Source organism: Propithecus coquereli, unplaced genomic scaffold (assembly GCF_000956105.1).
Source record: "Propithecus coquereli isolate 6110/MARCELLA unplaced genomic scaffold, Pcoq_1.0 Scaffold44, whole genome shotgun sequence".
In the NCBI taxonomy this organism is placed as follows: domain Eukaryota; kingdom Metazoa; phylum Chordata; class Mammalia; order Primates; family Indriidae; genus Propithecus; species Propithecus coquereli.
The window spans coordinates 13,135,068-13,189,982 of record NW_012150174.1 but is presented as its reverse complement, the minus strand read 5'-3'; the positions used below and the strand labels follow the sequence as shown (position 1 = coordinate 13,189,982).

Below are 54,915 nucleotides of genomic sequence, written 5' to 3'. Positions count from 1 at the left end.
GTAAGAAAAGAATCAGGAAAGAGTAATGTCATGGAAGAAATCCAAGGGAGGGAAGACTTTCAAGGAGAAAGAAGTGGTCAACAGCATCAAATACAGCAAAGATTTCCAATAAGGTCAAGGCAAGAATGTATCTTTTGAATTTGGCAACATGGAGGTCATGGTTCCTCACGATTTGATCTGTATCAGCAGAAAATGGAGGCAGAAGCCACAATGCAATGAATTGAGCAAATGGAAAGGCAGGAAATAGAATAAATAAGTGCAGAACTCCCTTTTGAAAAATTTGGAAGAAAGACAGTAGCTGAAAAGTGATGTGAGGTTAAAGATTCTGTCTCTACAGTATGGAGGTTCCTTAAAAAACTAAAAATAGAACTACTATATGATCCAGTAATTCCACAGCTGGGTATATATCCAAAGGAACTAAAATCAACATATCAATAGGTCGAAGAGATATCTGCACTCCCATGTTCATTGCTGCATTATTAGCAATAGCCAAGCTATGGAATCTACCTAAATGTCCATCAGCAGATGAATGGATAAAGAAACTGTAGTATATGTTAATATACATAATTAATACTATTCATCCTTAAAAAGGGGGAAATCTTGTCATTTTTCAACAATATGGATAAACCTAGAGGACATTATGCTAAGTAAAATAAGCCAGGTACAGAAAGATAAATGCCATATGATCTCACTTATATACGAAATCTAATAAAGTCGAATTCATAGAAATAGACAGTAGAATGGTGGTTACCATGGGTTGGGGGGTGGGGAGGGAGGAAATGGGGAGTTGTTGATCAAAGGGTGCAATGTTCCAGACAGACAAGAGGAATAGGTTTTGAGATCTATTGCACAGCAGGGTGACTATAGCCAATAATAATGTATTGTATATTTCAAAATAACCAAGAAAGTAAATTTCAAATGTCTCACCATAACAAATGATAGGTAGCCAAGGTGAGGGATGTTAATCAGCTTGATTTAATCATTACATACTATGTACATATATTGAAACATTACATTGTATCCCATAAAGGTATAATTATGATTCTCAAAGATAATATTAATAATAATAAAAAAAGAAATTAAAAAATAAAATGAAGTTCATCTCTCAGGTTAAGAAAAAAAGATTCTGTTTGTGTCTTTTTTTTAAAGATGGTAGAAACTTGAACATGGGTCTAAAACTACCAAAAGATACCAGTGGAGAAAATCAATTTGAAAATAAAGAAAAAAGAAGATGAGAAATAGAGGGAGACACTAGAAGTGATGAGAGAGATGAAAGGTGTGGGATCAAGGTTCACAGAAGAATTGGACACCTTAATAGATGGAGGGATGGAGTGAGGAGAAGGGTGCATACAGGGCAGCTTAAAAGGTCGGAGCAGGGAAGGGGTCGGCATGTTTCATGCTCAGTGATACCAATATTTTCAAAGTCTTTAGTTGAGAAAGAAAAGGAAGGTTAGATAGGGAACGAGGAAAACCTCACAAGGTAAGTATTATCCTGTCATGAACATCTGTTGTTGTTGTCATTGTTGCTATCTGCCCACCATCCGTTCCGCCTTTTATTGGTAACATCACATCAGTTTTCTTTGGAGAAAGAAAACTCCCCACTCTTTGTCCATGTGGCTCGGGTGGGAATCATCCCAGTCCCACAACCCACTTCAGCGGTGGGCTCCTAACCCAGGATTGGCCTCCTAACCCAGGATGGCCTCTGCCCCTCAATTCAGAGATGGGCATATGATGAAATTTGTGCCAGTGAAAATCAGATTCAGGAATTTTTCTGAAACTACTGGGCAGGAGGTGCTGATAGAATGTAAGCTTAGTGGACATCTTGCCACTAGGAAGGATGAGCCTTCCTGAGAACGATGCCATCTCAGAGAAAGCAGAGCTATGGGATGGAAAGAGAGAGATGCCTGATAACATCAATTTAACACCTGTATTTTCCTCTGCCTGAAGTCAAAATCTGCCCATAGACTTTTCAGCTTCACAAGTCAATAAATTCCCGTTTTGCTTACACCACTTTAAATTGGGTTTTGTTGCTTGCCACCGAGAGTTATGATGAATCTGAATACACGAGGCAGATATTGCCTATTGGTGCTCATTTCCACATCCACTCTTCCACAATCTCTCCTGTACCACCAAGGCTGGAAATCTAAAAACCACATTTCTCAGACTCCCTTGTCAGCTTTGTTCCAGTTAAGACTGAAGGTGAGAGAAAGGGAAAAGCCCTTCCATATCTGGCACTGCCTCTGGCAACGTCAGCAGCAGTAGTTCCTGCCCAGCGGAAGTGGAGGTGGTTCCAGCAGTATCAGCAATCCGAGCTCCAATGGCATCAGCAGCTGATGCACATTTGTGCACCCCAGCTTTTCATTTGGGGGCTGTACCTTTTCTTCCGTTTGCACCTCTAAATGAAGATTTGTAGTAACTTCCTGATCTTTGGCTAATAACGTTTTCCCTCTTATGTGTCTCCAAACCTACCCACAAGTTTATAAGCAATTCCTTGTGTCCAGTCCTTCTCTACTGGGAATATCTAGAGTGGTTTCTGTATCTTTACTGAACAGTGACTGATACAATGCACATTCCTGTTTTGCATACACATGCACTTGTACACGTGTGCACATATGAAGCTCAGAGAGGTTGTTTGTCGAATCTACAGAGTTAGTAAGTGGCTCGGCTGAGACTGGAATTCAGATATGTCTGACTCTGAAGTTCTCACTCTTTCTCTGACCTACACTTGCTTTTTGTTGTTGCTGGCTTCTTTTCTTTTTTTATAGTTAGATAAAGTAGAAGTTAAAGGGGGCAGAGAAATAAAAGTATTGTTAAGAAAGTTGTTCAGATAATCAAACTTGATGTTCCACTTTGGCAGGAAAAAATAGCTTTTGAGAAATGGAAGACTGTGAGAGTAACAAAGTCAAAGAGCAGGAGGGTGGGAATGAAATTGTAAGGGAGGCAGAAGGATAAGGATAAGAGGTTGTACTCACAAGAGAGAGATCGGAATTTAAGGAATGTTTCCACAGGTGGAGGAATTGTGAGTGATAGGTACAGCCAGGATTTGGCCACAGTAACTGGGTGGCTGAAGTAGGAACTTCAGTCTGCAAAGCCTTCAGCATTGAGAAGACATAGGAGGGTGGTAGAGGATGGCCATAAGAATAGCAGAGAGAATGATATGGCTTACTTGCATGATGCTAAAAGAGAAGGAATTTAACCTGCATAGGAAGAGAAAGAAAAATGGGGCAGATTGAGTGGAACTCATGCAGATGCTGACACAGCTTCTTATCCATTGGGACAGCTACAGGGAAAGGAAGAGGAGCCCTGGGGCAGAGCTGCTCTCAGTTAAAGCTGGAGGTAAAGAGGCAGAGAAGATTATGAACCATGGAGTACGCAAAGATATAGGGAAACTTAGTAGCCATTGGGTGTGACTTTGAGAGGGTGCTATGGAAAGTTTGGGAAGAAGAGGCATAATGATGAACCGGGAAAGGGACCACAGAGCAGTTTGGAGGTGAGAGCCCTCATTCTCCCTCACCTTCACATCTAATCTATCAGCAGGTTCCATAGACTATGACTTCTAAATATTTCTAATCAGCCCACTTCTCTTCATCACCATCACCACTGTGTCCAGGGCTTCATGATCTACCACCTGGATCACAGCACCGACCTCCTCAGTGGTATCCCCACATCTGCTGAGGTCCTCTTTTCCCCACTGTGTGTAGATAGTCTGCAAAAAGCCAGTTTATGGCCTGGATCTAAGAATCCTCTGTGCAGAAATGAGGTTTGTCTCTTAGCCCTCCCCTCCCTTGCTTCCCACAGACTTGTTTGAACTTGACAGCCTCAAAAGAGAAGTTGCTAACTTTTCAATTAAAAGAAAGAAGTAAGATTGTTCAACAACAAAGGTCCTTTGATTCAAGTGAAGATGCTATTTGGCTTTATTATGAGGAACTGGGAGGTGGGGCTGGGACAGACTCAGGTCAGAAGGCCCCTCCGTGAGTGCAGCCCAGGAGACTGGTCACCTTTTGGGGCTGGGGAAGGTCCTTGGCTGCATTCAGTTTCTCTACATCACTGTAGCAGTACAAATTGGGGCCATGGATGAGGTACAAGCCGAGGCCATTGGCAGAACACGAGTTGGGGCCAAGGGACTTTTCCACACACAAGGCCCCGTCAACCTTCTCATGGGGCCAAGGAAGCTCCGTCCATGTGGCTTTAGCTCCTAACTGCAGGTCCAGCCACCAGAGCCGTCGTCCTGGAAAGAAGGCACCAAACATAACATGGCTTCCATCTCATGAGGATCCTCAACTAGCCCTTCTCATGCCCTTGTGGGGATGTATGCTATGGAGAAGAGGCAGAACAAGTCATCCCCTGAGCACCCAGAAGTCCCTCACCTGCCATGATATGGAGCCGAGAAGACCGAGGACAGATAAAGGCTGCATCCACAGCCTCAAGGCTGATCCCATGAGGGCTCCCAAGTTCCTTCTCCAGCCGCTTTGGATAACCATTTACTAGGGTATACCCTCCTTTTGTCAGGAAGACATATACCTGGGTGCCCTGGAGGACAAAGGATAGTAATCAGCACAGAACTGGATATTCTTATCCCAGGCTCCACTCAAGCCTCTTCCCCAACACATACCTGGACCAGATAGAGTTTTTCCTCCCAGGAAAAGGCAGCGTCCACTGTTGAAGGACCCTGGGGCCACTGATGAACAATGGGCCAGCTATGCCACCCATCCCGGCTGGTATCCAGGCGCCAGTAGTGGGACCCTGTGGGGCATCATAAGTTGCTCTAGTGCTGGTGGTAAAAGCCCAGGCAGTGAAGAGTCTAGTGGCAGATGCTGCCATGAGAGGGACAGAATGCAACCAGAGGCCAAGACAGAAGAGGCCAGGAGAGAGGGAGAAGTAGAGCAAGACTTGGTTAGCAATGTTGGGCATTATGGCCTGGTTGGAACTGGAGTCAGCAGGGGCCTGAAAGAAAGACAAGCATGGGGAACAGTGGTCGAGCTTCCAGGTAAGGCTAACATCATGGTGTTTGGTGGGTGCTCCCTGAGGGTCTCAGGTGTCAACGTGCAGAGCTGTGGTTAGAGATGATGAGATAGCACGGCCAGAAGTTGAAGGGAAGCACCACAACAAGTTTGTGCTGAGTGTTCTCACTCTGGAGAGTGAGAGAATAGCCAGGCCAGCACCCCATTTTCTTCTCGACATTTTCATAACAACTTATTAAGGAATTAACTAGGCTCCTGTTTATCCTTTTCTCCTCAACCCTCTTCAATTACACTTCTGTTTCCCTCTTCCATTGAAATTGTTCTTAGAAAGGACACCAGCATCCACTAACTTGCCAAACCTAATGGTCAATTCTCTGTCTTCATCTGACTCTACTCTGCAGCACTTGACTGCACACTACTCCCTTCTTCTCTAAATATCTTTTTTGGATCTTGGCCTCTGTGACACCAGACTCTCCCAGTGTTCCTCTTATCTTCTCAACTTCTCTTCAGTCTGATATCTAAACATTGAAATCTAAACATTGAAATCAGACAAACTGATTTCTGCTCCCACCAAACACGCACACACACATACACACACCCCTACTCCCTAGTCTTTCCCAATTTTAGAAACCGAAACCACGAGCCACCCAGTTGCTGGTCCCAAAAAGCTGAGTCATCCTTGAAAACTCTCTTTTTACTTCCCCACTCCAACCAATATCCAATCTATCAGTTAATGCTGTCAGCACTACCTTCAAAATATACCACGATGACTCCTCACTACCTCTGCTGCTATCATCCTAGTCCAAGCTCTCAACACCTCTAATCTGGACAACTACAGGAACTACCGGGTGGTCCTTGCTTACACAATCATTGCTTTGTGACTGATGCTCCACACAAAGCCAGGATGATCTTAAAAAAAAAAGGTCTCTGCTTGAGACCTTCTCTTGGCCTCCGTTTATGGTTGAAAATCCTTACCAGGTCTAGGTAACCTGGCCCCTGCCTTCCTCCCTCTTTCTAGCCACCCACCTGCTCCTTCCAGCCACATCAGCCTTCTTTCTTGGTTCCTCAAAGTATTTCCTACTCACCTTCCCCAAAATGCTTTTCCTTCAGTGCTTTGTGTGGCTAATCCCTTTTCATCACTGAAATCTTAGCTCAAAAAACCATCTCTTCAGAAGAGGGGCCCTCATTCTCCTCACCTCTATCCCATTCTCCTGTCTTATTTTCTTCATAGCTTTTTATTTTATTTCATGTTTTAGAGACAGGATCTTGCTCTGTCACCCAGGCTAGAGTGGAATGGCATGGTCATAGCTCACTGCAGCCTCAAACTCCTGGGCTCAAGCGATCCTCCTGCTTTAGCCTTCTGAGTAGCTGGGCATGCACCACTATGCCCAGCTAATTTTTTAAAAAATTTTTTAGAGATGGGGTCTTGCCATGTTGCCCAGGTGTGTCTCGAACTCCTGGCCTCAAGCAACTTCACAGCTCTTAATACTACCTGAAAGTATTCTCTTTCCTTATTGTCCTGTCTCCCTCTATCAGGCTCTATGAAGGCAGGTGTCTTGTCAGCTATCTGAATTGTATCCCAGTGCCTATTAGGTGCTCATTAAATAATTTGTTGAGTAAATACTTGGTGTTCTTGCTGCAGCCACAAATTCTCTTTATAGCTGTGCACTGAGTATGTAGCAGTGACTGACATATCTACCTCCCCTTCTGCTGAAACTACCCTCTTCAGGGCCCCTATTTTAAGAACCGGAGCTATGCTGCTCTTTGTGCAGAGGAATAAGCAATGGGCTTCCAGCCCATCAGTAGCCAGTACATAGGCTGGCCAGCAACTACTTTAATGTGGCCTGGTCTGAAAATATGGGCTGAACAATTCAGATTCTCTCTCTGAAAATCTGCCGAGAGAGAGAGAGAGAGAGAGAGAGAGAGAGAGAGAGAGAGAGAGAGAGAACAGAGACACAAAGAGGTCCAGAGAGCAAGGGAGAGCCAGAAGACTGAGCATGGCATTGACCAAGGAGAGCATGAGGAATCCACAGAGGGCACAGGCCTCGGAGTAGATGGTAGACAGGTGGATGAAGTTAGAGGCCTGGGCAATCAGAGGCAAGCTTGAGAAATAGGCACCAGAGGAGATGAGGGATGCAAAAAGGCATACTAAAGATAGATACAGAGGGGACAAAATGAGAGACACTGTGATGAAAATACAGGAAATGTGCCAGGGATGGGAGACACAGTGAAAGAGTTGGAAGGGCAGAGATGGAGCAATTGGGGGCATCTCTCACCACTGAAGGCATAGGTGGCACCGTGGTGGTCAGACAACAGTGCAGACAAGACTAGGTCTGGGCTGCAGCGCATATACTCAGGGTGGGTCCTATTCCCATGGCCAGTCCCATTCCTGTGTCCAGTGCCATGGCCTGGGGGGAGAAATAGGTGAGGGGAACACAGAGGGAAGCCACAGGTCAGTGAGGTCAAGGTGGAAGCGATGGCTGGGGTTAGGGGGGGTGTGGGATTCCCCCATATGAGGACAATGGGAAGACCCAGAATGGAAGTGGGGCTACGGTAGGGGCCAAGGTGTTACAATATAGAGTTATGGTGGGAGCTGGGGCACATGGGATCCACAAACTTGGGGAAGGTGGATGATTTCGACAGGTCCCAGGGTCTGGGCTTTCTCACCTCTGCCAGGACAGGACATGAAGTAGTCTCGGACATCTAGAGGGTACCTGGGAGGCACCTCTCCCGTGACAGGGTTGAAGCGCAGGAATTTGTTGCCCTGGAAGCAGTAGTAGCGGCCGAGCCATCGCAAGGCGGAGGAACAGTTCCCCACAGCCTGCCAGGGACGCTCCTTTGAAGTTCCCGTAGCCAAGTCCCAGAACCACTTGCGGTTACCTTTGTCCAGTCAATCAACAAACATTTGGTGAGGCCAGGTTATACCTTCCCTTGTGCTTGCACTGGTCACTATTACCAGAATCACACCCATTTACCTTCACCAGAATGACTTCCTCTCCTTCTCCCACTTGACCTCTAGAACATAACTGGCTTCTCTATTTTCCTTCCTTAGACAGCCTTGTAGTGTCTCCACCACCATAATCACTACCACTACCACCATCACTATTGGCACCGCTACTCCACGTTCTTGGATCCCAGCCTGGACTGACCTTGGAAGAAGAGGATGCCTTCCTCTTGGCATTCTCCACGGTGACATTCCACAGCTGCATCCAGTGGGGATGGGATTCCAGGAAATTCATCTTGGAGTGACTTTGGGTATCCTTTCTCCTTCTTTTCAGGAGGGTACACCCATACTTTGTCCCCCTGCATCAAAAAGCACTCTCCTTTTAACTGTGTGCCCCAAGATATCGCCACTCTGTATTCACACACATTTTTGATCTATTACACTTATACCACATCCTCCTGCAGCCTCACAGATTCTGAGTCCATCTGTGGACAACAATCTGTAGTCCTTCTACACAATACACACCCTCAGCTTGACTGTGCAAATCCAGTCCCCATTACTATGACACACACACATCTGGCTATGTATATGCAGACACTCCTGTGGCACACTTATCTGCAATACCTTCAATATTGGCAAACACATCCACAAATAGTCATCCTGCAATCATCCATACGTTCATTTGCTTTTAATCATTTATTCATTCATTCAAGAAACAGTTGCTGAATGACTATTATATGCCAGGTATTGTGAGGGGCACTAAGGATGACAAGACCCTGTCTTTGACTTCAAGGCGTTCCCTATACAAAAGCAGAAAGGATTCCTCCAATTCCTACAAGATTCCTGGTCATGCAACCACCAAGGCAGAAAGTGTGCATAGTGTACTGGGAATATAGGGGGAGTGCCTAAGTGTGCCTAGAGAAGTTATGGAAGGCTTCACAGCAGAGAGCAAGCATTTGGCCCAAGAGTTGAAAAACGAGTAGGAATTTTCCAGGTGGACAAGTAGGAAAGGATGTCGCCAGCAGAGGGAGCAGCATGTGGAGCCCAAACATCAGGAAGCACATTGTGCTCAAAGAATTTCATATAGTCTCACGTGGCTGGCACACAGTGAATGTGGCAGGGGAGGGGATAAACCCAAAAAGACAACCAAGGCCCAGATCAGAAGACCCCATATGCACTTGGCTTGTAACCAGGCACATTTTGGTGCCAGGTACTGAAATAGAAAATACAAGAGGAGAGATTGGTTTATAAGAAATATGCTAAGCCCAGATTTGGAGATGCTGAATTTGAGGTGCCCGTGGAACATCTAAATCAGAGATTTCTGCCAGGAAGTTGGAAAGAGATGTCTGGACCTCAGGAGAGAGACCAGATCCGGTGTCCACAGCATAGAGTACTCAGAGCCATGGCAAGGGTTGAGATCACCCAGGAAAGGTGTACGGAAGGGGCAGAATGGATCCTCAAGGAACGTTCAGGGACTGGCTGAGACAGGATGAGCCACCTGAGAAGAGAGAGAAAAGAAGCAAGAGGGAAAGAGAAGCTGGCAGTCAGGGCCACTCCAACCACACAGCACCTTTGGCAAGTTAGAAGGTGCGTGGGCCAGGGCATGGGACTTGGTGAGCACAGCAAGCTGGATTTCATACTCCACCTGCCCCTTTGGCCAGGTGCCACTGTGGTGGAAACAACCTGCCTTCCCTACGAAGAGGACTCGATGCAAGGTCATGAAAGCCAAGGGAAAAAAATTGCCAGGAAGGAAAGGACAGCCAACAGCGTGAGGTACAGCAGAGCAGTCTAGAACTAAGATTAGGACTCAAGAACAGCCACTGGATGTTGTGCCTGCCAGGCCCACATGCATACCACACACACTCCCTTAGCTTGAGCTTTTTCGGGAAAGGAAGGCAGAGGGGAAGGAAATCTGGTACCTATTGCTATAAGCTCCATGCCAGGGCCACTTGGGGAAGGGTCTCTAGTGTGGACTCCAGGACTTTCTGGCCTGGCCCTGACCTCGGCCCAACAGTACCTTAATCAGGTAGACACTGTTGTGACCACGGCGGAATGCAGCATCCACAGGGCTAGTGAGAGTCTTCCACTTCTCTGAGATTAACTCTCGGTCCCATTTGAAACTCTTCCACACGAACTCCCCTGAAAAACCCACACTCACTGAAGGACCCAGTGGTAAACCTTTGGCCTACTGAGACAGTTACAGAGAAGCTGTCAGTGATACCTTCAGATAATTTCTAAGCCCTCCCACAGATGAGACACCCTCTGTGAAGGGCACCAAGTCTGAGGTCCCAAATACTCCAACCCCTGCCCCTCCTACCTTTAAAAAATAGCATGGTCCCGTTGTCATCTAGGGTGGCAGCATCAAAGCTCCAGCCATCTGAGCAGCGTTCTGGGGTGGAAGTGGGGAGATGACAAAGTAAAAAACCAGTAAGATGGTAAAATACAGAGACACAACCAGACAGACAGACTCAGGCAACTGGGGCCTCACCAATCATGTCTGGGTCTGGCTTGGTCCCACCTTCAGACGTGCTCCCATGGGCACCAGTCCTGGAGAACACAGATAGATGTCCGGGTCCACTGGGACCAATCCTGTTCCCTTAGCTTCTGACCCCAAACTTGACCCAGGCCTAAGAACTGGCCCTATTTTACCCTACCCCAGACCCCCACCTTCTGCCCCTAGTTTCAGCTTTACTCACGGAGGAAGAGGGTTGGCGATGGCTAGAGACCAGCACAGGCCCAACAACCCCAGTGCCACTGGTACTCCCGGTGCCCTAGCCATGCTGAGCTGGAGAGGCCACAGGACAGCTCTGGGCAACCAGCTGAGCTCCTTATATACAGCTGGCAGCTGCGCCACCCCCACCTCCAGCCCTACTGGGAATGAGCTGTCTCCCAGGACTAAGCCAATATTGGCTGATTACACCACAGCAAATAAGGTCAGGGTCTGGGCACAAATCTGAGTCCAGGACTCCCTCTTCCCGGCAGTGGCCCCCAACCCCCTTCAGCAACTTTTGAGCAGTGACCAGCCTGTGCCATTGATGTCCAACAGTGATTCTCACCCCACTGGCAATGGGTCTAGGTGCCCATAAGTTAGGGAAGGGGGTAGATTAAAATCACCTTTCTGTGGCTGAGTTTACCTCTACAACAGGGGAAGAGAGAAGAGGAGGGGACTAACATTTTTGTGTACCAAGTGTCAAGTCCTGCTCTAAAGCAACTAGAGACACTGATACTTATATACATTTAGTAACCACACACGGATAAACTTCCTTAGAAATACTCAGAGAACAGCTTTTCCTAAGCTCCAACAGGGCCCTTTTTCTGGGGCATCACCAAGATTCTTCAGCTTTACCCTTGGACTAGTGAGTTTCGGGGACAGTAAGTCTCACCGTTGCCAAATGTCCAAGCCTCACGCCCAGCCTCAAAACCCACTGGCAGGCCAGGCACAGTGGCTCACGCCTGTAATCCTAGCTCTCTGGGAGGCCGAGACGGGCGGATTGTTTGAGCTCAGGAGTTCGAAACCAGCCTGAGCAAGAGCGAGACCCCGTCTCTACTACAAATAGAAAGAAATTAATTGGACAACTAAAAATACGTAGAAAAAATTAGCCGGGCATGGTGGCTCATGCCTGTAGTCCCAGCTACCTGGGAGGCTGAGGCAGGAGGATTGCTTGAACCCAGGAGTTTGAGGTTGCTGTGAGCTAGGATGACGCCATGGCACTCTAGCCTGGGCAACACAGGGAGACTCTGTCTCAAAACAAAAACAAACAAACAAAAAACCCACTGGCAAAGAGCTTTGCAGAGATTGCCTGGGAGGGAAGAGCTTACACTAATGGGGCAGAAAGAGGAGGTGTCTCTTCTCAGAAAGCACCACCACTACTAGTAATTAATCTTTCTTTGCAGCTACCACCTTTGAGGGAAATGCTTTATTTACCCAACACAGAACAAACAGAACTGTAACTGGGGTTTCACAATATTTACAGCTGATTCCTGCTTAAATGCTACCTTCTCAGTGAAGCCTTTCCAGACCACCTTATCTAGCCATTTCAGACTCTTGTTGTTTCTTTTATATCACTTTCTGAAACTTGAAATTATTTCATTTACTCATTTGGTAAGTAATTTTTTCTTTGCTTTGTTTATTTTGTTTTGTCTCTCTTCTTTACCATTATATCCCTGTCCTCTAAAATAGTGCCTGGTACATGACAGTTGCTTAATAAATATTCGTTGAATAAAAAACGTATTTCAAGTACTGACTAATGTTGCAGCCAAATTTTGACAATTTCTCCCCTTCTGGGGTAAGGGGAATATTAGGAATTGGGGGTAGGTGATAGTAGGGGGCATACTGAAATCTGGGGGTCACTTTCCTTCATCTGATGCTCCTGTTCCTCTCTCCAGTGTCCCAGCCCTGCACCCCTGTCTTCCTGGGATCTCACCTGCTATCCCCAGTATTCCCTTGACCACTCCCAAGGCCTGCCCCTTTCCATCTGAGATTTGGCTGCTGGGTCAGAAGAGAATGGTGGTTAGAATCAGCTATGGACCCAGCTATGGGTCCAGGACCCCCGCTCCCTAGCCAAGTCTGAAAGAGCCCTGATCTATCTCAGGGGGCTCCATACTCCTGACACCCCCTACATAACCTTAGCAAAAGTCTCAGATCCCTTTTCTACTCTGCAAAGGTTCCTCCCAGCAGGAAAACAAAGATTTCTGGGACCTCTGGGACAACATGTCACCATGCCTCTGCCATCAGGCTCAGTGTCCTCTCCTGACTTACAAATGAAAACATTCTGTTAACATCATTCCCTCCTCATAGGTCGGTGGGCAAAGCTGGAGTCTCCAAGTCCTTGGCAGCAGGGGCAATACCATAGCTCCTACGTACGATGCCTGAGACTCACCTTCTCCCCATTGCAGGGCATCTCTGGCTGCACCTGCTCCACCCCAGCTGCTGGGAATTGGGCAATAGAGCTGCTGCTCCCAGCCTCATCCTCCTCTTTTCCTTTCCTCTCAGCCTCTTCCCAGCAGTTACCCCAACCCCCTTCAGCAATTTTTGAGCAGTGACTGGTCCAAGCCATTGATGTCCAGCTGTGACTCTCATCACACTGGCAATGGGTCTAGGTGCCCCATTATAGAACCTTCCTGGGATTCTACCTCCTGAGCACCCAGTGACCCTCCAGCAATCTCCTCAACAACTTCTCTCCAGCTGTCAGAGCCCTGTATATATGTCCTACAGATTTTGCTGGGCTTGCTTAGGGAGATGGAAGCTTTCACCCAAGTCACAACCCCCCACCCTCCCCCCAGAAAACCCATTGTGAAATTCTTCAATAGTCCTATTAGCAGGGTCCTGCATTGACCTGCTGGTCCCAGGGGGAGTCTCCCTCTGGCTTAGCAAGGCTCTTTGAGGGGAAATGGCACATATACTGGATGATAGTTTTTCAGCTTGGCCTCGTCTTTCCCACATAGCTCTGATCCCCCCCAGAACACCCGTAGATCCATCTATCCCAGAAGGGAGCTTTATGGCCCCCTTTCACCGTTTCCTAATTCACTTGGCTGCCCCAGCGTGGCTTAGATAGCATATGGAAGCCTCCTCCTCCCCGCAGGGACCAGGCCGTCAGAGTCTTCTGCACTGCAGGCAGCCTAGGTTGAAGCTCAAGTTCTGGGCAGGAACCGAGAGAGAGAGGACTGTGTTCATTTGGGAACCCAGGGCTGTAGATATGTTGGCCACCCTGGTGTTGGTCATGGGGCACAAGGTAACTTTTCTCGGGGTACCCAAGATAAAGCTGGGCTTGCTTCTCTTCCACTCACGTCAGGGGGTCACTTCTGCTTGTCCTGAGTCCATCCCAGCCTTCCAGCCTGGGCTGAGGGGAGAAGCGAGCACGTTCTTGGGCCTGAGCACCCCCTGGAGGCCTCAGGAAGCAGTGCACTCCCAGCCTTCACCTGGAGGCCAGAGCCCAGAAGTTTTTCCTCCCTGAAACTGACTCTTCACTGCCTTCCTCCCTCACTCCTCTCAGCCCCGCTGTGCAGCCGTAGTGGCATGTCCCCTTTCATGCTCCTTTCCCTTCCTCTGCAAACCTCTGCTGTCCAGAGCGGGTTTGGAGACCTCAATCTCTTGATTTCCTGGGGAATTCCAAGCCCACAGAAATTCAACTATCTCCTTTTCCATCAAGTCTTCTCATTCTTCCTAACCAGCAGCTTTTTGACTTCCCCCAGAGGGGTTCTCAGTGTGAACCTGCAAATGTCTTCACGGATAGATAGAGCTTCCTTCTGCATTGCCAGGAGCCAGATTGAAGCTGGACACTGACCCACTGTCCCTTGGAATGGCCATGTCCAGCCTGCCCTGCTGTTGATCTGAGCTCTCTGACCTCAGTCATTTCTCCTAGGGCCCACTGGGTGCCGGGTGTGCCGAGCCTGATGCCTGTGGCTATACACTCCAGGGAGCAGAGACTGGATTCCCCCTTTCCCTAGGGTTAGGAGGCTTAGGCATAAAGCTTCAAGCAGCCAAAAAGAGCTCACTCCTCTCAACTGAACCCTCCAGCATAAACATTTTCTCTTGCTCTGTCTATAATTGCCCTTCTGAATAGTCCATTCTTGATTCTCTATGAATAAATAATAATTTGCTTATACTGGGCATATGCATGTGCCTGGCACTGTGATAAACACTCAATATGAATTATTTCATTTCGTTAAATATATATATAGGACTTTCTATGGTTTGGATGTTTTTTTCCCCTCCAAATACACGTGTTGGAAGCTTAATTCCTGATAAGGCAGTTTAGAGGTGGGGCCTAATGAGAGGTGTTTAGGTCATGAGGGTTCCATTCTCATAAAGGAATTAATGCCGCTATAAAAAAGGGCTTTCGGGAAGGGGTTCTCTCTCTTTTGCTCTTCTGCCATGTGAGAAACAGCATTTGTCCCCTCTGGAGGATACAGCATTCAAGGCACCATCTTAGAAGTGGAGACCAATCACTTATCAGACACCAACCTGCTGGCACCTTGATCTTGGACTTCCCAGCCTCCAGAACTATAAGAAATAAATTTCTGGTCTTTATAAATCATCCAGTCTCAGGTATTTTGCTATAGCAGCAAAAACGGACAAAGACAGTAGTATCAGTTCATTTTTTGAATGAGGCAGTCAATATTAGGTATCTTAGCTAAATCACATTGTTAGCAGGTGGCAATGCCATGACTTAAACCCTGGCTGCCTAACTCCTCAGGGTGTGTTCCTGTCCCTATCAAGAGGTGTGCGAGTAAATGTTTAACAGCTGATGTCTAGGGAAAAAAAAGCACTAATTTGTAATACTTGCTGATTTTGTGGTGTAAATACTCCAACCAATGGCCAACTTTAAGCTACCAGGAAGACATCACCAAACATAGAGCTGGGAAGCAATGTGCAGTAATGTACTACTATAAGGTATTTCCACCATACAGATATGATAGATATAAATAACTGCTAAAAATACAAATTAGTAAAATAACTGTTAAAAATATAAATACAGTCAAATTACTAGGAAATGATGAGTTTTGAGTATTTATTATCTTTGGTTTTAATAAAGTGTATTTAAGTTTACATAGTTTAATTTTTAATAATGGCTGCGTTTTAATAACCAGCTCTCAAAATTCCTGAAAATTTGACAATCAGCTCTCATGAGCCAGCAGGCGCCACCTCTAGCACCCCGCTGTCCGCCATACTGCCTAACACACAGAACAAGGATCTTATCTGCTTTATTCACTGCTATATCCCAGAACAATGCCTGAAATACTGTATGTATTTAATATTAAATCATGTTGTTCCCACTTCCTAATTATACGTATGATCTGCCCATTTCTCTGCCTCCTTAGTAGTGCAAACACCTTTCTTGTCCGACCACTGAAACAGCCTCCCTGTTTCTCCTGCCCCTCTGCAACACATTCCTCCTAACAACTACAGTGATCTTCAAAAATATGTCTGAGATCACCTTATGTTCCTGCTTAAAACTCTTTTTTCTTGAAGATAAAAGTCTGTTTTAGTTCTACCAACCAGAAAACACCACTATTAACATTTTATTATCTATTCTAGCCTTTTCTCACTCTTGTAATAGCCTTCTTAAAACACAGACAGGATTTATAAAACTTTCTTTTCCTTAATATTGTATCTCAGACGGCAACATTTTTAAAAGATTCATACAATTCCACTATATGTCTAAGCAAAACTTTATATAAAAATTCCCTGCTGATGGACATTTAGGTTTTTCTGAGATTGTTTTCTATTAAAATATAAATAAAGCTGAGCAATAGCTGGGTACACACCTCTTTGTGCAATTGCCCAATATTTTCTTACAATACAGTCCTAGAATTGGAAGACTATAGATGATTTCAGTGTCTTCAGTCTTCAAGAGGAGCAGTTTAGAGATGTTGAATTGTTTTGTTTTTCAGTCTCACTTCTCTTCCAACCCCACAGAATCACCGTCCAGCTTCCAGTTTGTTTCACAGGGCGTCCCTTTCATCCCTATTGCTTAAACTATTCAGTGGTTTACCGAATGTACAGTAATCGTACTCCAAACCAAATCCAAACTCTTTACCTAAGTGTCCAACTCAGGCTTAACTTTCCAAACTTGTTTCGTTCCTCTTTCCCTCTACCCTCTTCCTCTTCCACCACCCTGGCCTTCTTTCAGATCCTCAAACACAGCAAGATCTCAACCCCTCAGGACCTCTGTACCTGTTCTTCCTTTGTCTGAAAATCTCTACTTCCTTCTTGAGCCACCCTCCAAACCTGCAGGCCACTGCTTAAAGAGAGCTTCTTTGTCCACGCTATTTAACACTATATTCTCTATCGTTGTACTCTATTCATTGCCTTCACAGCTTGAACTCAAGCTATTACTGCACATTTAGTTCCTTGCATTGCTTGTCTGTCTCCCTTCCCCACTAAACTATAAGCTCCAAAGGGCAGGGACCATTTCTGTCTGTATTTCCAGGGCTCATCACTCTGACCACTAGTAAGTCTCAACAAATACTTGTTGAATAAATAAATGAACCTGCAGGCCACACAGGACTGTTCTGATCACCAGACAGCACTGTATTAGCAGGGTTTGAACGCTTGCAGGATGACAAAATAACTTTCTAACCTGTCCCTGCATGGGCTGCGTTGTAACCCCCAAACCTGTGAAGATCATTCATGACATATACCATCTGAGTGAGGGCATGGTCTCCACTGTTCACCACTTCCACCTACTTGAGCCCAAGGCCTGAATTGGAAAGAAAATGCCCACTGCACACACTTTTAACCCTGACTCAAACATTACAAAAGCGATCCATGTAACCAAAAATATTTGTACTCCTGTAACACATTGAAAAAATCAAAATAAAAAATAAAGAAATAAAAGATTGCAAAATATTCTAAAGATGAAGACAAATGTTGATATAGCTTAAATGCCCAATCATAACTGGAGTTCAAAATCCAAAGGAAAAAAAGAAAAAAGATGCCCACTGTGGGTGGATTTAGGAGGAACCAAGTGACCTCACCTTGAGACACCTTTTGCATGGCGTAGGAAGACTACATGATCTGGTGTCTACAGAGGTCAGCCCTAGTAGCCTCTTCTAGGGGTCACCTGGGGTTTCCCACCCAAGAAAGGTCACCCTTTTTGCCATTTTATTCCCCTGCCACCTTCAGGTGTACAGAATGTGGCATGTGAGGTTGAGGGCTGGCAACTTTGAGTTTCCATTCTATTCCTGCTGGTGCTTTGCTCGAGATGGGGGTGCAGGGGATACACCGTCACCTGAGATCTCTCAGGGAAGACTCCATTGGTCCTGAGTGATTGATAATTGAGCACACCATCTCTGTTGGCCAGGGCCTGTGCTCAGGCAATTCTACTCACAATCAGAGGCAGAAGTGCAGGCCCTCTAAGAAGGCCTGCCATAGAATCTTCAGGGTGTCCATCTGTCCCTCCACCTGCATACCAGCTCTCAACCAGTGGGACAGCGAGGACCAGGGAGGTATGTATAACTGAGGCTTCCATATGGTTCAAGTGGTGTCCCCTTGATCTCTGAAAAGCACCCATAGTCTTCCATAGGTCCGTGGATACCCTCTCCTATCCTAGCCTCAGGAACTGTGTTACATGCACCAGGACAATGCTTGATCTTTCCCATGACTTCTCATGATCAGCCTTTTCAGATCCAACATTCTCCATATCTTGTTGAGCGCCTTTTCTGCCAGCTGTCATGCTAGGTGCATGGGGCACAAGGTTGAGTATGGTGCCATAACTTACCAGTTAGCAGTATGACAGCTACAGATTCAAGTGTGGCTTCTGCTCTTCATCAACAATATGATGTATTTGTCTGAGCTTCAGTCTTTTGTAGAGAGGGAGAAACCATAGTTCCTACCTGAATCACTGAATGCTGGTTTTAATTATCTCTGGAATTGGCAGCCAAACCCTGGCAGATTAGAGCTCAGGAGTGAGGGCTCTCATTCCACTGTGGGGAAAGGGCAGTAATCTTGGAACAGAAAGCAAGGGATAGAGGTCATCCCTCCTACGCTTCAGGGATGACCTCTAAAATTGGCCATGGAGTCTCCACATCCAGCTTCCACCTAGGATAGCCTCAAGTCCCTAGCCCAGTTTTGGGCTTCAAGGATTGCTTTCATACCCTGACTATTCTCCCTACACCTGCTGGCTGTACACTGGGCAAGAGCCATTCCCTACCCCCACCCCCACCTTCACCCCCAGCTCCTTCCCAGCCCCAGGGCAGATAAGCAAAAGACTTGGCCATTTATGCAGGAGATGCAGGGCCTGGGGATGGGGATTTGCCTGGTGGCTCAGGGTCCTAGGGGTTCACCCTCTCTTGCTCTCCTCTCCTGAAGTTTCAAAACAACAGGACCCATTTGGGAAGCTGGTCTCCTGCCTGCCTGCTTGTCCACCTTTTTGTTAGTCAGAGCTAGTCACACCACCCCATCCCCTCACAGCCCTGCCCCACAAGAACCCAGCAAAAACATCGTGGTGAAGACATTTATTTAATATGGGGGGTGTGGTATTGCTGTCTCTGTCAGTGTGTATAGAGTGGTAGGGAGACAACCAGAGGGACTTCTGTCCTGGAGAAGGAGGCTGTTCTGGCCCCAGGCTGGCGGGTGGAGAGCAGACTGAGGGAGCAGGGGAGGTGTGTAAGGGGGGTAGGGTGAAGCTCTGCACACATCCTTGGGACCACAGTCCAGGCCCACCCAGTCACCAAAGCAAGAACCGAATAAATAAAGTGCAACCGTGGGGTTGGGGAAGGGGGAGAGGGAGGGCACCGGGCGTACCCACGCCCACAGCCCACATTCAGTGCTGCCAGGCCTGGCCCACCTCCCAGCCAGACCTTCTTGTCCAATCACCCCTATGTCTGTCCCTCCACAAGCCAGGCAGGGCCCCTGTGCAGCTACTGGAGGTAGCGATAGGCTTTAAAGCAGTGGTTGCCGGCATCAGCCACCACCACGTGGCCATCCGAGGTCAGTGCCAGGCCCTGTGGGCCATATAGTGGCTCTGCAGATGTGTTGATATAGGACAGGAAGGAGCCAGAACTGTCGAATACCTGGGGAAGGAGTGGAGAATGGAGGGAGAGGTGAGATCAGGCAGATGAGAGGCAGTTTGGAGGGAGGGGTGCATGAGGCACAGCAGGAAACCTCGCCCTCATGCCATCCCAGAGCCTTACTCACCTGGATGCGACTGTTGCCCCAGTCGGCCACGATGATGTTCCCATTGGAGTCCACAGCTACTCCTGTGGGGGCGTTGAACTGCCCATTGCCCTCGCCGTGGGAGCCAAACTTGAAGAGGAACTCTCCGTCGGCACTGTACACCTGGCGGGGGAAGGGGCTGGGGACTGGGGTCCTGGCCTCAGGCAAAGGGTGGGGCCTTGGAGGACGACGGGGTAAAGCCCAAGGGCTGAGGACCCCCAGATCTGCAGCTCTACCCCAGATTTTCTTCCTAGGCTTCACATCCATGTACCCTACTGCCTACTGGACATCTCCAGCTGATGTCCTTTGGCTGATGTCCTTTGAACATCAAATTCAACAGCCCCATCTTCTCTGGGAAGTCGGTTGTTTTAAGTTCTCTATGACTAGTACCACCCAGCTGGCCATGAATCATTCTCAACCCCATCTTCTTCTCTGCTTGATAACCAATGAATTAATGCAACTCTTGATGCTATCCCAAATCCCTCTCTCAAATCTGTACCCTATGTATATACTGCCACGCCTTTGTCATGGTCCAGGTTCTTACCATTTCTCATCTGGATCGCTGAAAAGACTGATATTCCTCCCTCTCGTCTTGCTGCAGCCTGAGTGTTCTTTCTAAGACTCGTAGGACTGCTTCACTCCCCTGCCTGCAATCCTTCGGTGACTCCCCACCGCTCATGGGAATAGAGCAAGCCCTTCACCAGGTGCACACACCTCATCCTCACCTTGCACCTGTCCCCTCCTCAAACCCAGCCTGAACTACTTGTGATTTCTAGAACACACTGTAAGGGGTCCCACCTCCCATTCTGGGCTCCTCCTGTGTCCTTTGCCTCACTCTCCTCCTTCTCTACCTTCTGGCTAATTCCCACTTGTACTTTAGGTCTTCCTCAAATAGCCTCCTCTGAATCAAATACTTCTGCTACACCCTCCCTCAGTTCCCTGCACCTCCCTATCACAGAACCTATCACATCATACTGTAACTTCCTGGTTACCTTTTTCTCTTCCCTACTAGACTATAACCAAGAAGACCAGGAATGTCTTTGCTTTGTTCACTGCTGTATCTCCAGCCTCTGGCATATGCCCGGGACAAAGTAGCCACGCCATAAATGGTTATTGTTTGAATGAATGATCTCAAGGGGAAGAAGGAGGTAAAAGAGATAAGGAGTCTTGTGGAAGAGGAAAGGATGTTGGAACAGTGGTCATGGAGGGAGGGAAGATACTGACCTTCACTGAATGGTTATGGAAATCCGTCACTACAATCTCATTCTTGTTGTTCACAGCCACAAAATGGGGCCCTGAAAATATAAAGTGGTCATAGGGCAGTAAGCTGGGATACCCACTGGGCTGGGGAAGAGTATCTGGAATGGTAAAGCGAGGGTGTTAAGAAATGGGTGGGGTCTCTGGGATGATGGGCTAGGATACAGGGAAGGGAAATTCTCTAGGGCTAAGGTATAGGAGGAGGGGTCTTTAGAGCTATGTACCCAGGGGAGTTCTTTGAATAGATATTGGTGTTGACCCCCATACCTGCGAAGTGGCGGTCAGTGGCCCCACGGCCCCCAAAACGGCCAACCAGTTTGCCATTGGGCTGGAAGGTGAAGACGCAGCAAGATTTGTTATCGACCACAATGATATGTCCATTCCGGTCAACGGCTACTCCCTTGGGGCCCATGAGGCGGCCAGCTCCAATCTTGGTCTGGAGAAAGAGAATACCCATGAGAGGCTTTATCCTGACTAGTAGGGAGAGCAGTCCTGGCCTGGCATCAAAGCAGAGCCTGGGGATGGGCCGGGGGGGAAGCAGGATTGGACCAGTCCAGGCCCTGACCACCAGGAGGCACTACACTGGTCAGCTCAGCTGGTCACCAGGGTATCAGTACAACAACAGTAGGCCTCTCACCTTGAACTTGCCCTCAGGGGAGAAGATGCTGACCCAACGGTTGTCATAGTCTGCCACGATAATATCTCCATTGGTGTCCACTGCCACGCCTGTGGGGCGCTGGAGCTGCCCAGGTGAGCGCCCTCGGACCCCAAAACGGAACTTGAACTGGCCCTCATTGGAGAAAACCTGGAGCAGAGGAGCAGGGGAGGGAGCAGGGAGGAGGGGAGACACTGTGGGCACAGAGAGAAGGGAGTAGGATCCTGAGGAGAAGACCCCCCCCATTGATTCAGTCATTCAAGAAGCACTTACGGACACCATGCTGGGGGTACAGAGAGAAATCAAAGATGGCGACAGGCCCGGGGCACATGCAGCAGAGGTGTGAGGTGTGAATGGGACTGTGAGAATATGAACGAGCTGAGGGAATGGTCAGGACAGGCTACAAGAGAAGCGGATATCTGGACTAATGGTCTAATACAGACGCCAAATGATGAGCTGAAGTCAGCCAGTAAAGGAGGAGGAAAGGTGTTCAAACAGAGTGAACAGGTAAAAGGCACAGAGTCCAATATGGGCACTGCTTGAGGACCTGCCCAGTGTGGCTAGAGTGCAGGGAGCACCCAGGCGAACAACAGAAGGAACTGTTTTATTCTGGGTATAATGAGGAGTCACTGAAAGTTTCTGGGCAGAGAAGCGACAAGATCAGATTTGCCTGTAAGAAAGAGCACTCTGGCTACGGGGAGGAGTCAAGACTGGAAGCTAGCCGCCCAGTCAGAGGCTGTTGCAGTGGTCCAGCTGAGAAATGATGATGGCTTGGACCAAGGAAACTGGCTGGGGCGAAGCAGACGGACTCGAGAGATACATAGATGGTAGACTCAACAGGAATTAGTAGCAGACTGGAAAGGGGTAGGTGAGAGGGGAGAAAGTATACAAGGATTAGTCTATCAGGCTATGGGGCTGACAAGGAAACCTTCCTCCTAGATAGAGTGAACCTTCCAACTTCTCTCCCTTCTCCCACCTGCTCCACTTTAGCCATCTAACACACTCAGGTCTCATCATCCCAAAAGCACCTCTTTTAGTCCTCCTTTCCCCTTAAGCTAAGCCTGCTGGCTGCTTCTTCACAGCCAAAACATTACTCACTGTGTAAGTCTCATCTGTTCTGCTTTGTTATAACCTCTGGGGACACAAGATGAACGACAGCTAGGAGCAGCCCTGGAGATCTCAAGTTCTGGGCCTTGGCCTTGCTCTTTGATCCAGACCCACTCCCTTCTTAGTGGACTGGGCTCCCCACCCCAACCCCACCTCCATCCCCATCTCTTAGTCCTACGCAGCCTGTTTAAATTGGTCTTTCCACCAGATATCACTTCCTCCTGATGAGGACCTTCCACATGCCCTCCCCTGGCCAGCCAGCACAGCCGCTGGGTTCTGTGTTGGTCGCCTATGGCAGGACAGCACTCATCAGTACGAGAAGGGAGGTATCATGGGCTAAAGAGCAGAAGTGAGGGGAACTAAAGGGTCCCACCAGGTCAGCAGTGAGGTAACACATCTGTACCCTCCAGTGTGAGCAGATCAGTTTTAGGCTCAACACTGATGAGGCTTTGGGAGGCCTTTTTCTTCCCATCCTATCCTATCCTACCCCTTACACCTGGCCAACTCCTACTCATCTTTCCATTCTCAGAATTTCCAGGTCATTTCTTCAAAGAAGCCTTTAAGGATCACCACCCGCCCCCTGCAATCAACAAATACACATAAAGTTAGGTCCTCATGATATATGCTTCATAACTCTCTTCATAACAACTGTTGCTTCATAGCTAAATAACTGTTAAATATCTGTGTCCCCTTTTAAACACGTAAGTCCTGTGTTGGGCAGGGACTGCATCTGTTTTGTTTGCTGCTACTTTTGTAGCACTAGTACAGCACCTGGCACTTAGTAGACACTCAACAAATGAATGAATTCTTTGGCTCAATCTCAGACCTTAACTGGACATCTCCACTTGGATGCCACAGCTATCTCAAATATAACACGTGCAAAAGTAGATTCATCAACTTATACCCAGGCCTGCTCCATCTATCCAGTCTTGATCTCTTCCTCTTCCTTGACATCTGATGGCTCATCAAAATCTGCCATTCTATCTCTAGAATCTGCTGGTATCCTAGTTTGCTCCTTACCATCTCTCTCCTATACCATACCATCAGTAAGTGGATCCCTGACTTCAGGGATCTTAGAATCTAGTTGGGGAGACAGACTAAAAACAAAACAAAACAAAACCAGACAAAACCAAAAAGTAAAACAACAACAAAACAAACCAATGATTCCAGGAAAGTCTGAAAACAGCTATAGCAAAAGGCTAAGGGCACTCAGAGAAGAATGTGATTACATTCTGCCTGAAGGGAAAGAAAATTTTCACAGAAGAGCTGATAAAATTTCGGGCTAAGACAATGACACAAGGACATAATACATACAAAATCAAATTCTTCTTTCAAAACCACAAAATTGTTTTTGTCTTCTGTCAGCTGATGCTGCTTCTGCTCAATGAGGGGATTTGCCTCACCCTCCACTATAGAAGGGTCCAAAGAAGGAAAAGTTCACAAGGACCTCAGTCCTCATGAAGTGAGGGAGTTGTGACACCCATCTGGGAGCCCAGCCCATACCAACCTTGAGGAGCCCAGAGTAAGAGAATAGAAATGCAGGTTAGGAATCGAGAGCCAGGCTCCCAGCAGCAATGACACTGGGGTGTGGATGGGAGTAGAAGCAAGGAGGAGGACTGCCATAGGAGTAGCAGGTGTTTGGAAGGGAGGGGGCTACACCAGGCCCTCGCTCTCAGTTCCCCACCCTGAAACAATGGGCAGGCATAGCCCCTCACCAGGGAGACAAAGCAGCACCCATCTTTCTGTGCATGTGAGCAGTAAGCGCAACAGGGAAGGTGTCCCAAATTCCAACTTTTAAGCCAGGAAGCATCCCTAGCCTAATGAGGAGAAAAGGGGCTGGAAGGTAGAGAGAGTACCTGAGTAGGCCCAGCACCCTCCCCAATCCCTCAACCCCCCAATCTCTTCCTCACCATCCAGGCTGGGCCCAAATGCCTTCCTGTGCTGCACTGGGCCTCTCCATTCATTCCTCTGCTCTTAGAAATAGGGTAGAAATACAGGTGGGCTGGAAAAGACTAGGAATCTGGCCACAGAAGAGTTCTGAGCACTTTTAGCCTGCTGGGTGGAAAGCAGGGTCCAGGGAGGAGCTGACACTGAGGGGAAAGACCTTAGCAAAGCTAGATCCATGACAGTAGTATTCAAGCAGGGTCAGGAAGTTTAAATGTATAGGTGTTGTGGAGCAAGGATTCTCAGAGAAATGTTTTGCTACCCAGTAAAATCTTTCCAAGTGCATGGTAGTTAGAAACAATCCTCTACAGGATAAAATCAAAATTCCACAGCATCATCTCCAAAGCCATTTATAATCTCACCTCAGCTACCCCTGGCCCTAATCTGCCTCCAGCCTGCTGGGATCCTTCCAGTTCCCTGAACAACCTCCAGCACTTTCCCACCTCCTGGCCTTTGTTTACAGCCTCCACCTGGACAATGGTATTTTTAACAATAGCTAATATTAGAAGGTTGGCTAGGTGTCAGGTACTGTACATTACATCATTTAATGCTCCAAGCAACCCTATGAGGCATGCTTTTCCTAATTTTACACATGAGTTAACTGAAGCTCAAAGAGGACACATGACGTGCTAGTATGTGGCAGAGCTAGTATTTGAGCTCAGGTGTCTGGTTCCAGAGCCTGAGCTTTTAACTACTATGCTGTGTCTACTGCACCGGTGCCCATTTTATGAAGCTTTGGGCTTACTACAAGGAACAGAGAGAGAAAAAGCCATGTTTCCTAGTTTTAAAAAGGAGCTCATGGTGCAGTACAGACCATGCCCACTCAGCATTGCAGATGCCCTAATCAGTGTAAGGTACTGGGAGAGGCAGGCAGGACCGCCTGTGAGGTTGTGCTACAACTTCTGGCCACCAAAAGGCACCCCTTTGGCCAAGCTACTCCCATTTGCCTGTCTAGACAACCGATGGTTGCAGAGACTCCAGACAGAAAACATACATTCTGGAGCCACGCAGGCATGTTGGAAGACAGCAGGACAGGGCAAGCCTGCATCCTGACCACCAGGAGAAAAGGGGAGAAAGTAAGAGGCTCAGATAAAGGTAGAGGGGAAGGAGAAACAAGCCAGTCCTTGGGGTCCAGAAGCTGATCTGGCCTGAGCCATGGCCTGGGAGGCAGAGGCCGTAAGCACAGTAAACCCTGGTTGCTGACCATGCAGGTGCTGGTTACCGTTGGGGCCTGTGGGGGCCGGCGTGGCCGGAAAGTGGGTGTGGGGTGGTGCTTTTATTTATTGTTCTTAAGTAATGGTACTATCTGCAGGGTTTCATCTTTCAGGGGGTGACCTGTACACTCTATTTTCAGGAGGCTGTAGCTTGAAACCCTACTTTGGCGTTGGGGCAGAGCGGTGAAGGTGCTTACCTGGATACATTGGTTGTTGCTGTCTGCTACGACAATGCGGCCGCTGCTAGCTGCGGACACACCTTGTAAATTGGTGAATTCACCCTTTTCCCTTCCACGGCTGCCTGTGGGGAAGGGAGGGGAGGGAAAACAGAAACAGAAGAATTCACTGGGAGGTCATTTTGAACCTCCCTTCCCCACCCCCACTGGCTCTGTACTCGGCCATCTGTACCAACACGGAAGACGAGCTCATCCTCAATTGGGTTGTCCTTCCGCTTGCCGCCTGTGCTGTACATGGAGCTGGGCCTACGCACCGCCTTCTGGCGCACGTGGCTGCCGGGGCCTCCGGGGGACTTGACGCGGCGCTTCACATCGTCTGGGGAAGGTGGCAGGTCCCCAGGACGCAGGGCACGCACGCGGAAGGGGCTGCCGCGCACCGGCTGTCCGTACAGCAGCACTGAGAGGAGCAGCTCGCCTTCAGCGCGCGCCGTGTACACCAGCTCATACGTGCCATTCTTGTGGTCCACCACCGGCACCGGAAGGCGCGTGCCATCTGGGCCTGTGATCTCCGCGCGCAACTCGGCGCTGCCTGTGCGCACCAGCCGCCCATCCTTGTCTTTGGTAGTGACGGTGAGTGAGGCGGGCTGGCCCACTAGCGCCTGGCGCAGGCCCTCGCCCGTGGCCACCGTCTCATGTGCTGTGGCGCTCGTGGTTAGCAGCGCGCCCAGGTTGAGCACCGATCGCCGCAGCCCGTCGACCTCAAGGACCAGTTCCAGCTGTGCATTCTCGTGTGGCCGCTCGGGGAAGGCCTGCGCTGCCAGTGCGGCCAGCCGCTCTCTCATGTGCTTCCGCACGAGCAACACTTCCGGGGCCGAGCCCAGGCGCAGTGCCTGTTCTGCGAAGCTGCAGCTACTGCCGATGTGTTCCTGACCCTGGCGCAGTGTGTCTAGCTGGGTCTGCAACACCTGAGGACGGGTAGAGGAGGGGTAGGTGAGCAGACTGGCACAGAGGGATCTCCGTGATGACTGATGAACTTGTACCACTATGGCATGAAAGAAATATGAGGGTGTGTGGACAGAGGACACAGGCGCACGCAGCACCTACCAGCTCTGTCAGGAGCCAGAAGGTATAGGCTGGGGAAAGGGCAGCGCTGGTGTGGAAGGCAGGGAAACAGTGGAGGCAATAAAACCATCTCACGGTGGGCGATGGAGGGCAGGGTGAGCAGACGCACCTTCTGCTTGGCCCCACAGATGGTCTCCAGGTCGCTGACCAGAGCCTGCTTGCGCTGCTGCAGTGCTTGCTCCAGGTCCTCGAAGGCCGCACTGATCTGGGCCAGGGCCTCTGCCTTGCGCTCTTGTAGCTGCTGGCTGATGCCCCCCACTAAGGCGATCGCTGCGGACAGCTGTGGCAATCTGGGGAGGGGAAACATCTCAGACCAGGGTTCCTGGGGGTACCCTCGCCAAACCATCCCTTCTCCCTGGGGACCCTGCTGCTGTCCTCCTGGAGATCCCCTCCTTAAGACCTCCCTGAGACTTCTATCTCTGCCCTTCACAGACCCTTTCTCTCCCCTCCCCAGGACTCCTCCCCTGCCCCTGTTGAGATACCATTCTTGTGGCCTCAACACCCAGGTCCCTGCACGGTGCCTACCGGCCGCGCACAGCCTCGAGCTGGCGCTGCAGGGCTGCCTTGTGCTGCTCCACCACATCGCGCAGCAGCACTGTGCCGTGCTCCCGGTGCTCCCCTGCACGGCACTCGCCACACATGGCTGTCTCACAGGCCTCACAGTAAAACTCCATCGTCTGATGGTACAAGGACTCCAGTCAGGCAATGGCTAGACGTCACACTTCTTTGTCCCTCCCCTCCCCATCTGCCCTCCTTGCCCCTCACCTTCCAAGCGGACCCCCTACCTGGACCACTCATCCAGAGAAATACCCTCTGACCCACAGCCACTTGGCAGCACCCCCAGCCCCCGATGCCTCTCCCCCTCCTCCCACCCCAAGTCCTGGCCTCACTGGGCCTCGCTTGGGCCCACCTTGCCTTCATGGTTGGGGCAGGAGAGAGGGCGGCCAGCCACTGCGCTGAGGGGGTGGGGGTCCTCGGGGTCATGGGCCCCATCAGGTGCCTGCTGCATCGCCTCCATGAGGCTGCTGATGAAGAAGTTGTTCTGCAGTGCCGAGACGCCCTGCTCAGGGAGGATGGACGTCTGCCGGCACACTGGACAGGACAACGTCAGGCTCTGGGCAGGGATGTAGTTCTGGAGGCATCTGGCCAGGGAGAAGGAGGGATCAGAGGAAGGAAAGGGTGAGGTGGCATCAGCACGCTCCTCCTTACACCTCCCACGGGTGCTGACCCCTCTCCTCACAGGTGTGCCATGACACTTCATTTCGAAACCTCTCTGGCTGACACATCTCATCCGCTAGCAGATGTAAAAGGCCTCACCTCACAACTGTGTAGAAACACATCCCTGACCCCTCTCAGAAGAGCAGACTATTGCAGTATGCACAAGCACAGATACACCTTTCACAGGCATTTACAAACCCTTCTCATAGAAAATGTGCAACTAGCCCCCCACCAACTTCTTTAATTCATTAAACATTTACTGACTGCCTATTCTTGCCAAAGTTGTGCCAAGCCCTGGGGACAAAAAGATAAAGTACGATGCCTGCCCTTAAACTACTTCCAGTCTATAGAGAGAAAAGAACCTTAGAGATAGAGTTTAGAGAAGTACATAAAGTAATGATTAAGGGCACGGGTCCTGGAGCCAGGCTGCTGGGGCCCAACTCCCAGGTCAGTCACCTATTACACTGTGTGACCCCTGATGTCACTTAACTTTGAAGAGCCAAGGACTCTTTCTTTGTAAGATGGAGACAGTGCAGACTTCACAGGGTATTAAAGATTAAACATAAAATGCATACATTTAAAGAGGAATAAATGTCAAATGTCTGACTCACAAAAGCACTATATATGGTAGGCCACTAGTATTACTTATCACGAATATAAGGAATACAGTAGATACATGATAAGGAAATGCAGCTGGTTCAGGTGGGTGGAGAGGGTGGCCAGAAAGCTTCAGTGGAGGTAAAGTAAGCTAAATCTTTATGGATAAATAATTGTTAGCCTGATCAAAGAAAGGTACAGGGAGAGGAGGAAGGGTGTTCCAGACACAGAAGGCAGCTAGAAACGGCATAGTGTGGGTAAGGAACTACAAGCAGTCCAATATGGCTGGAGACGAAGTCCAAGGCAAGGAATGGTGAGACAGGTGAAGGAGCTTAGAAGTTATCTCACCAGCAACAGGGAGCTGCAAGAGGGTGGCACAGCCAGGCTTACATTTTAGCAGGCTGCTCCTCGTCACCTCTGTGTGGGGGGTGACTTTAAAGGGGATGTGACAGCAGACAGGGGGCAGTGGAATCATCAACTAGTGACCATTTATTAAGCACCTAGGTGCCAGGTCCTTTGCCTTCCAATTTATGTTTTTTTTAACAGGCTCAGAAAAGGCAAGTGGTCCAAGGTAACAAAGCTAGTGAGCACTGGAGCCGGTGAGGAAGACCTGAATTTAGGCAGTAGTAATGTAGACTCTGAGAAGGGAACAAATTTGAGAAGTATTAAGAAGTACAAGTGGGGCCGGGCATGGTGGCTCACGCCTGTAATCCTAGCTCTCTGGGAGGCCGAGGCGGGCGGATTGTTTGAGCTCAGGAGTTCGAGACCAGCCTGAGCAAGAACGAGACCCCTCTCTACTAAAAAGAGAAAGAAATTAATCAGACAACTAAAAATATATAGAAAAAAATTAGCCGGGCATGGTGGCACATGCCTGTAGTCCCAGCTACTCGGGAGGCTGAGGCAGGAGGATCGCTTGAGCCCAGGAGTTTGAGGTTGCTGTGAGCGAGGATGACGCCACGGCACTCTAGCCCGGGCAACACAGTGAGACTCTGTCTCAAATAAAAAAAAAAAAAAAAAGAAGTACAAGTGGGAGGAGTTGTCTGATTAGATGTGGAGAGTGAGAGAATCGATGAGTCTTGGTTGACTTCTAGCTTCCTAGCTTAGATAACCGAGTGGACAGTGGTGGCATTCACTAAGATGAAAACCAGAAAGAGGAGTAGTTTATAGGAAAATTCAGCTCTGTCCTGGATAAATTTACTGTTAACAGTAGAACATCCAAGGAGAAGGCACCAGTAGACAGTGGGGAGAAGGCAGCTTAGAGACAGAGATGGGTGTGCCGTCCACATTTAGATGGCCTCGGTGGCCATGGGAGAGGATGAGATTGGCCAAGAAGGGTTAGAAAGGGACAGAGCACTCAGCAAGTCCTGAATGAGGACAACAAAGAGGACCAGGCCGAGAGGTAGGAGGAGTGGCAGTGTCAGGGCTGCAAAGTGAGTGGCACATTTCCAGGAGGGGATGAGTAGTCATCACTTCAAAAAGCAGCCGAGGAGTCGGGTAAGGTGAGGACTGGAAAATGTCCACTGAATTTGGCAAATGTGAGGGCACTTTCGCCTGTAAGGAAAACAGGGTGAGGGAGCAGCCGGGGAAGGAAAGCTTCACTGCTGCAAGTTGAAGAGTGAAGGGAGGTTGAGTTTGAATGAGAAGGGGGTTAAGGGGTTGGATGGTGCTAGAGAGGGACAACGGGACAAAGGGGTTTTTATCTGTTTGTAATGGGAGTTTTGAGCATGTTTATAAATGGAGAAAGAGGCAGGAGAGAGAGAGAGGTAGAAGAGACTAGAGGACTGATAGGACAAGGTCTTGGGGATGGGGCAGTGGCTTGGCCTGGCCTGAAGAGGAGGAGTGGACCCCAGCATCTGGATGGAGGGATGGGGGAAAGGAGGGAAGGACACAGAGGGGAACAGGGGACACTGTTACAGAGAGGGTGCCTAGCTGCCTCAGGCAAGATCAGCTGCCCAGAGCGAAGGAGGGAGGATTCAGGAGCACGGTGATGGCTTGGATTAGTCACTGAAGGGAGTGGGGAGGACGCTTACTAGAAACAGACATCAGGGCTGAAGGAAGCTGTGTTTAGAGACCACAAATTTGTGGAGAGAATATCTGCACTGTGCAAACGCTCCCATATCCTCAATCTCGTCTCTTAATGTTCCCTATACCTTTTGATCTTAATTAATTAAAATCTGACAAACACTATGTGCCAGGCATGATTCTAAGTGCTTCACAAATATTAACTTATTTAATTGTGACCTACTTTTCCCTGCAGTCCTCTCAAGTAGAGAGTGGTTTTTGTTTCATACTCCACATTCCTTAGGGCCAGAAGGTGGGGTTGAGCCCTCCCTCTTCCCAACTGGAACATTTCTAAGCTATTCTTCTTCAGCTCCTTTGAAGCTCATGCCTTCTGTCTACACCACCCCTCCTTGTTATTTTTGCCACTAACCTAATGGCTACTCCCCCATTCACTTTAGTCTTTCTCCAGGCTCACTTTCTTCTATTACCTGCCCCCACCACACACACTCTGCCATTGTTCTCAGTGGCACGACATCCATCCACCATCATGATTTCTTAATTCTTGACCTCCACGGCCCCGGTGATCTTTTCCTCCACATCCCCTCAGCTGTGCACGCCCACGGTGTCACCACCCCCCATATCGTATTAACAGTCACTGCATCAACTCTGAAAATCTGCATTTCATCCGTTCCACTCTGCTCTTCCACAGCTCTCTTCTCAGCTGGCTCACTGAATCTAGCATTTCTCCTGCAAAACACCTTGTAACTCATCAATACCTCCTTCCTATTTGTTGAGCGTACCTGGCTTACAATAGCTTCCTAACGGGTCTCCTGTTTCCACCCTTGCTCCTTTAGAATCCATTCTCCACACAACGGCCAGGGTGAACTTTAAAAAAGTCTAACGTATACCACCTTATTTTCTTGCTTAAAACACGATCCTCAAATAGTTTCCCATTGCATTTAGAACAAAATCCAAACACTTTCTTTAAACCTACAAGCTCCTCCATGAACTGTCCTGACTCTCTGATTTCGCCTCATCCTACATTCCTCCTCACTCAGCCACACTGGCTTCTTTTCTTGTCTCTTCTTGTCTCTTAACCTGCCCCGTCTACTTCTTCTTCAAGGCCTTTGCACAGATTTTTCTGTTGCCTGGAACAATCTGTATGTCTGTCTCCTTCTCATCCTCAGGATGCAGGTCAATTGTCACCTCCTCAGGGAAGCATTCCCTGATGACTATAGAATAGTCCCCCAGCCCAACCACCCCCACTTGTTCCCTGGTTCTTGCCTGCAAAACACTTAACACAAACTGCGGCTCTCTTGTTTTTTTGAGTGCTTACTGTCAGTTACTGCCCAGTAGAACATAAGCTCTTTGAGGGCAGGGACCAAGGGATACATGCATGAGTACCAGCTGACAGTGAAGGCTCTGCAGTTAAACCTAGATTCAGACCTCAGCTATTTACTTGCTGTGTAGTCTTGGAAATATTTCCTAATTACTTACTGATCTGAACCTTGGTTTCTTCCTCTCTAAAATGGGGATAATAAAGGATCTGTTTTGAGGATTAAGTAAATCAATAAATGTAAATCACTTAGCCAGTCCCTGGCAAATAGTAAGCAATCAATACATGGTAGCCACTGTTACTACAATTTCTCAGGCACCGATTTTCTCCAGGAGTGCTCAGTGGTCTAGGCACAGGAGGAAGTGTAGAGACATCCAGTTACGGCTCTGATCCAGCATTGAGCTTCTACTGAGTCTAGCAAAGGGCAAAGGTGTGCAGGAATTGTGGGCGTGGGCAGTCAGATGGTCAGCTACAGGATCCAGGATGGGCAGGAAAGAAAGGGAGGCCAGGATGGAGTTGGCAACCAGGAAAAGAAGGAGCAGTTGAAGGGGCTAGATGTCTCCACTGAGTCAAAAGTGGTGCAATGGGGTAGGATGATAGGAGCCATGAGTGGAATATTGGAATTTATGACCACAGAAGTGGTATCATTCTATGTGATGACAACATTCAGGGAATGGTTGGGAAAGAGTGTTACTGAGGTGGAGTGGGGGATGTCCCTGGGAAAACAGTCAAGAACCAAGAGGCGTAAGTGGGTAGCGAGGTCTTCAGGCTGATGCAAGAACTTGAACGGTCAGGAAGCCTAAGTCTGTTTCCAGTAGATGAAGGAGAAAGGGCAGCAGAGCCGGAATCTCAAAGAGCAGGGCTGAAAGGGAAGCAGTGTCCCTGGGGCAGAGCCAGGTTTCCACGGAGGATGGAGGCAAGAAAGCAAGCTTGGATGGAGGCAATAGTGAGAAGACCCAGGGACCAGGCGACCCAAGACAAAGCAATGAAGGATGAGGGCCTGACAGATAATGTCAAAACACAGATGGGATCGTTTATAAGACCCTGCAAAGGCTTCATGTAGCTCTCAGCGTAAAGGTGAAATCCTAACAGGTCTACAAAACCCCAAGTGGTCTGGCCTCCACCTACATACATCTCCAGCTTCATCCCATGCCATCTTCCTTTCAATCACACTCGCTCTGCTCCAGTCCCACTGGGCTTCTAGGCCCCCTTACCTGACACATTCCCTCATGCCACATGGCCCCTCCCAATGTTCTCTCTGCCTAGAATGCTCTTCCAATTCCCTTTACCTAGCTAACTCCTATGCATTCTGCAAATTTCACCTCAGTGAAACCTTCCTTGATTGTCTAAACTATAATAGATCCTATATGCTAATCTCTTGTGGCTTAGCACTTTATTGGCAGCACTTACTGAGGGTGCAATATTGTATTTATCTACAATCTGGCTATATGACTATTTGATTACTTTCTCCTTTACTATATTGCAAGCTTTTTAAGGATCATATCTGTTTTTGCTTATCACTGCATACCCGATGCTTGGGACAGAGTCTGGCACATAGTAGTTGCTCAGTAAATAGATATGTGTTGAATGAATGAATGACAGACAGAAGCCTAGAGATTGGGAGGGGTTGCCTTTCACTCAGTGCCTGAGGATGACAATGAAGGCAGGCAGGGAAGGAGAGACCTAGCTTCAAATATCCTCCCACTAGTCACAAACTCTGCTGATGCCAGAGCTACTTGAGGAGTCTCAGCACAGTCTGATTTCTCTGGTGGCACCAAAAACTGCCCTGGGGGTTGGAAAGGGGCAGAGAAGGCCCTGTTCTGGGCAGGGACCATGGCCTGATGTTAGGAGCTTCTGGTCCTCTCCCAGGTTCTTGCCCCCAAACCCTCACCTCCTGCAGGTTGGGGTTTACCTACAACCCTCCCATATATGCATGTTTCCCTAACCTATTACAGGTTTACACATGCAGCTCCCCTCTTAGGGGAGCCTGCAAGGTACTCATCCCTCCCCAGTTCACACACCCCCTCACCTCTCACAGAAGGTATGCAGGCAAGGCAGAACCTTGGGGCACTGGTACCGATCCAGGCAGATGCTGCATACCAGGAACTGCTTGTCCATTGGCTGGACCTCTGGGCCAGGGCTGTCCTCCCTCTTTGCCATGGTGCCCACAGATGGCTCCTGCCACTCACACCAGCTTCTGTATGGAGAGATGGTCAGCACCAGGGAGGCCAGCACTCCCTCTCCCTGTCTGATCCCCACCACTCAAAGCCCCTGCAGAGAATTCCCCCCCACCGTACTGTCCCCACTTCCTTGCCAGGGGCAGGACCGGGCAGTGATTGGAAGGAGCAAGGTGAAGTAGGTGGGTTCAGTGACCCCTGAGCATGGTATTCTGCTTAAGAGCACAGACTTAGGATTAGACTGAGTTTTAAACCTGGCTCAGCCTCTCGCCAGCTATGTAACCTTGGACAATTCACATAACTTTGCTGAGCCTCAGTTTCCTAATTTGTAATTGTTTTGGTTTAGACGTATGTTCCCTCCCAACCTCATGCTGAAATTTGATCTCCAGTGTTGGAGGTGGGGCTAATGTGAGGTGTTTGGGTCATGGGGGGGGGATCCCTCATGACTAAATTAATGCCCTCCCTGGGGGTTGGGGAGGGAGTGAGTTCTCACTGTTAGTTCCTGCAAGAGCTGGTTGTTAAAGACAGCCCGGAACCCTCCCCTTTCTTCCTTTCTCGCCACGTAATCTCTGCACACGCGGGCTCCCCTTCACCTTCTGCCATGGGTAGAAGCAGCCTGGGGCCCTCACCAGATGCCCAATCTTGAACTTTCCAAGAACTTTCCAGCCATCCGGAATTATGAGCCAAATAAACCTTTTCCTTTATAAATCACCCAGCCTCAGGTATTCCTCTAGCAACACAAAATAGATTAAGACACTAATTATGGAGTTCGTAATCTCTATCTCAAATGGTTATTTAGAGAATGTGAAATTGTATGTTTTAAGTGCATGGCGCAGGGACGCCTGTTTTCACTGACACAGCCACCCTTCGTCTCTTCTGCCTCCCCAATCCTCCTCCAGAGGCCTTCTGAATGGAGTGTCTCTCCTCTGACTACCTGCAGCTCTTCCATCTATGCCCTGACCTGCCTCTTAGCACCATTACCTGGGGTTGCACTCTTTTTCATATCCAGTCGGTACTGAGGTCAGGATTGCCTCCCGAATATCTTAACCCCTTCTCTCGAACCTCACAGCTACTACCCCCAATTCAGGCCACCATCAGTTTTCCTCTGGAATACAGCAATAGCCTCCTCACTGGTGTCCTTGCCTCCTCACTTCTATCTTCTCATATGTACCCCCTGCAGCCAGAATGAGGTTTCTAAAACACAGATTTGATCCTGTCACTACTCCTGGTTTAAATTTCTTCAATGGTTCACCATTGTCTAAAGGACAAAGTCCAAACTCCTTAAATTGGCCAACAAGGCTTAGCTTTGTCTGGCCCATACCTTCCTCTACAACCTCATGTCTCATGACTCCATGATCAGTCACACTGGTTTCTTTTCAGTTCCTGGAAAACTCCTGTCCTCCTTTGCTTCTGGACAGTCACACATTCTGTTCCCTCTGCCTGCCATCCTCTTCCTATCCCCTTTGCCTAGCTGATGCCTACTTATCTCTTATCTTCCAGGTTCTGTGTAAATGTCACTAACTTTAGAGGACCTTCCCTGATTTCCTGAAGTCTGGGTTAGGTGTGTCCCTCGGCACTCTGTGTTTTCTCCACTCTAGCACTTACACACTATGCTTTCATTTTCTTGTTACTTCTCTGCTTCCTCCACTCCATGCAATGTTCTTGAGGGCAGGTATTTTATTTTTTCATTCCTAGCACTTAACACAGAGCCATACATAAGGATAGATCTATATTTATTGAATTAATTCAGTGATTGAACAAATATTTATTTACTAAGTGCCTACTTCGTACAGGCGCTGGGAATGGACTCGTAAAACAGATATAGTCACTGTCCTTGTGGTGGGGAGGTGGTGGCATATATTTAAAAAGTAAATAACCAAGTAAATACATAATTACAAATTGGTGGCATGGGAGTGTTATAAAGAAAAAAAGGATGCTATCAGAAAGAACACTTTGGGTGATCAGAGAAGGGCTCTCTAAGCAGGTAACTTTTATGCAGAGCTCTGGAGGATAGGAGAAAAACTGAGGGCAGCCAGGGAGTCAGAGAGGGAAATTACTCAGGGCTGAAGGAACAGTGGGATGAGGGTTCTGAGGCAGAAGGCTCACTGAGAACTCAAAAGAGCTGTGTGGTTAAAGCAAAGTAAATAAAAGCAAGAGCTGAGTTTGGGGAGATAGGCGAAGATTAAAATCATGTTGGACCTTGTAGGGCATGTTAAGAATTTGATTTATAGGCCAGGATTGATGATAGGAGAAAAAAAAAATTTTGGTTTTATCTAAGTTGGGAATGGGGATCTTGAAATTTATAAACAAATACAAATAAATGTGAAAGCTACTCCAGCAGCTATGAGAATGAAGAGGAAGACAAGGAAGAGGGGAATCAGGGACACCAGTTAGGAGGCTATCAGAGTTCTTCAGGTAAGATAATGTTGGGTGTTAGCAGAGCTACAAGCAAAAAGGTAGACTGATTTGAGAAATGTTCATGAGGTTGAATCAAAAGAACATGATGATAGACTACATGTGAGAGGGGAAAAGGAATGTTGATAATGCTTCCCAGGTTTCTTGCTTGAGCAAACGATGGGTCATGAACAGAGACAGCAAGAGCTGAGCAGAAGCTGGTTTGGGGCATTTTGGTCTAAGCATGCTAAGTTTGACGTGTCTCTGTGATGTCCAAGTAGAGCTGTCAAGTAACGAACAGAATATAGGAGTTCAAGAGTGAGAGGTCCGGGCTGGTTATTGATTTGGGACAACTGGCATATTAATGGCACCTACAGCAGTAAGAATGGATGGGACTGCTAGGGACAGAGTGGACAGTGATAAGAAAAGGGCCCAGCACAAGGGAGGGAAGCCAGCAAAAGCAACTGAGAAAGGGGATGGAAGAAAATCAAGAGAGTGTGGAACCAAAGAAATTAAGAGAGAGAGCAATTCAAGAAAAAGGAGGGGGGAAGCAAGAAGAGGGCTGGAGAGTATCCACCAGATTTGGTGGTGGTGGTGGAGTGGTGGGGACAGAAGCCAGGTCAGAGTGACTGCTGAGTAAATGGGAGATGAAGTTAACACAGCAGATGCAGGCAATTCACGGCAGAAATTTGGTCATGAAGGGAGGCAGAAAAATAGCTGGACTATTGCAAAATAGGCAGTGACCAGGGCCAGGTCACCACTGTCTGTGCCCAGTTAGCTGCATCATGGACCTCTCTAAAGACAATGAATGAATAAATGAATGAATGCAGGGGGTCTGGTGCAGAGCCCTGGGTTGAGGACTAAGCTGCACATGCCTTATGTTTGCGTGAGGGTGGGTGTGCATAGGGTGGGGAGGGCATGCCTGAGAGCATCTTTCCCTAGTGTGGGCACTGGGATCCTGAGGTTCTCTCTCCAGATGTGACGGGTACTGAATCTGGAGACTTAATACCAGGATGACATAGCAGAAGGGAGGACAGATTGAGGGTTGGAGGAAGGACCAGGAGGCCCAGGCAAGCTGAGGCTTCTGTCTGGTGAAGGGGAGGGCTGGGATGAAGAGTAGGAGTGGTCTGCTGGGCCCTGCTGGGGCAGCTGGATATCAGGCTCCGCCTTGCTCCAAGCCCAAAGGGCTGTCCCAGCCTGTCACACAGGGGCGGGGATTGGGCTATGTCCAAGGACTGACAGCTCCTCCCTCCCCTCCCCTTCCTGCTTCAGTTCCCCACCCAGATTTACTGGGCATGCAGCCGCTGAGGCCATATCCCAGCCTGAATCTAAGATCCCCTACCTCTCATGGGCTCCTATTCCCATCTCTCCCATGCCACTGTGCTCTACAGATCTTCCCCCAAGGTACTGTGGGCAGTGGTTCAGGTGGATTGTTTATCACAGCAGACACTTGTAGGGCCTTGGACTCAAAGCTGGACTTCACCCTCTTTCCTCAGGCTGCCTTTTGCATTCTCTTATCTCACCCATCCCTTATGGCTCAGTTCTCAAGGCACTTCATTCCCTCATTCAGCATTCACTCAACACCTCTGCTAGGCCTGGGGACACAAAGATAAATAGTCACAGCTCAGCCTTCATAGATTCCACAATCTAATAAATAGATTATTGCAATGCAATGTGGTAAGGGCCATGATGGGGAAGCACAGATTGCTCCAGGAGTACAAAGAAGGTTACCTAAACTAGATCTGGGGCAGGGGTGGGTCTTGAGGTTGGAGGCCAAGGGAGTTCTCCTAAAGAAAGTGACATTCAAGCTGAGAGCTACAGGATGAGTCAAAGAGAGCATGGTGCCTTCTGCATCAGAAGGCTGCATCACACACTGTGACAGGGGAGGGCTAAGAGATGAGATGGAGATGTAGGAAAGAGTGATATCATGTAATGCTTTGTTGGCCTTATTATGGAGTTTAGACTTTACCCTTCTCTGCTATGGGATTAAGACTTTATCCAAAAGCCAGAGGAAAACTTTGGGGGAGGGGGTTTAAGTGTAGAGTGACAAAAGTATAGTTTTGATTTCTGTGTAGAAAATAGTTTAGAGGGGTCAAGAATAGAAAGTTAGGAGACTGCCTTGATTATACAAGTAGCAAACGGAGGTCAAGAGAAGTGGATCTCATAGGGAGCGATCAACAGAACTTGGTGACTGGTTGGTTTTATATGAAGAGTCAGGGGGAGAAGGAATCAGAGATGATTCCTAGTTTTCTAGCTTGAAAACTCTGGAAGAGCAGTTTGGGTGAGAAGCTGGTAAGCCCAGTGTTTAATATAATGAATCTGAGGTGCCTATGGGACATAATTCAAGTGGAGAGGTTCAGTTGGCAGTTGGAAAGACAGGCCCCAGCTCAAGAGAGAGGTCTGGCCTGGAGATACGGATCTGGATGCTGTTGGTGTAAACACGGTTCCTGAAGCCATGGAAGTGGAAGACCTCACCCAGAGACGGTAAGGTGAGAAAGGAGGGTCTATGACTAAGCCCCCACAAACCTCAATATTTATTTAAAGGACAGGCCCAGGAAGCAAAGCCTACAAAGATTGAGAAGGTATGGCCAGAGAGGCAGGAGAAGTAGGAAAGAGAGATGTCATGAGGCCAAGGGAGAAGAGAGATTCATGAGTAAGGGAGTGAAATGCTGCAGAGACGTCCCATGACTTAAAGCTCCAAAGAAGCTGTCATTAACCCCAGAGAGTGTGGCTTCCAGGGGCTAGTAGAGAGGAAGCCAGATCCAGAGACTTAAGGAAGAAGTTGACTACGAACAAATAAAGACAGCCAGTGCTGACTCCACTAGATCTCTGACATCTGCCATGGATGTGCTTCAAGGCTTTTCAGTTTCTCCAAATTCTCAAACAGCATTAACTTCCCCCATGACTTCCTCTTACAATCTCACAAGATTCCCAGTACACATGATTTACACAGCTGTGAGTGGAGGGGACTAAAGCACTGTTGCAAAAGGATACAAGAGGTCAGCTAGGCTCACTTGCTTGCTAAAATGACTCAATTCTACTCACTAGTTTCCAGGTGTATTTGATTATTTGAGACTTCAGCAAAATGACAAATGACTGAAGGTTACAGTTTTTGGGTTTTCTCTGAAACAAAAAATGCCTTGGATAAGGTAAAGTCCTAAAAGCCAAGGAATCCATTCAATAAGATTGTCACAGAAGGAAAGTGATAAAATTCACAGTACCATCTTCCTCATCACTGCCAGACTGAGTAGGTCAATGAACCATTCAATCAAACTTCCCCAGGCACACTCTAGGCCAGACCCTTCAACTGGGAACTGGAGACACACTCCCTGTCTTTCACAAGTTTTTAGACTAGTGTGGGAACAGACATGGAAATACTTAACTACAATGTGATATGTTCAAACTGCAACAGCAGAAAACAGGAGAAAGTATCTAACTATGAGGTGGCAGAGAATAAAGAAGGCTTCCAGAGGAAGGGATATTTGGCTGAGTCTTGAGTGATAAACATGTGATTGATAGATACATTGGGAAAACAGTGGGTAAAGAAACAGAAGCATGAAAAATTAAGAAATATGGACCAGTTGGGCAAGAGTGCAAAACTCAAAAGGGCAGAGGCTACTTGATGTTTTTACTCCAATCCACATGGGTTCTCCACTTGCCTCTTTGGTTGCTCCTCCCTGCCCATTCCTAAAAAAAAATGTTTATTTCCACAGGGTTTTGTTTTAGGACCTCTTCTCTCATTTTTCATCCTCTGCCTGGGCAATCTCATTATCTCCCCTGGTTTCAGTTAATACTCAATTGCTAATGACTCCCAAAGCCTTATCTCCTGCATTTGATGACTCTCTTGAACCCCAGACCCGTACATCCAACCGCATCTTGGGCATCTCTACCTAGATGGTACACAGGGACTAGTCCAAAACTTAATTCATTTTTCCCTAGCCTATTCTTCCTTCTGTGTTTCTCATCTCAATAAAAGGCACCACCATTCACCTAGCCACACAAGCCAGAACCCTGATAGTCTTCTCAATTATGCCTTTTCTTCCACCTCTGAGATACAAGCTATGACTATGTCCTTGATTCTGCCTCTGAAATGTGTCTAGGTTTAAAAAGTCAGGAGATGTAGGATCTAGTCCTGACTCTGTCATTAACTACACTAAGGCAAGTTCCTACCCCATTCCCTTACTTCTAAATTGGGAAGGGGGGGGAGTCTTTTTCTTCTCAAAAATTGAGATTCCCAAGGTTCCCTTTCAAGCCAAGGGCTTTTACAGATTGTAATATGTGCCCATGATTAAATCCCATCTTGTACTATCTTGATGATCTGATTAATAGCTTCACCATAAGGCTAGGTATGTTACCGGGTGGTCACAGTTGCCCCCCTCCTTTCAAAATAAATGTTTGCTTCATTTTAAGTCACCTATGACACTCCCTATGAGTACCCTCTACTCTAGCCATACAGTTTTTCTGAACCCAAGCCGTACTATCTTAACTATGAGCCCTTTGCTCAAGTCCTTCTCTCAGCAAGAATGCCACTGTCCCCTAAGTGGCTGCGGAGGTACCTGGCACACAGGAGGTGCTCAGTGTATGTTGGTGACAGGAGAGCCATGTTTAAATCTCTGTAGTTCCCTTTCATCAGAGAGAGATGCAAAAGTAATGGTAAATAACAAGACAAGTGAATAAAGTTCCAGGGAGAGATACCTCTGCTTAACATAAGGAATCTTTCCCACAACAGAAGGTAGTAAGTGCTCTGTCACTGGAGGCATGCAAGCCTAGAGAGGCAGGGCACCTGTCAGGCCTGCAGCTCTGATTCCAGTTCTGCAGCAAACCAGAGCCCTGCTTAGGGGATGAATGGGCACTGGTGAGCTGGACAGACTGGCAGGGAGAAACCTGTGAACAAGACCTCTGCACCTGCTCTGATCTCCCAAATCTGATCTTCCTGCTGGGGCCAGTCCTGGGTTTCTGTTGTCCACATCAGAGACCCCATACCAGGAACAAGCCCAAGGCCTGCCTTCAGTCGGACTGACCTCCCTAGGGTGCAGCCTGCCCCTCCAACCTGCAACCATCTGTCCCTGCAGGTTTGCAGCCCAGAATCTCAAGCCAAGTCCAGGAGGGAGGAGGTCAGAACCCAGAGGGGGCCTGGGGTCCTCCAGGAGGGGCCTAGGCTGCAGGGGAAACAGAGGGGTCCTTTCCTATGAGAAACAGCCTCCGCAAGAGGCTTCCTGTCCCTTGAGCAGTGCGAAGGGAGGAAAGGGTGTCCTCCATCCCGACTGGTGGGCCTGTGGTTGCCAGAGGACGGAGGAGGTTCCAAGGGGTGGAGGTGTCTGCACCAGGGAGAAAGGAACCCCTCAGACATGCTGGGCCACAATATTCCAGAGTCCCACTCAGCAACCCCACTTCCCCTCCGCAACCCCCCCATCCTCGGCCCGTAGCGTTCGCCACCCTCCGCCAACACACACAAGCTCCCAAACCCCGCGCTCCTCCAAGGAACCATCACCCATCCATCCGCGCCTCCCCCCTCAAAACATGGACCTCACGTGAGCAGCCACAGCCCGAAGAATCCCCCTGCTGCTCTCACCAACATGGACACGCCTCACGTGGACAGAGACAAGCACAGCTTTTGAAAATCATCCGCGCCCCCACCCACAGAGACGCTCGGACCCGGACCCGGACCCAGGCAGACAGGAATACAAACGCACCCTTGGGGCCCGCCCTTCGCACTCACCGCGTTGGAACAGGATGGTTGGGCAAGACCCGGACTGCGGCCAGTTGGAGGGGCCCGCGGCGCTGCCCCCGCTGCCAGCGCCCGTCCGCCCGGCCCTGCCCGCGGCGCCGCCCCACCTCCCGCGCCTCCGCCCGTCCCCGCGCCGGCGCCGCCGGACCAGCCGCACAGCCGGAGGGAGGGGCCGGGGCGGGGCTGTGGACCGGCCAGGGGAGGGGGCGACTCCAGTGCCGAAGACCCACCCACGCCCCGCCCACTGCCCGGAGGCCCCGCCCACCCCGCCTGCCCGCCCCTACCCCACCCGCTCCGCACCCTCAACGCCCCTGCAGCTCCTGCGGACTCTGCCTCCGCGGTGCGGCTGGGGAGCCAGGGAGGCGGATCCCGGATCCCGGATCTCCGCCTGCTGCCTCCGGCTCCCGAGGGCTCTGGGGGAGGGCGGTGTAGTCGTTCTCAGGGGTTGGGATGAGGCTCCGACTAGAAAAGGCAGCTGGGGCAGCAGGGTTTTCAGACCGTGAGAGCCTGTCTAGGCTACCTCCTGGAGGCGCCCTTTCCGGCTTTCCTGGGGTGCTCCATGGAATATGCTAGTCTGGTCTCCGCTGACCGCTGAGCAGGGGGAGGCAGGGACCGTCTGTACCTGGGCACGGATCTCTGGGCGGCGAAAGGGCTGTACCCAGAGCTCTGGGAGAAGGAGCTGACGGGGTAGAAATGTGGAGGACTTGATTCAGCTCTAGGTGTCTCAGGAGTCCCCTCATGAGGAAATTATGGTTCAGACCAACCAGCGACTCCCTTCCTCACACCAAAGACTCTGGGCAATTCTAAGAATCATTGCATTATGGAAAAGCAGCCCCAGTGGAAAATAATAAAAATTAGAACAGTTAACAGGGACTGAGTGCTTATTATGTGCCAGACACAGAACTAGTCTCCTGACATATTTAATACTCAACCAAAATAGTCAGCTTCTTTTATCAGCCGTTTTACAAGGGAAGAAACGGGGTCCTGGCTCCCCAGATGTTAGTCCTGATCATTCAGCTAGAAAGTGGGGAACCCAGATTTGAGCTGTGCTTTTAGGCTCTGCCTCCAGCATTTGGAGATTCAGTACCTTTCATGTTGAAAATTCCCCAGTGGTCCATAAAGTGGCAGCTTATATTAGGGACCCCCCCGCCAACACACACACAAATCAAGCTCTGGAGTCAGGTGACTACAGCTGACCAAAGTCCAGGAAGCCTGCCTGGGAGCTGTAGTAGCAGTGACAAAGAGCTAAGTCAGGCCCATGTGGACCCCAGTGCTATGAGAATCTGCTGACTGGGTTGTCCCATTCCTCCAGCCTTCCAGAGGTGGGGAGAATGTTGAAAAATTCTGGAGCTCTCTTTGGCCAAAGGGCATACAGGTGATGACACCTGGGCCCTGACTAAACCAAAGTGCTGTTAGGGAGCTTTCTTACGATTTCCTCACACGAGGTTCACATTTGGGCTCAACACCTGGGTGCAGCCAGAGCCATGGGAACTGCCTCAACCTCTCATCCACCTGAATTCCAGCATGCAGCACAGGGTGCTCCAGTGCTTGTGAAGGAGCCTCAGACAGTGTTCATGCTTGGAGTTTTTGGCTGCAGCTTACTAGACTACCCATGATGATGGAACTGGGGACTATATGACACTATCTGAAGCCTCAGGACTACTTTCCTCAGTCCTAGAGCTCTCCCATGCTCTCGAATTTCTGCTTAAAAAGCTTTACAGCTCCCTTTCTCTGGACAGCAAAAGTCCTTAACCATTTGTCCTTCATTTTTCATTCCAAACTGAATTCCTCCCATGTTGGCCTCTGTCTAGGATGCTCTTCTCTTTACTCTTGGCTAGGCTGTCACCTACTAACCCTTCAGGCCTCAGCTTTCAAACTGACACCCCCATTTCCACCCTAGCCTAGGCTAGATGCCCCTCTCTGTACTCCCATAGCGCCCTGTTCTTCTGTATCCTAGTACTTATCACTGTATTGTAGTTGCCTGGTTACTTGTCTCTATGCCCCACTAGGCCATAAGCACTGTGGGCAGGGACCGTGTTTTATTCACTGATGTTTCCCCAGGGTCTAAAGCAGTGCCTGGCAAATAAAAGCCCTCAGTAAATATTTGCTGTATGAATGAATGCATGATGAAAGTCAGTAAATCCAACCCCCTTTGGACCCTGTGCTCTTAAGATCCATAGCTGTCTTAGTGCTGGCCGAAGGACAAATAAAGCTTTGGCTCTACCTGGGGCTGAGGGAGATTGGGCCTTCAGACCATTTCTGAAACCTATGACTTCAGCTGCCTGGCACTAGCTCTTCTGATTTGATAAGATTTTGATCTATGATTAGACTATGCATTTCTCTACCCACCCCACCCTCCTAGAGTCCCCCACAAATTGACCTCACTGGGCCTGCTTTTATGAAAGGTTTATTCCTAGTGTTAGATCCCAATCTTCCTGGGCTCTAAGCACAGTTAAACTGGGTGGGTGGGTGAGGGGAGGCCCATTTAGATGCAAAGCCAGAAATGGAGCTCCCCATTATCCCCACCCCTTTGGTCCCAGTCCCCTTCTCTGCAATGGGCACGCATAGAGGAGAGACAAAGGGTATTGGAGGCAACATCATTGGCCCAGGGGAGCCCCAGAAGAGCTGCCATCGGCTGACAGTGCCTTTTGAGGCTCTGTCATTGGTCAGGGGGCACACCCCAGCCTGAGGAGTGATGCCATTGGCCAGGGAGTGGTTTTGTCATAGCCTTTGGCTGTGGAGTGGAAGGAAAAGATCTGGGAATGAAGCCCAGTGGCCAGGAAGATAAAGGACAGGGCAGCAGCTTCTGGGCCTGCAGGCCCTCTTCCCACCACAACAATGTGGGCAAAACTGGTGTCAGGTCCCAGCCAGAAAAAGGGAGCCCAAGCCAGAGGGCATGTGGCAAGGGATGTCCCAAGTCCAATCTCCCCTACCCTGGGGCTGCCCCTCTCAATGTCCTTCTTGATAGCCAAGTTGGGCTGGGAGCAGCTCACTGCTCCTCTAGCCAGGAGGGTTTCTCGGCTCCTGGAGGCCGCAGCTTGATGTTGAACTGCTGCAGGGTCTGCTCCAGCTGTTTCTGGTTCCCAGCAAAGTAGGCGGACACGGCATTGTGGAAGAGCAGCAGCTGCTTGTGCATCACCTTGATCTGGGGGTCCAGCAGGGTCAGCTAAGGCTGGACTCAGGCGCCCTTCTTGAGGGTCTATGAGCCTAAGCCCAGGTACAGACCAGGGGTATGTGGACTCTGCTCAGATGGTGCTTTTGGGGTGGGGGCTGAACTCTACCCAGGGAATCAAAGGAGATAGGTCAATCTGATGGAAGAAACCTGACTTGATTTGCTGGGCCTAGGGTTCTGGTACCCCAGCTCAGGGAGTGATTTATCCCAGTTATGTTCCTGGGACCCCCAGCCAAATCACCCAACAGGAAAGGGCCAGGGATTGGAGGGAAGGTGACGTGGAAAGACTCGGGTTGAGGGGGCTGGAGAGAACATCCCACTCCCTAGACAGGCTGCATTTCCCTATCCAATGATGGGGAGGACTTGAGGGGAAGATTAGTGTCACAGGTGGGAAGGTGGGCTAAGGTCAAGGGGGTGGGGTTGGCACCTTATTTTCTTCCAGGAACTTGAGCTTGATGGCCACATCTCCCCGCAGCTTCTCATACTTGTCCCGATGGGCCTGGAAAGTGGCCTGGGCGCTCTCGAGTCGACCACGTGTCCCTGCATCCCGGGGGCCTAGGCTCAGCTCCTCTAAGTCTGTTCGGTAGGCATCATATTCCAGCCTGGGGAAGGGGTGATACAGGCTGGTCTCCACCCCTTTGTCCTCAACACATACTTTCCTTTCCTTCCTAAATTCTTATGCCCCTAATGCCTAAACTTCCACCCATACCAGCCAACTCCCCAAACTCTAGGCCCTGCCAGTGCCCACACCTGGCAGCCTCATACTGTTTCACAGTCATGAGTGTGTCTTCCATGGTCTTGGTGACCAACGTGTTGATGCTAGAGACAAAGAAGTTCACAGCCCCTAGCAGCGTCTCCCCATTCTTGCACAGCAGTTTTTGTGTCTCTGCATTGTAGCCAAACTCCTCCTGAGGGCAGAAGGGAAGAACAGGACTTGAGTAACAGTCCCTACCTGACTGGAGCTGTAAAGCCCCTCACTACCCTCCTCCCCAAAAAGGAAAGAGCCATCAAAACTGGAACCACCAAGGACTGCCTCCAGCAAGGCTCTTAGCCAGAAAGTTAGTGGGCCACACTGGGGATGCCTGGGGTAGGAATGTGAGGGGTGGGGGTTCTCAGATAAGCTCACAAGACTGGAACAGGGAGAGCTAGTGTAGCAGGCAGGGGATTAGGCTGAGCACTGAAGGCATTCTCCCCAATGCAGATAGGGATTGCTTGTGAGGCACCTAGTGTGCACCCTCCCCCAACCGCTCCAACTTCTGGATCTCTGTACAAACCCTTAGGCTGCCTCCACAGGTGAGTGCTGCTGGGGACAAGGCTGGGCCCACCCTGGAGGGGTTCTCCCTGTGGGCTGCAGGAGGGAGGGAGGGAGGCTGAGGAGTGACTGCCTGGGAGGGGTCGGGCCCAGTACTCCCACCCTCTTTGGTCTGGCTGAGGCACCTGAAGCTCTGGGGACTTCTGGCTGAGGTCAGCAAAGGCATCACCCAGTGCATGCTGGGTCTGCAGCAGGCTGTAGAGGTGGGCTGTCAGTGCCCGGCCCAGCTGCAGGACACTCTCATACTTGCGCTTCGTCTCACGCAGCAACTCAATCTGTAGCTCTAGCTCCAGGTCCACAGTCCGGGAGCCTCGGCCAAATCGTTCTGATAACAGCTGCTTTGTGCACTGATCAGGAAGTGGGGGAATAGGTCAGAGACCCTAGCACCCTCCGCAACAACAGGTACCTACCCCAGCACCCCCAGGCTCCTAGTCTCAGCCATAGATAGAATATTAGGATCTGGGGAAAAGGTACTCAGAAGGAGTTCTGGGGAAGGGAAAGGTGCTTAAATCCTACCTTATATGTGTTGATGCCCCATTTCTTGACAATGTCAAATTTCTCTCCAGCGATGCCCCGAGCCACCTCATCTCCAGGGCCAGCAGGAGTGGTGCTGTGAGATGGATGGCGGCCAGACCCTAAAGGACCAAGTTCTCTGACACCAGCCTCTCAGATACACCAGACACCTGTGTGAGCCCACCCATACTTCCTTCCCAGCACATGAAAATGACTTCCTTGAAGGGGAAGCTAGAGATAATTGGATTCTCCTGCTCACTAAGAACTGGGACCTTGTGCCCTGAGAACCAAATTCCAATATACATCTGGCCTCCTTGTGGGGGAGGAGAGTAGAGATTTGCTGGTGTAAAGGAGCAAACAGAAGAAAATACACTGAGTTTGGGGGTGGGGGTAGTCAAGGATGGTGGGTCCTGATAACAGCAAACCTAGTTGACATTTCCATGTGGAATTTTAGTCAGGGATTCAGGGCTGTTTGTTATCTAAACTTTAGAGTCTAAAGTAAAACTCTGAGAAGTCTCGCAAATTTCCAACGCAGCCTCAAGCTCTAGAGCAGGGTAACTCCTGTGGAAGTCTCAGGTGGTGGTGGCAGGGAAAGAACAGATGGGCCATCTCAGGGGCTAAATGTGCAGAGAAAAGCAGATGGACCAGCAGCTGGTCTTGGTCTAAGGAGAGTCATGGGGCTCACATGAGCAAAGTTCCCAAGATCTCCAGACATAATTCAAGCTTTCCTAGACATATCCTGTGCTCCCCAAAACCATTCCTGTCCCCCTCTCCACTCAAGCTTCCTCTTTCTGATCCTTCATACCTGTGGGGATGAGTCCATCACCAGAGCCCCCATAGCCACCAGACACAATACTGGTTTCATTGAGGTTGGGTCCTGACACCATCACCTGCTGGAGGTCCTATAGGCCAGAGAAGAGAAGGGGCTTCAGGAACACAGGGCAGCAGAAGAATTTTGGGGGTGGGAACAAGTTTGTATTGAAGCATCATAAAGAGGGTACACAAGGGAAGGCTGCACAGAATCAGAATGAAGATTTGTAAAAAGAATGAAGGAAGTTAGGTAAGTTAGGAGAAGACTACTGGAATGGGGGTGACAGTCCAGGGTTTATAAATTGGGATTCCTAAATTGAAACAATTACAAGAATCCAACAGAAGCACCTGCTCCAGCCCATCATCTTCAGGAAGCTGCCCAGCTTCACCATTCCCATGGATGGGGATCTCCATTGTGGCTGCCTTCCCTAGGATCCCGTCCGTCATGGCTAGGGAAGGCACTGGAGTCAAAGTCTCCACCTCAGCACCCTGCAAAGCCCAACACAGATAGTTCTGGAAACTGGCCAGCACTCTAGAAGACGGAGACCTCCTCTGTCATTTCTGAGGTTTTAGAGGTTGTCCCAGGGCTTGAGTGTCCTGGGGTTCGGCCAACCACACCTTTCCTCAGGTATAGGTATTTCTCTCCTCCATAGTGCACAATTGTACACGTGTGCACCAAAGCCTGGGTGTCTTCTCACAACCCCCCAACCTCACCAGGACTCCAGTGATCATTCATGCATTCACTCATTCAACAGACATTTAATGAGTACCTAATATGTGTCAGGCACTGTTTGAGGCAATGGAAATACAGTGGTGAACAAGAGAGAGAAAGTCTGTGCTCATTTGCAACTTATCCCCAAGCAGGTGCGTTTACTCTCACCAGGAGACGAACCCCTTTCAAGGGCTCAGGTGTTCACACACCATTCAGGTATGTTCTCCATTGCTTGGCCTTTCACACTCTTTTAGTGTTTCTTCCCCCTTCCTTCAGGTGTTCTCCCCCGCCTCCATCTCATGCACCTCCTCTTCCTCAGGCCCTCCCTATCAGGCCTTAGTTGAATCAGTTGGTGTATGTTCCCAGTCTCTGGTAAAAGGCTCTCTTTCCCAGGATATAGGTGATCTCTTTCAAAGTCAGTTACGTCTCCCAAGTGTGTGAGTCCCCGCCCCCCCCATACACCTGGACATCAGGTGTGTCCCCATCCTTCCCGAGGGCTCAGGGGCATCTTGCCCTCGGGACAGGTTCGTGCGTTCAACTTCCCCTCACCCAAGTATGTCCCTCTCACCTCGGGCCGGGCCGCTCTTCCCCTCAGGGCGCCAGGCCCGGGCCGCGCGGGGACCTCGGGCTCCAGTTCCCGTCGCGATCCTAGCAGCAGGTCAGGGACACGGCGGAAGTGACGTCCTCTCCGGGCAGAAGAAGCCGGCCACGTCGCAGATTATAAGGGCGGAGGTGACGTTAGCAGCTGGAGGCAGGGCAATCCTTCAGCCAACCCCTCAGTCCTTGGGGAGCAGCGAGAGACTACTTCCGGGGCGGCACCTAGCCCGTGTAACGGAAGTGTCGCAGGGCGTGCGCCGGTGCCGTGATGGAGCAGCAGCAGCAGCAGCAACTGAGAAACGTGAGTGAGAGCTAAGGTGCTTCACGGCCGGACGTGCAGCTCTCATCGCTGTCCACATCGCGGGGACCCCGCAGAGCTGGGGATCCGAGGGCTGGAAACATCGGGCTGTGGTGCGCGGCCCTGGGAAACCTCGGGCGGCGGGCCCTTGAGTCGAAATGTGGGGCCATTATCGCTGAATTCTTGGTCCCCTTTTCTCCCAGTTGCGGGACTTCCTGTTGGTCTACAATCGGATGACAGAACTATGCTTCCAGCGCTGTGTGCCCAGCCTGCACCACCGAGCTCTGGACTCTGAGGAGGTGGGAACTGTGTAGGGAAGTTACCCTCGACCCTCAAAAGTTAATGGCAGGCCGGGCGCGGTGGCTCACGCCTGTAATCCTAGCACTCTGGGAGGCCGAGGCGGGCGGATTGTTTGAGCTCAGGAGTTCGAGACCAGCCTGAGCAAGAGCGAGACCCCGTCTCTACTAAAAATAGAAAGAAATTAATCGGCCAACTAAAAATATATAGAAAAAAATTAGCCGAGCATGGTGGCGCATGCCTGTAATCCCAGCTACTCGGGAGGCTGAGGCAGTAGGATCGCTTGAGCCCAGGAGTTTGAGGTTGCTGTGAGCTAGGCTGACGCCACGGGACTCACTCTAGCTTGGGCAAAAGAGTGAGACTCTGTCTCAAAAAAAAAAAAAAAAAAAAAAGAGTTAATGGCAAACAGCTTCCCTCCTTTCCCCACTTCCCCTACCTCTGGCCCTGATCTTTCCGAGACTCTCACCCCTAGGCTGGGGATGGGAAAGGAAGGAGGTGGGCATGACAGGACGTCTTTTGCTTCTACTTCCAACCTGTCTTCCTTCCAGGAGGCCTGTCTGCACAGTTGTGCTGGGAAGCTGATCCATTCCAACCACCGCCTCATGGCCTCTTACGTGCAGCTCATGCCTGCATTGGTCCAGCGCCGCATCGCGGACTACGAGGCTGCCGCGGCCGTGCCAGGTGCTACTGCTGAACAGCCCAGAGTCCCGCCTTCAGGTAGCTAGCCGTTCCCAACTCCAGGAGAGAAGGCACTAGAAGGACCCTCAGACTGAAGGCTTGGGAATCCCGTACGTAGAGAATGAGAGTTTGCCTGAAAGCTGGGTACTGTTGCTCCTTTTCCTGGAGCAAATAAACCTGCTTTTTGCTCTGTTTGGTTTATATTCTGGACAGGGAAACTTTGCCTACTTTATTGGCACTATCCGTTGTTTGGTCATTTAATGCTGGCTTCAGACCTGGCAGCTGAGAAATTGTCTTCTGCATATAGAAGGAAAACCTCAGAATTTCCAGGCATCTGGTTAAAGCAGGGTCTGTATGTACAATTTTAAGGCTAGTAATAGCAACAGGAAATTGGTTCCTGCCCAGAAGACAAAATGATCTGTCTTCTGTCTGACTTAAATGGTTCACCTGTGAGCCCACTATGCATTGGTTCATAACTGGTTTCTTGTGGACTATGTCTTATGTGAAATAATTCTGCTGGATCTAGGAAAAGAAGGAAATATCTAAGTACAAAATTTCAAAAAAAATCACAGAGCTTTTGAGCACTGCCTTTTGGGAAGTTAGTGGCCACAGAAGAGAGTTGACACCTGTAAGAATTCTACGGTGTTCTGGAACTCCAGCCATTTCCCCAGGTTGTTACTTTCTTAATATTTCCTATCTCCCAAGCTAAGCAATAAAACTTTAAACAAAGAAAGTCTGTGTGCTTGTCATCAGGAGCCGTCAAGAAGGGGGAAACTTGGGGACCATATTCTGCAGTATAGCCAAACTTTTTATTTTTATTTTAGCATATTACAGGGGTACCAATATTTAGGTTATGTATATTACCCTTGCCTCACCTGAGTCAGAGCTTCAAGCATGTCCATCCCCCAGATGGTGCGCACTGCACCCATTACATGTGTATATACCCATACCCTCCTCCCCACTCCCATCTGCCCAACACCCGATGAGTGTTATTACTATATGTACACTTAAGTTGATCAGTTAACACCAATTTGATGGTGAGTACATGTGGTGCTTGTTTTTCCATTCTTATGATACTTGACCTAGTAGAATTAGCTCCAGCTCTATCCAGGATACTACAAGAGGTGCCATATTACCATTATTTTGGGGGGGCTGAGTAGAACTCCATCGTATACATAATACCACATTTTATTAATCTACTCATGTATTGATGGGCACTTGGGTTGTTTCCACATCTTTGCAATTGTGAATTGTGCTGCTATAAACATTCTAGTGCACATGTCTTTTTTATAGAATGTGACAGAACAGCCAAGCTTGAGGAAGAGGAAACCCAAGGGAGAATTAGATGGTGGTGGTTCTGATAAAAAAGATAAAATGAAGCCTTTGGTTACCTTAATGTTTCACTGCTTGGTTATAATCTAATTTCAGCTTTCCACCCTTTACCCCACATTGTTCCTACTTGTACCTGTTCTGTGATTTCTAATTCTAGCCTCACCATTCTTTTCACATTATTCCTTCCTCCTCCTTTGTGGAATTTACCTCTATATTCAGCACTCTGAATGGCATATCATTCTATCACTCTATTTTTTTTGCCATTCTTGGCCTCCTTTTTTGTATCATTCCATTTGTTTTTTTCTATGCTTCCATTCAAACTGCTGGAGAAAAACAGTTGTGTAATGAATGCCTACTAAATATTCAAGGTCTCCAACCTCAGCTAAGCCCACACTACCAGCACACAGCCCTCTATGGGTTCCTCGTCCATTCCCTCCTCTACTCACCATAACAGTTATTTTATACTTTCACTGCTCTCCCTAATCCCATGCCCCACCATTATCAGGTGACCTTGTTTCATTTTTTACAGAGAAATTGAAGGTCCTAGACATGGGCTTCCACAATAATAAAAAAAAAAAATTCCTTACAACCATCCACAAAGCAGATGTTCTCTCCCATCTACAGATCAGAAAGCTCCTATCTCTTGAACAAATCTTGAACAGAAAAGTTTGTTAGGAAGGCAAAGGTTGATGATCAGGACCATTCCTACTGAGTGGCTGTATATCTACCCAATAAAATTCTCCCTTTGGGAAGTATAAATGCAAGTAAAACAACTTGTGAACTTCTCAACTCACAGAAGACCAGAAAATGGAGACCTGGGATATTGTACTCCTGATGGGAGAATTTTTCCACATCATCATTTGTGTGTATCCTTGCAATAAACTTCCATTGTGAATTATCTGTGCTTCCTCTCTTTCCATGTCACATAATTAGTAATTGCTGGAGAAGGGTTAAAACCATAGAACTGTCTCACTCTAAAGCCTGTACTCTTTGAACTTCTAGAGCTTTAATCTGCAAGCTCATTTTTACCCAACTCACCTCTAGGCATTAGAAAACAAGTGTTCCTCAGTCTGACTCATCAGTTAATCCCTTTCTTAAATTTTCAATCCCTTCTGTCCTGGTTCTTTCAGTTTATAAATGTGTTCAGTACTTAGGAGAAAAACCTTATCCCTTCCACTCTACCTTCTATAGTTGCTGGTCTTCCTCAGGTCTTGCCATAAAATGATAGCCATTGGCATAATGAGAGCAGTGTGATGTTCCAAGCATGACACCTAGGAATAAGTGTTGACAAAGTTTTATTACATTATCACAAACATACATACTGGAGACATTTTGGTGTTCTTGCCATTGTAGCTTCAGAACTTAACTGTCCATTCCTTTGTACAGTCTCATTTCTTTGAGGCTGTTCATCCATATAACCCTCTCTCATTACTTGCCTACCGATCTCATTAACTGCTACTCTCCTGCTACTTTAAATACCTAGCCCTTGGTCTTCCAATCCACCCCTTGATACTGTATGTTTACATAGTCAATCCATTCAGTATTTTGATCTCTTAGTTCTTCAACTGAATCTCCAGTGAATTCCACTGTGTGAGCCACCCACTCCGTTAGTTATATCCTGGTCATTGCCATCCCCTAAACTGCTCCATCTTCAAAACACTTGGATCTTATTCATTGACCATGTTCCGTCCACTTTCTTTATTGAACTAGTCGTTCTACTATGATTTTTTTATTTCACTGTAGCATCTAGGGCATTGCTTTTACCTTCTCTCCATTAGCACCTTCCTTCTTTAGATCCCTATCCAGCTTAAACTCTAGTGCTTATCTTGCAATAAGCTGAATTTCCTTGCCTTTCATAACTTTTGGACCCTTAAATAAAGTGAAACATTTGTCTGTGTCTGCCTTTGGACAACTAAATGCCACCCAAGGAAACCACTATAGAGCAGATTTATACCACTGAATTTGTTGCTACCAACTTCAAATGGAGCCTCAGCCCTTATAATCCTACTAGAGTTTTCTAGTCATCTTTACTGTTCCCTGTAATGACTATTTCAAACCAATAATTTGTTATTACTCCTTACCATTCTCTTAACTTTCCACAAGTAACCCTATTTCTTACTTTATAAACAAGTAGAAGCTATCAGTTAGTAATTCTGTCCACATCCCACAACTTATTTACCCTCATACATCTCCATCATTCTTTTTCCCTCCTGTCTAAACAGAACAGGCATCCCTCTCATCTGAGCCCAATGCCTCTTCCTGTGTTCTGAATCCTAGTCCTTCCCTCTAAGGATATCTGACTTCCTCCCACTATACTGAGTGCTTCTCATCAGTGTTTAAACATGCCAAAGACTCCACTGTTGATAAACCACTCTGTACGTCATTTCCCCTCCAGTTACCATCCTATCTTTTCTACTTTACAGCTAAATTTCTCAAAATAGTGGATACTTTGGCCCTCTCTTACAAAAGTACAAGTCACTCCATTGCCATTCCTAAACCCAGACCATTTTGACTTCTGCAACCCTTATTCTATTGAAATGGTTTGAATCCTGTGGTTATTTCCTAGTCCTCAGCTTGCTTTACTTCTCAGTTGCATTTGGTACTATTTTCTAGTTTCTCAGTATTGACACATTTGCGTTCTCATGGTTTTACCACAACTTTGACCTCTTTGACCCACACAGCTTCTTTGCCTGCTACACAAGTT

General features: G+C 48.8%; 4 protein-coding genes across 7 annotated transcripts; 1 reads left to right on the top strand and 3 right to left on the bottom strand.

Moving 5' to 3' along the window:
• Window positions 1-3,890: 3,890 nt before the first annotated feature.
• On the bottom strand, window positions 3,891-10,738 carry HPX (hemopexin). Its single transcript, XM_012654414.1, has 10 exons — window positions 10,602-10,738; window positions 10,394-10,452; window positions 10,223-10,294; window positions 9,923-10,044; window positions 8,111-8,264; window positions 7,629-7,841; window positions 7,238-7,369; window positions 4,613-4,743; window positions 4,368-4,530; window positions 3,891-4,228 (listed from the first exon to the last, which is right to left on the bottom strand). Exons 1-10 carry the CDS (start codon window positions 10,682-10,684, stop codon window positions 3,957-3,959), a joined length of 1,401 nt encoding a protein of 466 aa, XP_012509868.1. The 5' UTR covers window positions 10,685-10,738; the 3' UTR covers window positions 3,891-3,956.
• Window positions 10,739-18,852: 8,114 nt separating this feature from the next.
• Window positions 18,853-42,685, bottom strand: TRIM3 (tripartite motif containing 3). Its single transcript, XM_012654418.1, has 12 exons — window positions 42,482-42,685; window positions 34,221-34,388; window positions 27,950-28,181; window positions 27,565-27,716; window positions 27,149-27,329; window positions 26,150-26,882; window positions 25,939-26,042; window positions 21,459-21,626; window positions 21,089-21,257; window positions 20,789-20,859; window positions 19,547-19,687; window positions 18,853-19,422 (listed from the first exon to the last, which is right to left on the bottom strand). Exons 2-12 carry the CDS (start codon window positions 34,349-34,351, stop codon window positions 19,270-19,272), a joined length of 2,235 nt encoding a protein of 744 aa, XP_012509872.1. The 5' UTR covers window positions 34,352-34,388; window positions 42,482-42,685; the 3' UTR covers window positions 18,853-19,269.
• A 2,195-nt stretch (window positions 42,686-44,880) lies between these two features.
• Window positions 44,881-49,814, bottom strand: ARFIP2 (ADP-ribosylation factor interacting protein 2). Of its 4 annotated transcripts, none has more exons than XM_012654345.1 (8): window positions 49,578-49,814; window positions 48,646-48,786; window positions 48,293-48,389; window positions 47,491-47,609; window positions 47,100-47,321; window positions 46,413-46,570; window positions 46,090-46,264; window positions 44,882-45,635 (listed from the first exon to the last, which is right to left on the bottom strand). In XM_012654345.1, the coding sequence occupies exons 2-8, from the start codon at window positions 48,742-48,744 to the stop codon at window positions 45,480-45,482; spliced, it is 1,026 nt and encodes a 341-aa protein (XP_012509799.1). In that variant the 5' UTR covers window positions 48,745-48,786; window positions 49,578-49,814; the 3' UTR covers window positions 44,882-45,479. The 4 variants fall into 4 exon arrangements, with proteins under 4 accessions (XP_012509803.1, XP_012509799.1, XP_012509801.1 ...); XM_012654347.1 differs by having other exon boundaries at window positions 48,646-48,746; window positions 49,578-49,677; XM_012654348.1 differs by lacking the exon at window positions 44,882-45,635 and adding an exon at window positions 45,642-45,697.
• Window positions 49,815-49,820: 6 nt separating this feature from the next.
• Window positions 49,821-51,018, top strand: TIMM10B (translocase of inner mitochondrial membrane 10 homolog B (yeast)). Its single transcript, XM_012654344.1, has 3 exons — window positions 49,821-49,907; window positions 50,108-50,203; window positions 50,750-51,018. The coding sequence occupies exons 1-3, from the start codon at window positions 49,875-49,877 to the stop codon at window positions 50,924-50,926; spliced, it is 306 nt and encodes a 101-aa protein (XP_012509798.1). The 5' UTR covers window positions 49,821-49,874; the 3' UTR covers window positions 50,927-51,018.
• The last annotated feature ends 3,897 nt before the right edge of the window (window positions 51,019-54,915 follow it).

Excerpts from the sequence above, each read along its gene's own strand:
- HPX (XM_012654414.1), bottom strand. The coding sequence starts at position 10,684 with ATGGCTAGGGCACCGGGAGTACCAGTGGCACTGGGGTTGTTGGGCCTG. Across the intron at positions 8,265-9,922 it reads ACAGTGTCTACCTGATTAAG|GGGGACAAAGTATGGGTGTA; the intron begins GTACTGTTGGGC and ends TTTTTGATGCAG. Across the intron at positions 7,370-7,628 it reads CATGTCCTGTCCTGGCAGAG|GCCATGGCACTGGACACAGG; the intron begins GTGAGAAAGCCC and ends TTCTCCCCCCAG.
- TRIM3 (XM_012654418.1), bottom strand. The coding sequence starts at position 34,351 with ATGGCAAAGAGGGAGGACAGCCCTGGCCCAGAGGTCCAGCCAATGGAC. Across the intron at positions 28,182-34,220 it reads CTGCATACCTTCTGTGAGAG|ATGCCTCCAGAACTACATCC; the intron begins GTGAGGGGGTGT and ends CTCCCTGGCCAG. Across the intron at positions 27,717-27,949 it reads GCCCCAACCATGAAGGCAAG|ACGATGGAGTTTTACTGTGA; the intron begins GTGGGCCCAAGC and ends TTGTACCATCAG.
- ARFIP2 (XM_012654345.1), bottom strand. The coding sequence starts at position 48,744 with ATGACGGACGGGATCCTAGGGAAGGCAGCCACAATGGAGATCCCCATC. Across the intron at positions 48,390-48,645 it reads AAGATGATGGGCTGGAGCAG|GACCTCCAGCAGGTGATGGT; the intron begins GTGCTTCTGTTG and ends TCTGGCCTATAG. Across the intron at positions 47,610-48,292 it reads TGATGGACTCATCCCCACAG|GGTCTGGCCGCCATCCATCT; the intron begins GTATGAAGGATC and ends TTGGTCCTTTAG.
- TIMM10B (XM_012654344.1), top strand. The coding sequence starts at position 49,875 with ATGGAGCAGCAGCAGCAGCAGCAACTGAGAAAC. Across the intron at positions 49,908-50,107 it reads AGCAGCAGCAACTGAGAAAC|TTGCGGGACTTCCTGTTGGT; the intron begins GTGAGTGAGAGC and ends CTTTTCTCCCAG. Across the intron at positions 50,204-50,749 it reads GAGCTCTGGACTCTGAGGAG|GAGGCCTGTCTGCACAGTTG; the intron begins GTGGGAACTGTG and ends TCTTCCTTCCAG.